General features: G+C 40.3%; 1 protein-coding gene and 1 long non-coding RNA gene across 3 annotated transcripts in view; one reads left to right on the forward strand and one right to left on the reverse strand.

Annotated features, from left to right (window-relative positions):
• Positions 1-10235, forward strand: part of LOC126336814 (probable 26S proteasome non-ATPase regulatory subunit 3) — a 15199-nt gene extending 4964 nt beyond the window's left edge. For both annotated transcript variants that reach the window (XM_050000871.1, XM_050000872.1), the window contains exon 2: positions 8568-10235. In XM_050000871.1, the coding sequence (XP_049856828.1) occupies positions 8596-10095 (1500 nt within the window). In that variant the 5' untranslated portion in view covers positions 8568-8595 and the 3' untranslated portion in view covers positions 10096-10235. The remainder of the gene's footprint in view (positions 1-8567) is intronic.
• A 6629-nt stretch (positions 10236-16864) lies between these two features.
• On the reverse strand, positions 16865-37361 carry LOC126336818 (uncharacterized). The gene is made up of 3 exons (XR_007565000.1): positions 37295-37361; positions 17849-17994; positions 16865-17210 (listed from the first exon to the last, which is right to left on the reverse strand). It is a non-coding gene; the product is annotated as an uncharacterized LOC126336818 (long non-coding RNA).
• Positions 37362-72089: the final 34728 nt, after the last annotated feature.

The raw sequence follows: 72089 nt of genomic DNA on the forward strand, positions 1-72089 counted from the left end.
GCCAGATGCCTACTATGGTCATCTTGTAGAAGCAGCTCAAGTTCAAATAGTGGAGTCATTTTATCCAGAAGATAAGTGGGACTGTTCTTGCCAGAGTCACAACAAAAAAGACACTATAACAGTTGAAGGTCAAAATACTGTGTAAGTGAAGGGGTACATGACTCGCAGTATTAAAGAAACCTTTACCATTTATAAGAGCAAATATACAAGTTCACATATTGGAAGATCAAAATTTTATGCACTGTGACTTAAGTGGGTAGCTCCACACGCACCTAGAGATGTCTGTTTATGCGAGTACTGCGCGAGTTTCAAACTTTGTGTGGTAACTTTGAAGAACTTACTGGAGCACTTGACATGACACCTTGGTTGGGTGTGTGAAGTCATTAGTAGTCTGCAATGTAAAGCGAGACACTTGTTTGTTTCAAGAATGTGGTGACTGCCCAGGAAAGGCAGGACTGTCTTTACAGACACTTGGCCTGGAAGATTTAGAACTCTGCAGAAATTAAATCCTGCAACATGGAAGGAAAATAAACTAATTAAGAAAACTGTTGCCTTTGACAGTTTCATTGAAGAACTTGGTAAATGGTCAGTGAAAGCAGAAACACACCAACATCTGAAGAAATTGCAGCAACAACACAATGCAGAAGTGAAAGAATGTGTACAGGCTGAAGAACTATCTTTAGTGATTCGCCTGATTTTACTGAGAACTGATCTATAATTCTCCCACAAGAAGTAAAATGGTATCATTGGAGTAATTACCAGGTTTCAATTTTTTCAGGAGTGACATATTTTCAAAATAATATCACAAGTATTGAAGTTATAAATGATGGCACAGGACATGACTCAGCACATGCTTTTCTAGCAATACACAAAATTCTTCAACTTGAAACAGGGGCAGAGAAGATCATCATTATTTCTGATAGTGCTCCTAGTGATTTTAAAAATCATTACTGGCCGTTTGAATTAAGTCACTTGTGCCAACTGATTGGGTATATAGTGCTACTGGCCATGGGAAGGGGTCTTGTGATGGTGTAGGAAGCCTGCTGAAGCACCAAGCTACAAAACATAATCTTTCCAGACCAAATATAGCTGCAATTAGAATGCTGAGGATTTTACGAGAGTCATGAAATCTTATACTCAAAAGCCCTCGTTCTTTTGTTCAAAGAGGAAATCAAGGATTCCATGAGCAGAAAAAAGAAAAATGGTCCAAACAAACTACTCCTGTGAAAGGAATTCAGAAACCACATTTTTGTACTCAAAATATGGGCGAACTCATATTACACTCACTTTAAAGAGCTAGAAAGAAGAAATTTCATTGGTTTGACCAACACCTCAGAAACAGCAGGATAATATTCAGATTCACAACATGAGAAGGGGGATGTTTGTGGCATATGTGTATGACTGCAGCTGGTGGATTGCAGAGATTATAGACACCAGTTATGAGTTAAACAAAATTGTAGTCAACTTTATGCTACCACATGGACCAGCTGCGGGATTTAGGTTTCCAGCTGAAGGACTGGAACAACACCACCAGTGCTCACTTCCTGTTCACAATGTTTTGAAGATAAGTGATCCAGTTCCTATTGGTTCAACAGGAAGACACCTCACTATATCAAAGGAAAATACTGAAGCAGTGTAATTTAGCATTTGAGAAATCTTTCACGCAGGAGGATCGTACAAAACATACCGCCGTTTGAGTCTTGTACAGATTCCCATATGGAGGACATAATGATAGACATCCCTGGGGTTGTGAAGCATCAGAATGGGTTGAAAATAAATAAATCGCCAGGTCCTGATGGGATTCCAATTCAGTTTTACAGAGAGTACTCTACTGCATTGGCTCCTTACTTAGCTTGCATTTATCGAGAATCTCTTGTCCAACGTAAAGTCCCGAGCAACTAGAAAAAAGTACAGGTAACGCCTGTATCTAAGAATGGTAGAAGGACGGATCCTCAAAATTACAGACCAGTTTCTTGCAGGAGTCTCAAACATATTCTCAGTTCGAATATAAAAACTTGAGACAGAGAAGTTGCTGTCCATGCATCAACACAGCTTTAGAAAGCATCGCTCCTGTGAAACACAACTTGCCCTTTTTTCACATGATATCTTGCAAACCATGGATGGAAGGGTATCAGACGGATGCCATATGCCTTGATTTCCGGAAAGCGTTTCACTCGGTGCCCCACTGCCGACTCCTAACTAAGGTATGAGCATATGGGATTGGTTCCTAAATATGTGACTGGCTCAATGGCTTCTTAAGTAATAGAACCCTGTATGTTGTCCTTGATAGTGAGTGTTCATGGGAGGTGAGGGTATCACCTGGAATGCCCCAGGGAAGTGTGGTAGGTCCGCTGTTGTTTTCTATCTACATAAATGATCTTTTGGATAGGGTGGATAGCAATGTGCAGCTGTTTGCTGATGATGCTGTGGTGTACGGGAAGGTGTCGTCATTGAGTTACTGTAGGAGGATAGAAGATGACTTGGACAGAATTTGTAATTGGTGTAAAGAATGGCAGCTAAATCTAAATATAGATAAATGTAAATTAATGCAGATGAATAGGAAAAAGAATCCCATAATGTTTGAATACTCCGTTGGTAGTGTACCTCTTGACACAGTCACATCTATTAAATATTTGGGCGTAGCATTGCAGAGCGATATGAAGTGGGACAAGCATGTAATAGTTGTGGGGAAGGCAGATTGTCGTCTTTGGTTCATTGGTAGAATTTTGGGAAGATGTGGTTCATCTGTAAAGGATGCCGCCTATAAAACACTAATGCTACTTATTCTTGAGTACTGCTCGAGCATTCGTGATCCCTATCAGGCCGGATTGAGGGAGGACATAGAAGCAATTCAGAGGTGGGCTACTAGATTTGTTACTGGTACGTTTGATCATCATGCGAGTGTTACGGAAATGCTTCAGGAACTCGGGTGGGAGTCTGAAGGAAAGGAGGCGTTCTTTTTGTGAATCGCTACTGAGGAAATTTAGAGAACCAGCATTTGAGGCTGACAGCAGTACAATTTTACTGCTGCCAACTTAATTTTCTCGGAAAGACCACAAAGATAAGAGAGATTAGGGCTCGTACAGAGGCATATAAGCAGTCATTTTTCCCTTGTTCTGTTTGGGAGTGGAACAGAGAGAGAAGATGCTAGTTGTGGTATGAGGGACCCTCCACCATGCACCGTATGGTGGATTGCGGAGTATGGATGTAGATGTAGAACACATTTTTAATTCATTGACTGGTTAATTTCAGTACAAAACAGAGGGCACAGAAGTTGTATAAATTTAAACCTTTAAGTCTTTGTGCCTTTCACATACATTTTCGAACCATTTAAAATGCTTGAAAAATGAGTCTCTTACTCATTTTTCAAAAATAAAATTGTTAAAAAGGGCTAGGTTTTGATTTTTATGGGCCTGTTATGTGATAATAAAACAGGTTTGGTGGGGGATGTATGGCAAAAAATTCAGTTGTTCATAAAACCTGTACAACCTACAAGTGGAAGCTCTCCTTTACAGAGAATGTTGAACTATATGGTACTAATCAACAGAAAAAATAAAAAAAATATGGATTGGCATTTTTGAAAAAAAATCTGTAAATTATAAAAAATCAGAGCACTATAGTAAAAGAACTTTGACAGATAAGTCCAAATGGAGGATTTCTTTGAAATCATAAAGCAGTTATCTTTCACATAAAAAAAATCTAGAACTGTTCCATAGATACAACATTTTAAAATTTTTTCCAAAATTTGCATCTTCAAAATAGTATGCACATTGTCATCTTTGGAGGGCTGTATCTTGGTCCAGAATTTTTTTTTATAGAAAACAAGAAAATGTGTGTTCTTTACTTAGTCCTTCATTTTAACATATGCCACATTCAATAACATCCAAGACTATGAAAGTAAGATTTTTTTCCTAGCCTGCCTGAATTGATATGGACTATGCCCTCGGTGAAGTAAGGTTGTTTCTAAAGCTTTTGGTTGTATCTTGGTGTGAAACTGGTTTTCAATAGGACAACTCCAGTCATAGATGTATCCTCGCCCCTGATACAGAGCTTAGTCCTAAGGATGTAGTGTGGAACTTCTATTTCTACTATGACTATTACATGTGCTATGTTGTTCAGTAGCTTTTCCTTTCGATGTGGACTCATATTTAATCCCAAAAACTGTACTGCTATCAATTTCAATTAATAACCAGCTTCTAAACCTCATATTATACAAATTTCAATGATTTTTAGAAGAACTGCAGACTGATACTTTGTTATGGACATTTCTGTGGTTGATTGCTGGAATTTTGTTTTCACTGGGGCCTGGGAGCAATTATTTGCGTCTTGCACTAATGTATAGTTTCCTGCAACTGTCATTATGTCAACTAGATTGAGAGTCCTCTCATCTTAACAGGCTTTGTTTACATTACACACCAGCCAATTGTGTGTAGGAAACCCCTGCTTCATTTGTGGGGTCCCTATAGTTCTCAACCTTGGGGCGTATGTCTACAAAGTTTTGATATAGCCTGTTACAGAAACTTCAAAGTATTCGTTACAAAGTGTTATGCTGGTAGAACCATGGGCCTCACAATCGTTTCTGGAGACACGGCTGCAGATAATGAGCTTTGTTAAAATTCTGAGAGCATATCTGGTCTTCAAATTGTTTCCTGTCTGTCACTGGACTGAGTCGTCCAAAGGGCCTCTGCTTGGACACTTTCCCGTTAATTCCAGTTGTCTCTTGCGAAATGCAAGTTGTGCAATTCCCATAGTACCTCAGTTCACCTTGACAGGGGACTCTACTTGGGTCGCCAGCACATCCCAATTTTTAGAACTCCTACCTGATAAAATAGATGACACAGCTGCCACTGAACACCAGCTGCATGGGACAGCATGAAGCTCTCTGCTTCCACCCCAACCCCCCCCCCCCCCCCTTGCTACGTGTATCGCACTACTCTCCTCTACATTTACCAGTCCCTGGTCATGTTTCAGCTAGTCTATGGTGAAGCGGCACCCATGGCTTTGAAATCATTGTATCCAGTGCATCATCGTGGAATATGACTGGCCAGTGCCTTCCAGACTTGTCCTGTAGAGGGTCTCCATATCGAAGCAGGGGCCTTACCTCTTCAGTTCTGTTGATATCAACTCTTGCTGACTTATGCAATCATTGTACAATTTACTAATGATCCAACTTAGTGAATTATTTTTTCATACAGGAGTTGTCTGTCCTCTGACACTTTCTGTTGGGTGGGTATCCCAGTTGGAATTTCCCTTAAAGACCTTATGCTGGAGCCTCTGCCTATCTTCCCCTCTCCCCCCTTTCCATAGATTGTGTTCCCCATGTAGTCTTGTTGTGCATGCCTCCTTGATCTATATGCAGACCATGAATTAGGATCTATTTCCGTGACATGAAGTTTGTCAACCACGTGACCAACCTTTCAGCATATGCCCTCTTGGTTCTTCAGGAGTATCAAGATGCTGCTGTCATTTCCAGTCATGCCATGGATAGCATGGGGTATGCTTTTACAGCTCCCACCAGTTGGAACAACCATCATTGCCAGGAATAGGTACTGTTTTGTTATGGCAAAACCAGTAGTCATTAAGAGCCCTAAGTTTTGTTAGAGAGACATCCCTCAGCTGTGTTTTATTTTGTAGTGGCCCAGTGAGCAGCCTCCAGTCTATTGATTGATGGTAATCTTGTCAGTCTGTAATATTCTTTAATAATGTTGTTCTCTCTACCCTGTGTCAAGAGTACCTGGATTGTCTTTCTCTGGGTCCCAAGTCGTATGGGTATGACAGGGAATGAACTGACAGACTGTTTGGTTGGACGAGTGATTATTCACCCAGCATTTGCTTTGATGATCCCAGATGCAGATTTTTATTTGTAAATAAGACCTCTACTAACTCAGAATGGAACATCTGGTGGACTGCTGCCCACTCCTGGCGAGCTAAGCACGGTCAAGACCACTGTATTGCACTACTCCTTCCATTTCTCTACCGAGTGAGGTAGCGCAGTGGTTAGCACACTGGTCTCACATTCAGGATGACGACTGTTCAATCCCATGTCCGGCCATCCTGATTTAATTTTTCCGTGATTTCCCTAAGTTGCTTCAGGCAAATGCTGGGATGGCTCCTTTGAAAGGGCACGAGCGAATTCCTTCCCTAATCTGATGATACCAATGACTTCACTGTTTAGTATATTCCCCCACACAACCTAACCTAACCCAACCCAACCCTTCCATTTCCCTCAGAACTAACTCACCATCCTATGTCACCTCGATGTTGGCCATAATAGATTAACCTGTAGTTTTGGATCTTACTGAACAACTCCCATGTTATGGTTGTGGAGTCTTAGAGACAGTAGGTCCTGGCCTGGTGGAATACCTCCTCCATCTGGGTCTCCAAGTACGGCTTTAAGGATTCTGTGTCTCTGATGTTGGCAGATAACTTACAGACAGTTGAACTAGTTGTTCATTTCCTCAGATGAAGTTGTTTTTCTTCACAGATCTAATATTTTTAACTGCTTTTGGGGTTCAATAGTTTGTGGTTCAACTGTCTCCTGATGCATTCTGGGCCCGGATACCCTGTGCCATATCTCCTCTGCTAGTCTACCTGGTCATGCCCCGTGTAATTTATCTTTAGTTACTCTTGGATGTGGTTGTCCCCTTTTTTCTGCACTGTGTCCTGTTTTACTGTTTTAGGAGTGTCCCTTCATATAGCACTCCAGTGGAAACAAAGCCTTAAGCACTTATCTGGTAAGAGCGGATGATAAAAAATCAGTTTCTCAAGGTTTTATGCTTCCTCAAAGACAGTAGACTATTCCGGTCTTGACTATAAAAGATAATGAAGTGATGCCTGACATGTACTACATAAACCTGTGACACTAAAGGTCACACAAATAAGATTAATCTTAGTCAAAGATGATCATATAGTACAATGACACTAGCTTAAACTGTTTGTTCACTCCAAGCAGACTTACGGTGAAGTGATTAATGTTGCAAACTGAATCAATAGAAGTCAACAATGTTGACTGGTAGCTACCAACTTTATTTAGCAGACAGCATTGCTTAATTCGTCTAAAATGCCAATAAAGATGAGGATTTCTAACTCAGTCATACAGAAAATTTAATTTCACAATGTTAATTCTGCATATCATTTCAGGTTTCCAATTACTCACTGTAAACACATTGTTGCCTACTTTCATATTGGTAACAGTCAGAAAGCTATCAATACTGGATCTTTTAGGTTTTCTCGTCATGCTTGATTAATAGTGAACTTGTGATTTTTCTGCCAAATTCTTGTTATTTCCATTTTATTCACAATATTTTGATGACCAACCCAGCCATCTATTTCAGATGCTGTGAGTTTTGCTGTTATGTGTACTCATTGTCTGGACTCAAATCAGACTCTGAACTGTTGCTGGTCTTATGTCCCTCTCAACATCTTTGTTAGAGAGGTCATTGTATAGAGAAGTTGACATTTCATCCATCCTGAGAGATCACATCATTTCATTCTTGAGGTGAGATGATGTTCCGTAACATACATAAGTTGGATAAGCGTCACCAAAAGAAAGGTAGACCTCTCAGTACGTTGAACTTCCAACAAGGTGTCGATAGTGATATGAGACGAACAATAGTTCAGTCTGGTTGGAGTCCAGGCAGCGAGTACACATAACAGCAAAACTCTTTAGCATCTGAAGAAGATGGCTGGGCCAGTTGTCGAAATATTGTGCAGAAAATGGAAACAGAAACTTGGCAGAACACCCAGAAATTCACTACTATCAGTAGCTGTGAAGTCATTTGATTTCTATAGATTCAGCAACTCCAGTCAGTCACTGTCCCAAAGGTCTTATTGGAGGACCCAAGTAGTCGTATAGCACACTTAACATGTTTTGCATATAAAAACAGATTTTCAGGGTGTATCACATATTTTAATTATCTGCTTTATCCTTTTCCGAAGATGGTTTATATCCCAATACCATCTGAAAATTTTGTGTAGAATATTGTCAAGTCACATGTTTCGGCAAAGGTTATTCACACACACAAGAAAAAATTTACTTCATTCGTCAAACAAAAATGTCAAACAATGGTAATTTATCATAACAGAATTTTGAGCTATATCCGTGCTTTCAGAAATAATGTCTCAAAGAGGATTTGCCTCATTGCAAGAAAACATTGAACAAAAGGGAAATTGTGTTCTTGCAGGAAGGTGAACCCTTTTAACTCATTATTAACATATAATATCTGTGAATGTCCAAGACGACAAAATTCATAATTTCAAGAATGAAGATTTTCATTCCATTATTTCGGAGTACTTCGATCATTGAGAATCAATTGTGTGCAAGTAAATGTTTTGCATTCAGCAATGTTTGTGTAAAACTTAATGTCTGTGTTGATAATTTGCTCAAAGGGCAGTTAGGCCATATTATTAAATCTTGATTTGTGCTATTTGAATGTAAAATAAAAGTTTCATTTTAAATTTTTAGTCAAGTAGGCCCTATCTTATTATGATCTATCACTTTACAATTAGGATGAACATACTAAGACAGTAGAGATATTGGTTTTGAACAATTCCAACCTTTGTTACAGATTTTTGAACATACTATAAAAGAAAAACATGGTGGCTCTGGCAGAACAGTCAGCTGATGTTGAAATGAAGAATGCAGACAGCCCTTCTGGTGAGGGAGATGCTGGAGATGCGAAGAAAGATGGTGATGTTGTGAGCATTCAGGATATCAGAGAACATGCCAGGCAAATTGAAAAGGCGGTACAAAATAAGGAACCTCGATTTATATTGAGAGTACTGCGATCTCTCCCAAATACACGAAGAAAACTGAATTCTGTTGTCCTTAGAGGAATTATTACTGGTTTCTACACACACTCTGCAACTGAGAAAGATGCATTGTTAAACTTTGTGGAGGAGCCAATGGAAACAGAAGGGTCGACATCCCAGCGAATGCGTAGTGGAAAAAGTTCAACTGCTCCTTTACTGCCTGAGGTTGATGCATACATACATCTACTGGTCCTTCTGAAGTTGATTGATGGACGTAAGTATGAAGATGCAGTTACATGCTCTGACCTCCTTATGCAAAAAGTGACAGCACAGAATAGAAGAACTCTTGACCTTGTAACTGCCAAGTGCTATTTTTATCATTCACGAAGCTATGAACTTACAAATCAGTTAGAAAAAATTAGAGGATTTCTTCATTCTAGACTACGCACTGCAACTTTGCGGAATGACTATGAAGGCCAAGGTGTCCTTATAAACTGTCTGCTTAGAAACTATTTACATTATAACTTGTATGACCAAGCTGACAAACTGGTTTCAAAATCAGTTTTCCCAGAGTCTGCTAGCAACAATGAATGGGCCCGTTTCTTTTATTATCTTGGCAGGATTAAAGCAGCCCGTTTAGAATATTCAGCAGCACATAAAAATCTTGTTCAGGCATTAAGGAAAGCTCCACAGAATGCAGCAGTTGGGTTCCGGCAGACTGTCCAAAAGTTAGCTGTCACAGTTGAATTACTTTTGGGAGATATACCAGAACGACAGATCTTCAGACATGCTGCATTAAGGAGGTCATTAGCACCTTATTTCCAGCTTACTCAGGCAGTTCGCATGGGAAATCTTCAACGTTTTGGAGAAGTACTTGAAAACTTTGGTCCACAATTTAGAGCAGATCATACATTTACATTAATTTTGCGTTTGAGGCACAATGTCATCAAGACAGCAATCAGGTCTGTGGGCTTGTCGTACTCACGAATTGCTCCAGCAGACATAGCAAAGAAGTTGGGGCTTGATTCACCAGAGGATGCGGAGTTCATTGTCGCAAAGGCTATTAGAGATGGAGTTATTGAGGCCACATTAGATCGTGAAAGAGGTTATATGCGTAGTAAAGAAACTACTGATATTTATTGTACAAGAGAACCTCAATTAGCTTTCCATCAGCGTATATCATTTTGTCTGGAACTTCATAATCAAAGTGTAAAAGCCATGCGTTATCCTCCAAAATCATATGGCAAAGACCTGGAGTCTGCAGAAGAACGGAGGGAACGAGAACAACAAGATATGGAGTTGGCGAAGGAAATGGCTGAAGAAGATGATGATGGTTTCCCATAATTTATGTAATTGTCGTTTTTAATGAACATATGTTTGTTTTGTTTCATTTAACAAAATTTCCTGCTCTGTTTAATCTACAGAGTTGCATTATATAGTTATTTTACATTGATTAAAATAAACTTTTCCTTACAAACAATGAATATATTTAAGAAATTATTTTTGTACTTCATTTTTAGTGACTTCACATCATTTACAATCTTCTAATGCTGCTTCTTGCAGTAGGTATTGTTTAGTTTGGAAAATATTGGTTGACAAGTTAATTTGTTTCACAGTTTTCCGTGCTAGATTTTCAGTACACACAAATGAGGCAATTAGAACACGAAATCACATGCTTGCTGTAAAAATATAATAAACGAAGAATCGTTGGTTACTTTTGGACAAAGCACCCATTTATGTTACCTGGTTAGAAATTGTTTTTAGCCTTTCAACACTGACTGAAATTGAGCTGCACCCTAAATAGTTACACAACTTAAGGGATGAAACACTTATAGCAACAATTGTTTTTTCCTTTTCTCTACAGTAAAATGAGCAACAGCTTTAAGACAATGAATACACAACAGCTTTAAGATGATGAATATGTTAATATTTTCATTTGTACAATTTTTGCTATCAGCAGATAGAACAAATGAACAGCCTTAAAAGCATGCACGACTGTGGGGAAGAGAAGCAGCTATATAATTATAAGATCTAAGTACTAAGCCAGTAGCAGCCAACAAGGGGAAAGCAGAAACAAATGTATTGAGGGTCTATACAGGGGAAGCAGATCTGAAGACAATATTATAAAACAAGAAGAGGAAGTAAATGAAGATAAACTGGAGAATACCAGAGTCTAAACAAGGCCACTGGAGTAGATGACACACCCTCAGAATTACCAAAATATTGGGAGAGCCACTCGTGACCAAATTATTCCACCCGATGTACATGATAGACACACTGCTGAAAAGCCCTCAGACTTATAGAAAAATGTTAATAGCCGAAGTACAGATGATGTAGAATTCAGACTGGCTAAAGCAGGAGGAATTTGTTAACTGATCAGCAGTAGTCCTGGCAGACTGCTTCATTTGTTGAGTTTTTGTTTTCTCCTTTCGTTAATTGAATACAGTATTTAGTATATTATCTACAGGTTTCTACCAGGTCTTATCCTTTTGCCTAGTATCCTCTACTGACTCAATTTCATCTCACAAAACTATGCATTTGTCTTCTGTTGTATTTCATTCCCATTTCAGTCCAGTATTGCTTAATGACCACTCTGAAACTCTCAACAATCTGTTTCTTTTGGTTTATCCAGGCCCAGCACCTTAATTTCCTACTTGTTTACAACTTCTTTTTAAGCTGCATTTAATAAGCAATAAATTATGATCAACATTCACATCTGACCTGGGAAATGTGTGGCAGTTGAATGTAAATTTAATTTCTTGGTAGTTACATGTGAAGGAGGAGGAAAATATATGCATGTGTAATTACATCTGGAAACCACAGACTCTGACCTAACAACACACATGTGATATCGTATTAAGAAGGCATGAGAAAAACATTTGCAAACTACCAACTACTCGACAAACTGCAAGCAATTGAAGAGACTACTAAGGAGTGGTGAGCTACTCCCCGAGCCTCTCAAAAAGAAACGATTACCTTATATTGCTTACACATTTGGCACCCTAGACTCACCTATGAATTCATATTGGAACAAATAGTCTCTCCAGGAAGAGATTGAAATGTTTCATTGCAACGAACAACATGTTTTTCTTGTCCTAGGATACCACAGGTTGGAAAACAGTTTCACGGCAACAAGGTACTGTTTTCAGACATGATTTGATGTCCCAAAAAAAGAAAGAGAGAGAGATGGGAAAACTATTTGTAAGCTCTTCACCAAATTCGAACAGACAGGCAGCATTGTTGATCTAGCAGGGAATGGTGCCTCCAGGCAAGCTGTTGTTACTCCTGAAAGTGTTGCCATGGTTTCTGGAAATCGAAGGAAATCCTACTGAAGAACTACAGTGGTGATTGATAGGAAGCATTTCAGCTTGTAGAAAATACTGAGACATACCTAAATGCTTCCGCTCAAAATCCAAAGCCACTAGGCACATATTTGTCCAAACTGTGCAACGACTTATGTGAACAAGATTCTCACAATGATTGATAACAAGGTATTTGATGTTGGCTGCATCTGGTTCACAGATGAAACACACTTCCTTTTCAATGGAGCCCGGAATAAATAAAACGGGCAATTTTGGGGTTCTGAAAATCCCCATTTGTGTGGAACGAAACCGTTGTATTCTCTTTAAAGTTACTGTTTGGACTGTGGTATGAGCAGAGGCATTATGGGCCCATTTTTAAGCGAGGAGTGATCACTAGTAAATGTTATTACATTGCAATTGTGGAACAATTTGTCGCCGCACATCCAGTGTTGGAGGAATGGCCAGGTGACAAGTGATCGATGCAAGATGGAACATCACTGTAGAAGTACCTTGTGCCGGCCTGTCACTACAGTTGGGTGACATTATTCCTATCTTCTGTGCCCACAAATATTCCTCGTGAATCGCTCAATCTATTATTGAAAGACATATTAAAACCCCTACAGTAGTTCCTGAGATTAGCCCAAACATACAGACAGAAACCATGGTAGGGGTGTTAATGGATGTATAGATTTTAATGTCTCTCCTGTAACATAATCAACTGATTAGTAAGTGAATATTAGAGGAAGAATAAATCCTTATTCACACACAAAGATGGAACTATGTGAACTGCCTGGATAAGAATACAGTGTGGAATTGTGACTGTGCAACTTTCTTACAGAGGAAAAAAAATGCAGTAGATCAGATTATGAGATGAATAAATTACTGCAAGCTGTGGTGCATGCAGCGTGGTGTAGTATTTAGCATCACTGGATGATGTACTGTGGGGTGCCAGCTTGAACTCGACCATCAGCAGTTATTTGTTTTTGAGAATTTATCATTTCTGGAAGGTTCTTGAAATACCTTGCTTGTATAAATAGCTGCACTTTCCATCCAGGAGGTCATTTCAGTTCTGGCTTTAAGTTGGTGTCCGTAATAAACTTGATTTCAGTATTAAGTGTTGAACTACAGTGATGCTGCTGCCTTTGGATTTGGTCTTGATTGTGGCATAGACGTGACAGTATGTTGAAGCGAGTAAGTTATATATGGCTCATAAATTATCCATATTCATCTCATTTACATAATTAGCCGCTCTGTGTGTCAGAAAAATGATACCTCTATAGGGACATTAGAAGGTAAACCCCGCATGAACATTTTTAGAGATTGTGCGAAGTATTTGTTCCATCTCCAGAAACACAATCATCCTAAGTGCTGGGAGATACTGTCACTTCGTTCTGAAGAGGTGTCTGCCTCATTTGGCTGTTGACTTGCACACTTCTGGTATTCTTGTTCCTTTCACTTTACGACATACTATTGCATGGCAGTCTTCGCACACTGTGTGCGTAGGGAAAGTGATTAACAACAAGCATTTGTGGTCACATGGAGTGACATTAAATTTAAATTGGAGGTGGCTAATGATGAAGAAAATTCTCATTAAAAAGCATACTTTACAGGATTGTTAGGTATCACAACTAGAGGATAAAGGAAGGAAAAGAAAACACAGTTACAAACTCGTCCCAAGGGTTTACTACTTCAGGAAAGATATGGTGAAGAAGGGAAAAAAATTAATCCTAAGGTAATATTGACAACTGACACAATTTGCTTGGACACATGTTCTTAATTTTCCATTGTCAGTATCACAGTAAGCAATGTTCGCTGTGCTACATTTTTTACTCCTTTGTTGTTTTATGAGATTTCCTTCTGGCACAGTAGCGTCAAACTGGTTTTGCTTCAATTGATCTTTGTTTATGCAACTGTTTCTTTTTTGGTACTGTCATGAGAAACTATTGTTTTTTGAATGTCTATATTTGTAGAATCATTGACCATACTGAAATAACCTCTTAATATGTCATACGGAGAGCAATAGGAGCCCCCTTGTTGAAAATGTTGGAGTTTTGAGTTATTGTAATTTTTATATTCATCATTAAATCCTTGACAGCTTGTGTAAAATAAATAAATAAAATTGTATCTCTATACTTGAGTGGGTTATGAAAGGTTGAATATCTGTGATGAAAAAGAGATTTTGAAACAATGCATCACCATTATTTAACTGGACATATTTAATGAACAAATTCTGTATGCATAGTACCCGTAAAAAGTCCTTGTAAAATGGTACAGAGTATAAATTAGCATTACATATTATATGGTTAATCCCTTCAGACTTACGACATTGTAGTCTACATAAATCTAAAACAAAATTAATTGGCTCCAAATTGGGTGAAATTAGTGAACACTGTGCTGGTGTCTTTTGGCAAAGTATTAGTATTTTTTGTCCTATTTTACAGCTGACTACAGATTCGAAAAATCTGTTGGCATTTATAACTCTTAATATAAAAAGTGACCACTTCTCTCTTTTGACATTATTGTAATCACAAAATATTCTTCTTTTATACAAAACTACTCCAAGCTCCTTCAATGCCTCTAAAAATTAGAATATGCTATTTTGTGAAGCTTTCCATACGCAGCTGCAAGATTTCGAAAAGGAGCCTCTTGTCAGGCCAATGTTGTTTCGCCATAACAACAAAAGGTTCATTGCTGAAGACAGACATAATTGTTTAATTGCCCCCTACAGGATTAAAACAACTTTCAAAGCAGTACAACCATGTACAGAATAAAGTAAATTGTTACAGTATACAAAAATAAATAATTAAATAAACAAGACGTTGTAGTCACTGTCGAACAATTTTGCTTGTGCTGAAAATTTTAGTTTTCCCTTTCATTTTGTCTTACATATAATCACATGCAGACTCACTAGCTGTAGCTTACATGTTATGCAGTGTTATCCCTTCCAGTACTATGACATCTGTGCAGGTATAGGCCAAGTTATTTTGTGTGCACTCCACCTGCAAGTGCACATGCAATGGTGGGAGATGTATCAATATTTTCCTTTATTACTCCAAAAGTTGCATGCAGTTGCAATGTTAAAAAGCAAAACTGCTTGAGCGAAGAGTTCATGAACTGCACTTTAATGATACAAGCACAGATATCAAATTCTGCACGAAGGGACCACTAAGCCACTCCATCTCTTCATCTATCACAGTATTCCAGTCTCAATGCAAATGTAAGGGTGAAAAAAAAAAAGGCTAAGTAGTAAGGGTGGCCTCCATAAGAAGTCCAGTGACCATTTCAAGGTTTTGATAAGCACTGCCTGAAAGAAAATCAGCTAGATTGGGGCACAGCAAGTCAAACTGTACACTGCACAGCCAATTTTCTTTATTTGTACATGGGAAACAGCAACCACAATTGGATGGATCTCATGACGTACAATCCATCACACTAATTAATGTACCCACCACAAATTCATAAAATAAGACGGGGACTCGTGAATGCAATAAATTTTGTGAGCACAGATTTGCAGAGGTTTTAAGGAAAGCCCATCTTCTGAGAACTAAACAATGTCTTGGGTGATGGGGGCTTATCATCATATTATTATTAAAGATAATAAAAACAGATTGTGGTGGCAGCTCTTTAACCCAGAGGGAGGCCATCATTAGCATTTCGGGAATGACAAAAAGTGCACATAAAATCTGTGGTGAGGAATGAGATCCTCAAGATCAGCAAAAAATACATTTTTTTAGTGACTTCATCTTGCTTTCCACTGTTAGAATTTTATTTTACAGTTAGAATTTCGGCATTAAGCCATTTTCAAGCACAATATTGTCAAGCAATCTCCAGCATTTTGAAAATCCCACTTTAATTATGGCCACCCGTACATCAGTGACCTGCCGGATAGGGTGAGCAGCAATCTGTGACTGTGCTTATGATGCAGTAATATATAGGAAAGTGTTGTCATTGACTGACTGTAGGAGGATACAGTGCTACTCGGAGAGAATACTACGTGGAATGATGAATCACAGCTTGCAATGAATGTAGAAAAATGGAAATTAATGCAAATAACTAGGAAGAACAATCTTATAAAATTCAAATGCAGTATTAGTGGTGTGGCACTTGACAGTCACTTTGATTAAATATCCAGGCATAACCCTGCAAAGTGATATGAAATGAGACCAACATGTAAGATCAGTTGGTCAACTTTGGTTTATTGACAGAATTCTAGTAAACTGTAAATCATCTATAAAAACTACGTATAAAACACTAGTGCAGCCAATTCTGTTTGAATGTTTGGGATCCCCACCCGGCGACCGCGGTGGTCTCGCAGTTCTAGGCGGGCAGTCCGGAACCGTGCGATTGCTACGGTCGTAGGTTTGAATCCTGCCTCGGGCATGGATGTGTGTGATGTCCATAGGTTAGTTAGGTTTAAGTAGTTCTAGAGGACTGATGACCACAGCAGTTGAGTCCCATAGTGCTCAGAGCCATTTGAACCATTTTTGATCCCCACCCAACTGTTGATTAGGTAACTTACTTTATTCCAAAAAGTGCTTATAATATAAACATGTTGCAACCATCTGTCTGCAATCTCCAACTGTTGTGATAGTTGAGTAAATATGGATGTGATAATCTTAATAGTCTGCCACTATAGTGAAAATCACCTTGACCAAGGTAAGACTTCTTCCCATAGTCCAACTTTAATATGGCATAACAGAGTAAAGAACAAAAATTTAATGGATAACATTTGGCATTATTTATTCTGGATCAAGTATTAGTGACAATACAGCACGAACTCTGCACACAACTAACAGAGTAAAGAACAAAAATTTAATGGATAACATTTGGCATTATTTATTCTGGATCAAGTATTAGTGACAATACAGCACGAACTCTGCACACAACTAATTTAAAAAAAAAGAGAGACAAACAAAATTTCTGATAAGTAAAAGGTCAACATAAATGATAGGATCAATAGCAAAGTAATTAAAATTAGAGGAATGTGCTTACAGTAATTAATGAAAATAATACACTGCTCAAGAAAATATTTTCCAATATTAAACTGTTCTTTTATCTTAAGTTCTGCACATGATTGTTTGGATTCCCTTCATGAATGTTTAACCACATTCTCATTCAGAGTTGATCAGGAGCATACTTGTTTGAACCATCTCACACCTGGAAAGTACAATAAATGTACAATTTTTGCTAGAACACAACATTTTGTTTATCATCATTCCAAAAAATAATGACATTTACATAGTGGACCACATTGTGAGGTTTCGTTGTGTAATTTTTTTTGTAGTGCTTACGCAAGTGTTCCTACAGAACAATCATCTTGCTAAACTGTTACACATAAAACTCTTTTGCAATGCTAATGTCACTATTAAGGCATGTCATAGCAAAATACAATTTTTATGCACTTTTATCATAGTGAGTGTATCTGAAAGCAAGGTAGACATTTCTACAAAATCTATACAGAACCACTGGACGTTATATAGGTCAATACTCCCCAAATACAAGGTAGAATATACTGTTGCCATTTAAAAATACGATCCTATCAGCAGCAAGATGTTCTTGTATTCAAGTGCTAAACACCACTTCATTCTAACATCACACAGGTCCTTTGCTAGCTACTAATTTCCTCTGCTAAATATTAAACAAGCAGCACTAGTTTAACAATAGCTTCATAATACAAAGGAATAGCAGCAGCTTTTCTTATTAACTTTTGAATGTATTTGCATTCTTTAATGCTTTATAGTATGATGTATCTGTTGTCAGCACTCCATTTCAGTGTTGCATCTATCACTTCATACCTAGCCTGTTCAGTGTTGTATGTTTCACTAGGGTCGCTCCCAGAATTGTGTCATCAAGGTCGTACCAACTGCTGCAAGCTCTGCATTCCAACCAAACTTCATCTTAAAACCTTGTCCTTCTAAACTTATATTCATGGTCACCAATTCTAAAACATTTATAGTAAAAAGAAAAATTTTATTTGCATATCATTCCTCTACATGTGCATTGTAATCTCCCAAGTAAGTGATAAGCCTGATTATACAGTCTGAAATAAGGCCCTTTCATCAGAAAATGTTGGGATGGACAAGAAAGGCAGTTAACCTCTAGGAAAGGATCAAGCCTCTTGTGTACACTCTTCATGTAAATGTGAAATCATTGTTGTGGCACAGACATCTGACTGATAATCTTGGAGGGTAACTAGATTAAACTATCAAGGAACTCTATCTAAAGGAAAGGAATATCACTTTTAATCCATCAACTTTCGAAGGGAGTGTTCGAGAAACTTCAAACACACTGGTAAATATGACAGCAGCTGGCTGCGTGAAAGGTTGGAAGTGGAATGACTGAGTAAACATAATATTATACACTACATCTTCATTTGAACGGAGACATGAAACGTCATAGAAAACGTGCTAAGTGCAAAATAGTCTCATAAGGAAGGCAAAATGAGATGAGTTTTACTGTCTTGAAGCACATCACTGGGTGGCAAAGTAGACTTGAAAGTGCAGGAACTGACAGAGACCATAAACAGATAGGTCATGAGGTGCCCTTGTAGAGGAGTAACTCGTGTGGATTGAGACAATGCTAGCCAGTGTCTCCTACCATAGCAGCATGACCCACGAAGAAGGAAACCAAATGCTTCATAGATAAAGACACATTAAACATTGTTTTAAAAAATAGTTATAGACAACAGAAATGGATCCCATGGGAGTACCTTATAAAATAATCAGTGATGAGATATTATCATTAGCAGTCCTGTCTATATTCAAATGAAATGCTAAAGACAGTAACAGAAAGCTCTTGGAAGAGTCAGCTGTCCTGCTAATGGAAATATTACTTCGTGATGATGTAGAAGAAAGTGAGACAGAAGACAATGTTACGATGATTGTAGAAAGACATAGAAATAATTAATACCTTTAGGAGACAAAATGTGTATTGCTATCAACAGATACATTTAAAAGTAGGTGACACACTATCAAGCTTCCAGAAATAACAGTTCCTTCCTTGGGAAGGAGAGACAGATATATTGGGATAGTTTAGAAAGGAAAGATAGGCCACTCAAATCCCACGATGAGAGGTACCCACATATATAGTTATAGGGTGTGTATGGCAGTCTGATACATTACTTCACTGATCATTGGCCATATTCCACACTTCAGTGCCAGTGACAGTGTGGGGCTATACAGTGTACAAAGATACGTTGGGTGGGTAGGTGCTAAAGATGCTGAGGTCCAAAGTAGCAAAGTGCCCAAGCACATGTTGGAAGATACTACTGCCATAATATCCTGGAAGGCCATGAACAACTTCATGAGACATTCAATCACACAAGAAAATGCTGCCATCCCTGTTGGTCGATATCCTTTACAGATGAAGAGAAGTCTGTTGGGACTTCGAAACTGTCAATCATGGTAGTAGTAGCAGCATTTACAGTAGCATGGGTTCTTAGGTGCCACATGTGGTCATGCATTATCCTGCTGAAATGTAGGGTTTCGCAGGGACCGAATGAAGGGTTCAGCCATGGGTTGTAACACATCTGAAATGTAATGTCCACTGTTCAAAGTGCCATCAATGCAAACAAGAGGTGACCGAGACGTGTAACCAATGGCACCTCATACCATCACGCCAGGTGATACGCTAGTATGGCGATGATGAATACATGCTTCCAATGAGCATTCACCATGATGTTGCCAAACATGGATGTCACCATCATGATTCTGTAAACAGAACCTGGATTTATCTGAAAAAATGACGTTTTGACATTTGTGCACCCAGGTACGTCGTTGAGTACACCATTGCAGGTGCTCCTATCCCTGATGCAGCATCAAGGGTACCTGCAGCCACAGACTCAGAGCTGATAGGTCATGCTGCTGCAAACATCGTCTAACTGTTCATGCAGATGGATATTGTCTTGCAAACATCCCCATCTGTTGACTCAGGGATCGAGACGTGGCTGCACGATCTGTTACAGTCATGCAGATAAGATGCCTGTCATTTTGACTGCTAGTGATGTGAGGCCATTGGGATCCAGCACAGCAATCTGTATTACCCTCCTGAAACCACCGTTCCATACTGTGCTAAAAGTCATTGGATCTCGACCAACGCAAGCAGCAATGTCTCAATACGATAAACCGCAATCATGATAGGCTACAATCCGACCTTTATCAAAGTCGCAAACATGATGGTGCGCATTTCTCCTCCTTACACGAGGCATCACAACGTTTCACCTGGCAACACTGGTCAACTGCTGTTTGTGTATGAGAAATCGGTTGGAAACTTTCTTCATGTCAGCACATTGTAGGTGTCGCCACCAGTGCCAACCTTGTGTGAATGCCCTGAAAAGCTAATCATTTGCATATCACAGCATCTTCTTCCTGTCAGTTAAATTTCGTGTCTGTAGCACATCATCTTCATGGTGCTGCAATTTTAATGGCCTGTAGTGTAGTTGTCAAAATAAAATCAGGAGGAATTTCTTTATTTTTAATGTAAGCATAGTTTCAGGAAGGATCCAGTGACAGAAACAGGCTTCCAATTGTTTGGGAATAAAATTTTCACCATGATGAACAAATAATAAGAAAAGTATTGTGACATTCATCATGAAAACAGTTGTGCAAACAGTAACACCGCTCGGTAGTTGTACAGATTGTTAAGGGGAAGTTTGCTCGCTTTAATTATGAAGAGCAGAACCATATTCAGAAAGCTTTTTGCCATACTTTAAATCTGAGTTACAGGCAAACAATATGAAATATTTCTGTGTATTAATTTAGTGGAAATTCAAGCTGTATGTTACTGTAGTAAAAATATATTACTTGGAGTGTTTTACAAAAATATGATGTAATTTCAGACTAGTTGCAACATTCCCTCCCAGCTGTCCCCTCCAAAAAATCTACATATTTCAGGAGTTGGCTCAAAATAATATTTATGGATGTTTTCAAGACAACAACACACTGTTTGGCAAAATAAGTTAACTGAAGATAAAATAGGTTAACAAAAGGGAAGGGCAAAGATTTTTACCATGACAAAAAATTATGACCTTTGTTTGCTGTGTTGGTGAAACAGTAAATGAAAGCAAATTGAACAATGTTCATATGGAATTGTCATTATTACTATTATTAAAACCACTCAGATTAGTTTGGTTCCCCCCCCCCCCCCTTAAACCAACCAACTACTCAGATTGTGTTTTAGGAAGACATGGTTTGAAAGATATTAAAGTACTAAGTAACCCAATCTGATATAATAATGAGTAAAGATTTATGTGCAGCAGAACAACTTCTGATTTTACATGCCACAGAGTGGTTTAATATATGAAGGTGATGCAACAATGCTAGTAAGTTGTCAATGTTTCTACACTGTCAGCACCTACTCAGAAGTTTATCTGTAAGAGCTGGTAGAAGTCAGCTGACTGTTTCAAAATAAATGCATTGTCAAACATGTAGAATTACAAGGGGGGAGAACAGCTGGTCAGAACTTACTTTCAGGAGTTGAAATTCTAAGCACAGCCAACACAGACACATTTAAAGGTAAAAGAAGGAAAAAAAGGTAGCTTTTTGGAACTGATACCTCATTCTTCATGGAGAAAAAAGGGGTAGGTTGGAAGAGAAGCGGGTGACTCAGGCTGTTACTGGTTGTCCCCAAAGCAGACAATTCTTCCCTGTCCAATCACTTACTGAGTTTTTTTATTTATTATTTATTTACAATATGCTCTGCAATACTACATGTATGTGTTGGGGGGAGGGTAGATCCCTTTCAGAGGATAGGTGACTTTGGCACAAAGTCTGGTGATCAATAACTTTACAGCACCATCTCTTCTGTCCTCGCTGGCCAAACACTGGCAATGAAAATTTTTTCCACACCAGGATTCAAAAATCACTTACTGAGTGCCCTTGCCGAACATGTTCTGCAGCATGACTCTACAGACATGGATGTCTGCTACACCAAATGGAGCATTTGGAGTGATCCACCAAGAGTATTTGTTTCCCTAAACTCTGGAGATGGGAATGTGGTCTCCAAGATATCCTCATTTTCTGCCACATTCCTAGGTCTAATCTCCATTAACCATTATCACTTTTTTCTTTTTTTGATAATATTTCATTATTTACTCTATTACTGTATTACTTTTTATAATCATGTTTCCTTCTGCCCCACCCCTACCTCTTTTCATTCCACTTCTCATTTGTATTGCTCTAATCCATCTTTACTTCTCATTTTGTCCTCCTTTCATCACTGAACTTAAGCTGGCATAAAGGTTACCAATGTAACATCTTCGGCCTCCTCCTATGTCCAATAGCTCCCACTTCATCTTTCTCTCCCCCATAATAACTACAGTTGGATTACTCCCAACTCCATCTTTCTCTCCCCCATAGTCATTACAGATGGCTTACTCCCAAACTACAATCTCCAATTTTCAGCTTCCCCACCCTATCTGTCTTTTGCCTCTGTGGAAGAAACAGTTTCAATAGTCAGGTTTTGTTTCCCTACCTTTTTTGTGTGTATTGGAAAGACATGGAAGTTCGCTTCCTGAAGGTAAGCACTAATCAGATATTTTGCCTCCTCGAAATTTTACTGTTTTCTCAAATAAATTTTCATTTGTGTGCAAGTAAACACATTATTCACTGTCTATAAATTTTAATCAAATAGCTGTTTCATTTGGCATCCCAGATATTTTTTCCCATGCGCAGCCACTGTTCACATGGCAATCGGAGAGCTGCACTTCAGATTTGGTGCCAACAACAACACTTGGTACTTCAGAAACCAATGAGTCAGGTGAGACTCCTGATTTGAGCTACATGCTGACCAACAAATGACTCCTCAGTGACTAATGTGTTCATTTCAGCTGAACTGACCAGTAAAAATATTACGTAAAGTAGATAACTACACATCTTGCAGAAGCCTTTTAAAATATCTTAGGATATTTACACTCAATTACCATGTGATTTACCCCTTAGCAGTCTTAATGACATTAAATAATCTGTTTTAGCTGAAATATGATGCACACAATCACAATAAAAGATTTTTTAAATAAATACCAGTGTAATCAATTTTGTGTGTGTGTGTGTGTGTGTGTGTGTGTGTGTGTGTGTGTGTGTGTGTGTGTGTGTGTGTGTGTGTGTGTCTGTCTGTCTGTCTGTCTCTACATTGATATTTGTACTGAAGGTGCTAAGTGCTGTACTTTATAGACAATCCTGCATTTGGATTTGGACATGATTTTACGTAAGACGTGACTGTTTTTGGTGGAGACACCAAGTACTCCAAAATATTAACATCACCAGTCAGGCAATGCAAAAATTGTTGCTCACATGGACAGGAACTGGAATACAAGCAGTGCATTGCTCCCATGGTCTGTATATTCAGAAGACCAATGGATTCCAAAACAGCAACAAGTTAGCTGCACGTCAGGAGTCAGTCAGTGTTTTCTGGAGATGCTGGTCCTGACAAAATTTCTTAAAGGATTTGACTGAGTTGGCAAATCCAATACGAAGGATGACTAGAAGGGTTTAGCAAACTGCAGTTTTACTTTGCTACCATAGCCCAGTAGTGGTTCTAGAACAATGATGAGAAGCCTGCTAGATGCAACGAATTCCAATCCGAACTGGAGAAAACATTTGATGACAATTGGCGGCAAGTCTAAACATTAGAACAGTTGAAGAATAGGGCACAACATCATGAAGAAGCAACAAAGTCTTATATAAAGGTTGCTTTGGCACTATGGTCACATTGTAAATTTAAATGACAGAAACACACAAACTCTCACATTTGATTAATGTAGTCATAGTTGAGATGTTAAAAGGATCTCACAACAACAGAAGAATTGATCAAGTGGGCCAACATACTGAGGAAATGCAACAGAAAAGAGTTGGAAAAAAGTGGTATGACCAGTTCCTGAATGTGGTCCCAGTGGCAGTTGCGGAAGATTGCCAAGAGCTCACCTCTCTTGTAAGTCAGCTAGTAAGGGAAGACAGACAGCAGTTTATGGCAGCCAGAAATGTCGGACCCAGAACCTAAGAGAGACCAGCCATTAAAGTCAACCCCATAAATCAGTAGGTAATAGAGAATGTTGTCAAAGAAGAAGTGTATCAATCTGTAGCACCAATCTCTGCCACCAGTCGAATGCGCCAGGGAAAACGGACTCAGCCAAATTGGACTTACACTGCTGAACAACCACCCAGCACCCAACCAATCCTCCAGCAAATATAATGCCTGCAGAAGAACAGAATTTGAATGAAAGAGGAGACCTGACCAATATATTTCCACTGTGACCTCTGTGGACACATGTTATGGTACTGCAGAGAAAGAAGACAAGTTTTCAGTGATTACTGTGGTGCCAGATATCAACCACACCACAGTTCTAATCATGCCACTCAACGTAAAACTAGTATAGATGACCTGAGGGATGAAGCCTTTGGTGTACCTTGGATGGAGTCGCACCCCCGTATGCCACAGACATTCCCCATTGTCACATAGAGGTACTAGCTGTTCCCCTAGCCAACAAATTCAGGAAAACTATATGAGGTAACCATCTTTGGGGATGTGGCCATGACAGATGAAAATCCTCCATTGATGACAGCCACCAAGATGCCAAGAAATCTCAAGGCCATCATTGATGGCCAATCTGTTTGATCACTAGTCAACTCATGGGCTTCCTTTTCTGTAATGCTCAGTGCTTATTGTTGCCAACTAAAGAAGACTATGTTTCATGGTATTAAAGTAATTGTGCTGAAACTCACAAATAGGAAATATATCCAACAGACTTAAACATGTATTGCAAGAATAACTACTAATGACAGAATACAATCCTTTGAAGTTGTCATTTTAACAGAATACAGTTGTAATGTTATTCTGTGATGTGCCTTCTTGCAGGCACCACAAGCAGTCAGACTGTGGAAGATCAAAAGTCCAGATCGATGAAGCTATTAAAAAAGCACACATAACAAAAATTGCTCAGAGTGATTATTTGCTGTTGAAGATGCCCATTTGGACTATGTAACACACTGCCCACTCTTGAGCCTATGGTGGACAACCTGTTTTATCACCTTAAATGGACAATGTGTCTTTGCTATCTGGAAGACACTGTCATTTTTTGAAGGATATTTTTAACCACCTAACAACCATGTTGAAGAATGTTCAGAATGCAGACCTCCACCTGAATCCAAAAAAGTGTCTCTTTGTCACCCAAGAAATAAAAATTTGGGGAGCATCTAGTCAATGGCAATGGTGTCCATCCCAATCCAGTGAAAATAAAAGCAGAGCTTCCCACTCCTTAGTACATCCACAATGTGAGAAGTTTCCTAGGAATATCTTTTTGAGGCACTTTCCTTGTAGGAAGTACTACACACCAAACTTTCCTGAAATGAGATCGAAGAAAGATCTTTCCTTATCTTCAAGGAGATGTTAACATCTTCTCCAGCCCTAACCCTGTATGACAAGAAATTGGGACAGATCTTCACACTGATGCTAGCAGTTATGGCATGGGGGGTGTTCTAGTGCAAATTCAGAAAAGTACTGTAAAGGTGACAGCTTATGCTTCCACAGTACTCTCCTAGTCAGAGATGAACTACTCTGCAACTGAAAAAGTGTGGCTAGCAGTTGTTTGGGGCATCAACTACTTCTTGCAAAATCATTCTCCACAGTGATGGATCACCATTCTCTATGGTGGCTGCCTAGCCTAAAGGATCTCTCAGGTCAACTGGAGAGACTGAAGCTTCAGGAGTACAACGTCACAGTGGTATACAAAAGGACACTAACTGCCGCTCAAGAAATCCTTTCTTGGAATACAGCATCAGGAGTGAAAACTCAGTAATTGTTGCTGAACTGAGGGAAGATACAGGAGTGCTAAAATTGTACACTCCTGGAAGGTTGAGGAACTGATCAAAGTAGAATTCCAGTTAATAAACGGAACATTGTATACGAAGAACTATGTTCTGATGGGGGCCAAATGAATGCTCATCATCACAGCTATCCTGAAGTATTTTTGTGACACTCCAACATCTGTTCATCAATTATTCATAAATACCAAGAACAGAATCAGATGCAGGTATCACTGGCCAGGCCTCTACTGATCCAGTAGAACACTGTGTGAGCCACTGTAAGGAACGTCATTAATGGAAGCACAACCTTCAGGACATCTGAGACCAATTCCACCCAACGTAACACCATCTCGCTGGACTGGAATTGATCTCATGGGGAAGTTCCCAAAGTCAGCAAATGGAAATTCGTGGATAATAGTCTACACTATCACCAAATCTGTCCTGACGGCTGAAGCATTGGAAATTCCAAGGTTCCTTGTAGAATACAGTTGACACCAGTATCAGAGGTAATTTCACATTGCACTGCCACTTATGGCATAACAGCCTACCACTCACAGACAAATGGCCTCACAAAAGGCTTTAATAAGACATTAGCAGATATGCTTTTGATGTATGTTGATATCAAAAAGAGAGACTGCAATACAGTGATGCTCATTGTGATACTTGCATAGACCTTTGGATAATACAGATAGATTCAGGAGGGTAGAGTGCTTTAGATCAGAGTTTGAGAACACTGTGCTGTTGTGACTGGTTCTTGTGATTATGAGTTGTTATTGGTCTGGGAGGCAGTGACGAAGGCTGTGATATTTTAAGGTGATTGACCAAGATCAGTTTGGAGGAGAGGAGTAGAAGTTGGTGTGGTTGCTTAGGGAGCTGCAGATGACAGGAAGGGACTGTTGGGGCAGTTTAGAAGGTTGGATAGCTTTTTGAGGTGAAGTCTGGCATGATGTTTCAGTCTGAATTTATGAAACAATACTTGTCATATACCATCTGTTATGTAAACACTGTTCGGCCTTTTACATTGGCATGATTACTACAAAGTTATCAGTGGGGATGATTGGGCATAGGCAGAGGGTATATAACAGCAACACACAATATCCTGTTGCATAGCATGCTCTAGAACATGACAGTTGAGACATTGGTGCCTGTTTCACCATGTCAACCATCTGGATTCTTCCTCCAGACAGCAGATTCTCAGAACTCCGCAGGTGGGAACTAGCACTACAACACATCCTTGGTTCTCACCACCCACCTGGTCTTAATGGACGTTAATTTTTGTATCTCATCATTTCTTCACAGTAACTATGTCTTTCTTTGCTCCATTTTAGTTTCCCACATTTTTCATTTTCTGACCTGTCTATTTTTCACCATCCTCCTCCCAACTCTGTTACATAGAATGCACTTAGCTTTTCACCTTTATTAACTCTTACAAGATGTTTCAGCAGTAATCTCTGTCTTGAATATTACCATGTCTTCCAGCTTTAAGCTCTCATGTTTTCAAATCTTGTTCAGTGCAGTTCCCAACAACCAGTTTTTGATTCTCATCCCATCTGATAAGTCTCCCCTGACACAGGGTTCTGGGAAACTTTTCCAAAGTCTACCATCTTTCCTAAATTTCTCCAGTCCTTTTTCTTCCTCCAAAAGTTTGCATGCTTAAAACATTTTTTCTGTGTGTGTTCTGCTGCCACCATTTGGTGAGTAGATTTTTATCTGTCCTATTACATTATTTAGTATGTACGTAGATGTAGAATATATTGCATATAGAGTTTCAATATCAAGTATGTCCCTACAAGAGTAATTTAAAACAAGAAACTGAACTCCGTAGAACTTTCTGGAGTTCGTAAAAATGATATCCTATAACAACTGTTCAATTTATTCTTTACTGTGCAAATTGTTTCTGTCAAAGACAATTATCTTGTTCCTGTTTTATGCACATCATATCATTGAAAACAGGAAAATTTCGGGTAAAAAGGATGTTTCAAAATTGTAGTAAAAATACAAGCAATACTCACAGATTTCTGCTAACAGCAAGAATTACATACATAATAAACATATTGTCAAAAATGTGACGTTTATAAATAATGTTTAGTCATACAGAGGTCGATGATGGAGTGTCAGTTACAGACAACTATCCAAGGGATACACAAAATTTATAGCTCATTTGCAAAACCTGCTACATGACAGAAAATTTAATTTCAGGATTTTCCCACAGCCTTCTTCACTTTATCACTAACAGATTTCACTATAATCGGAGTTTCAAAGCGTGCTACAAGCCTTCTAAAATGAAAAAAAAGGAAAATGCACTTAGTTGCAAAGTGCACTACAGGCATCAGCCATTCACTTGCAAAGCCAACGATATTCCTTTGCAGCTGCGAAAACTGTTATATTCACTGCAGCTTTTATGACTACTGTCTTGTCACTGAGTTTACAGATGAAAAATCAGCTAAATTTTCCTATCACTGTAGAGATCTCTCTGGAAATAAAAATCAATGTTTATGCTGCAGTCAGCAAGGGAACTAGTCAGTGAGTCAAGACAATATTTTTCTTTACGCGATGAAGGGAACAATTTCTCAGGTTCTCATTTGTTTTCTGTGGAGCCCACCAATTCGCTTACTTGACACTAGGCGTTCTGCTCTTCCATTAATAGCACTTTTTATCTGATTTTACTTGCATGACATGTGTTGTGTGATAGATTGGAAAGTGACTTGATGGAGGGAGAAGAACAAGGAAAAAAAAGAATATCCCAAGGAAGCAATCAAACTACTTCAGGACTACATCACGGGATATACAACTCTGCTTCAGAGGCTCTTTCAACAGTATGTTATTTTTTGACGACTGTTATAGTCAGAATGAGGATAAAGGAGTATTGTGAGTGTTGCCTCACTAGCTGTTTTTCGAAGCTCATCAAAATGTTAAAAATGTTGAGCTGCAATTCCCCATTGTCAGACACTCTTACATTCCAACAGATAGAATTTTTGGTACACTGGAAAGAAAGTTTAGGCAGAGAGTCCGGAAGTGTATACAAATCTAATAGAAAGGCATGCTTGGGACTAAGCTGTGCAGTCAAGAACTGGAAACCTACTCTGCTGGTATCCTCAAACAGCCAGGCCAATCGGATTTCAAATTCCATAAACCAGAAAAAGTTACAATCAGGCATAACAAGAAGAAGAAGGTGACTTCAGTTCAAGGTGATCCATTTTACAATACTGACATAAGTGAACCATCCAAAATCCTGTGCAAAAAGGGAAAAAGCTTCAAACAGAACAGTTGCATTGAAGGCACTGAAAAAAAGGATCACGTGAAGGCACAAAAAACTGAGACATCAGGCAACTTTTATGTCTCCTCTTTGGTGAAAACTGGGATGCAAACAAAGAGTTGGAGTTCTACGAAGTACCCCTTGCTGCTGTTGTTGCTATGGTGCTATGAAAGAATCCTATGGAGTCAGCAATTCTTATATAATGGAAGAGGATGAACCAGCTTTCACGTAAGCCAAGATGCTCAATTGACTTTAGATGGATGTTAATCTAGCAGGAACATTTCATTAAAACAACAACAACAACAACAACAATAATAATAATAATAATAATAATAATAGTAACTAAACTCCGTCCAAACATATCTCAGAAGACCCTAACATTACTGACCAACTGTTGTATCATCCTCAACCTATAGGTGTCACTGGATGAGGATATGGAGGGATGTGTGGATGGCACACTGCTCTCCTGACCATTGTCAGTTTTCATGACAATAATAATAATAATAATAATAATAATTTGTAGGTAGTTTGGAATCTTTAGTAGCAAACCTCTGTCCTTTCCAAAGCCTTGTCATAAAAACCGACAGAAAAACAGAAAGCTTACCCATTGTCTTGCAAAACCTGCTAAATGCATTATGTAGTTGCAAAACCCATGATGTGTTCAAGAAATATTTAAATTATCAATTACTAATGCTCACATGTTTATGGGCTACTACACAGATTAGATCTATCAGGTTTCTGGCAGTTGTGCAGGCTTTTCGTCAATACCCAAAATTTTATTGTAGTGCATATAGACGGTTTTGCTTATGGGGTACTCAAATAAGATGTTACAAAAATTTTCAGTATTTACTTGTTTTTCAGTTAAAGCTGTTGATTCAAACTGGAATGTGGTTCTTTAGCACAATGTGAAAAAAATTTCTCTCTTATCCATGAAATCCGTATACAGTAGATCAGATAAACTGAAAACTCTGCTTACCCATACTAGCTGTTCAGTTCCTGCCAATTTAAATAAAAAAATCTACTACTCAAAATGATTTCCAATAACTCTTACTATGAACTAAAATGTGCTACCCACTATATATATATTTCATATCTTATTTGGTTAAACTGAATAAGTATGTACATGTGTGGTACCACGCATTATGGTATTCGCTGGCCTCATGAGCCTGTTGTTTCTGCTGAATGAATAGCCAACCAGACTTTCTTCTGTTTTCTACACTCCTGGAAATTGAAATGGCCGCCCCATTGTAGCTGGTTACCAAGCCCCCACAGAACGTATCTCTGCCTACGTAGATCAACATCTTCAACCCATTACATGCAGTCTCCCATCCTTCATCAAAGACACCAACCACTTTCTCGAACGCCTGGAATCCGTACCCAGTCTGTTATCCCCGGAAACCATCCTTGTAACCATTGATGCCACTTCCCTATACACGAATATCCCGCACGTCCAGGGCCTCGCTGCAATGGAGCACTTCCTTTCACGCCGATCACCTGCCACCCTACCTAAAACCTCTTTCCTCGTCACCTTAGCCAGCTTCATCCTGACCCACAACTTCTTCACTTTTGAAGGCCAGACATACCAACAATTAAAGGGAACAGCCATGGGTACCAGGATGGCCCCCTCGTATGCCAACCTATTTATGGGTCACTTAGAGGAAGCCTTCTTGGTTACCCAAGCCTGCCAACCCAAAGTTTGGTACAGATTTATTGATGACATCTTCATGATCTGGACTCACAGTGAAGAACAGCTCCAGAATTTCCTCTCCAACCTCAACTCCTTTGGTTCCATCAGATTCACCTGGTCCTACTCCAAATCCCATGCCACTTTCCTAGACGTTGACCTCCATCTGTCCAATGGCCAGCTGCACACATCCGTCCACATCAAACCCACCAACAAGCAACAGTACCTCCAATATGACAGCTGCCACCCATTCCATATCAAACGGTCCCTTCCCTACACCCTAGGCCTTCGTGGCAAACGAATCTGCTCCAGTCCTGAATCCCTCGACCATTACACCAACAACCTGAAAACAGCTTTCGCATCCCGCAACTACCCTCCCAACCTGGTACAGAAGCAGATAACCAGAGCCACTTCCTCATCCCCTCAAACCCAGAACCTCTCACAGAAGAACCCCAAAAGTGCCCCACTTGTGACAGAATACTTCCCGGGACTGGATCAGACCTTGAATGTGGCTCTCCAGCAGGGATACGACTTCCTAAAATCCTGCCCCGAAATGAGATCCATCCTTCATGAAATCCTCCCCACTCCACCAAGAGTGTCTTTCCGCCGTCCACCTAACCTTCGTAACCTCTTGGTTCATCCCTATGAAATCCCCAAACCACCTTCCCTACCCTCTGGCTCCTACCCTTGCAACCGCCCCCGGTGTAAAACCTGTCCTATGCACCCTCCCACCACCACCTACTCCAGTCCTGTAACCCGGAAGGTGTACACGATCAAAGGGAGAGCCACGTGTGAAAGCACCCACGTGATTACCAGTCTTATGATCACTGTTACTTTGCTCCACATTAACTGATTCGATAAGTTCAGGTCTGTTTGTTGCCAGGTCTAAGACGTTACCCGCACGACTTGGTTCTCTAACTGTCTGCTCAAGGTAATTTTCGGACAAGACATGCAGAACAATGACACACAATTCCCTGTCTCTGGCACCAGTTTTGATGGCACAACACTCCAATCTATACCTGGCAAGTTGAAGTCACGCCCTATTACAACGGCATGATCAGGAAAATTACTAATGATATTCTTCAAATTCTGTCTGGAACCCTCCATAACTACAAATCCTGACCCATGTGGCCTATAAAAGCATCCAATCACCATTTTTTACCGTTCTTTGATATTCAATTTCATCCAGATTAATTCACATTCGGAATCCGCGATAACCTCGCTAGATTTTATCGAATTTTTTACTGCAATATAACGCCGCCACCATTGGCGACTAAACTGTTCTTACGATAAAAATCCCGTCTGAACTTAGGATTTCATTGTCATTTCCGTCTGGCTAAAACCAGCTTTCTGTTCCCCATACTACCTGTGCATTATAAACTTCAGCAAGCGATACTAATTCTGGGACCTTTCCTTGGATGCTCCTGAAGTTTACTGAAATCATATTAATCTTTTTCTATCTCTGAACTGTGAGGTCCAAGATTCTCTGAGGTCGCTGTGGCTGATTTAACAGGCAAATCGTCTTTGCTTCCAAGGGAGGGGTCTTCTAATCTAAAAAAAAAGCCCCATTGCATTCCACACTTACTCCGCTACCCTAGTAGGCACTTCCTGCTTGTAGTGCATGTCTGACCTATGAAAAGGAACCCTACAATTCTGCAGCCAATAGCGGAGGTCGAGAAATTCGCATCTGATACAGCTCCAAACCAGAAGGCCGCGACCAACCCTGGTTATGATGGTACAAATAGACAGCTTAGCCTGCGAGTGACGTGCGTTGGTAATCACCTTCAACAAATCAGCCAGGAAAGGAGCCGAGGATGGCTTTAGAACCCAAGCAGCAGGCATCATTTGTGCCTACCTGTGCCACTACATACAGCTGGTTGCATCCAGTGCGCTCGATAGCCGCCGGCAGGGCCTCCTCCACATTATGGATGAGTACTCCCAGTAAACATACAGAATACATATTGTAATTCTTTCCCACCTTGCCTGCTATCTCCCTGAGGGGCTCCACCACCCATGTAACATTGGAGATCCCAATGAATAGCATACCCACCTTGTGTTCTTGTCAAGGCTGGGCAGAGAAATCGGCAACTGGCCCAACAAAAGAGGCATCTCATGCTGGCTCAGAGTTATCATTAACACTGGGAAGCATCTCGTACCTGTTGCTAAGACGTAGGGAGCCAGCTGCATGGCCTGCTCTCTCTTTCACCTTCCGCCCAGTGACACGCGAACCCACCACTGTCTGCCACCCACTCTGGAGTGAGGACGGACTGGTCAGATGTTGTGTACTGGAAGCTGCAGCTACGTTTGGGTCACCAAGGGATTTCAGTGGCACCAATGATGTTGCAGATCTCGTCACTGTCGCCCTGACATCACTACAAGTTCGAGAATTAGATAGAAGCTTGTCGACGGCAGCCAACACAGCTTCCAGCTGTTTACCGACAGCAGCCAACTCTCCTTATGTCGGCCCACAACATGCACAGTCCCTAGTCATATTGTACTGGGTATAAAATAAGTATCTTTCTATCTACAGCCCTACTCTTTGTTTTACACTTAATATGCAGTAAGGCCAGTATTACACTATCATATTTATTTGTCAAAGTTGATATATCAAATATTTATGTCAAAGAAATTTGATAATGTAATAAGGGACTTGGTCAAGTTTTGCCTGTCGTCAAAGAAATATGATCAAATGTAGGACCTCACTGTAGATTTGATCATAAAAGTCACTTGTCTTCTGTTCACTGTAATGTGAAATGTTACCACTTGTAGCGCTAGCATCGCTGCAGTGTTCCATCACCAGTAGTGTGCCAGCCAGGGTGGCCGAGCAGTTCTAGGCGCTACAGTCTGGAACCACGCGACCGCTACAGTCGCAGGTTAGAATCCTGCCCGGGCAAGGGTGTGTGTGATGTCCTTAGGTTAGTTAGGTTAAGTAGTTCTGAGTTCTAGGGGACTGATGACCACAGCAGTTAAGTCCCATAGATTAAGAAGACTGGAGAGCTACAAAAAAATTGCTCATATCATTAGCCGTGAGATACGACCAGCCCGGGTGCATGGCTGACGACACAAAAAAGAAAATTAGTTGCCTCCATTCAAGCTACTCTCATGAGAAAGCAAAAGTACGTATAGACATACTTTCTGGCTCTCCAGTCTTCTTAATCTATTTTTGTACTCAGTATGCCTCACATTGTAAAGCGCTTCATCAGCTTCATACATTTCTAACAATTTTGTTGAATGCTTTAATCGTCTTTTCGTAAAACCTATGGCTATACCAAGATACGTTTCTTTTTTTTCCCCCCACTCCTCTTCCTAATGTGCACACAGAGCAATTATAGTATTACATGCAACCGCTGCACAAATTAACAAGTTGTTGTTGTTGTTGTTGTTGTCGTCAGCCATCTTGAACTTTGACGAAAAATATGACAGTGTAATACCCATTTTTAGTGCCACTACAAATATCTTTGTCAAACAAATTTGACGAATATTTGATCATATCTTTGATCAAATCTCTGTAAAAGAAATATGATAGTGTAATACCAGCCTAATCTCTGTTCGTTTAGAAGTTTCTGTACAATGACTGCATACCATGCAGGTTCCCTGTCTTTATGATCTGTTGTACTGGGATCATATCTATCCAGTGTGCAGTCAACTACTCTTTTAAACTTGAGTCAGAGTTCCTGTACACGCTCCTGACCTGCACTGAAAGTTTCAAGTTCCTCATTGAGATTTTTTATCTAGTTTACTGAACGTCCACTTCTTTTAGTTGTCCTTTGTACTTTGGTAATCACCGTTGCCACAACCATGTCACGGTCACTGATACCAGTTTTGATGTGGACATCCTCATTAGATGAGTGGAGTTCCTAACTGTCTGTTCTAGGTATTTCATTTCATTTAATTTATTATCATCCTTTGCATCATTTACATGTTACAGGAATCGTCATAATACTGTCCAGAATATGCACAGCAGAATATTACAAATTTCTATCAAAGACATAACATTAACATTATGTTGTAAATTAAAACATTGAATTAAAACACATAAAATTAACATTATATAATATGTTGAAAATTAAAACATTGAATTAATGGGTTTTTATTTTACATGCCCACTTCACATGTACCATACGTGATAGGTTTATATATATTTAATACATTTTGAAAAACAATATTACACATAATTTAGAGTTAAAAGAGTATAAATGAGACATAGAACTGACAATGAGAACGACATGATATTGAAAATACAACTATCAGTTAATGATTTAAGGATTCAAAATATTCCTCTATTTATTTATCAGAAAATTTTTAATTCTGACTTAAATTTTCCTTCATCTTCTGTTCCCTGATGCAGAGTGGCAGACCATTAAAAAGCTTTATTCCATAGCGGCTCACAAGTTTTTGAGTTTTTGTTTTTCTTGTTCTTTCTACATGCAGATTCTTGCAGTTACGTGTATTGTAGTCAGGAAGATCTGAATTTGCACATAAACTACTCAGGTGTGTTCTTGTATTCAGTATGCTTTTTAATATGTACAAAGATGGTACTGTAAGTATGTTTAGCTGCATGAACAAGGGCTTGCAGTGTGTTTGTGGAGAGCCGTGTGTAATAATAATTCTAAGTGCCCTTTTCTGTAATTTAAAAATCTCTCTCAAGCGACATTTAGCTGCACCCCAGAATGCTATTCCATAGGATATAATAGAATCGAAACAAGCCATATACACTAATCTTGTACACTCTGCACTGCAAACTCTAGAAATTATTCTCAGTGCAAAACATGCTGAATTGAGTTTTTTGGATATGTATGTGACATGGTCTTTCCAGCTCAAGTGCTGATCAATATACATGCCCAAAAATGTTGTAGACCAGACTTTCTCTATTTCATGGTCACTCAATGATAAATGGTGATCATCTTTCTCATTTACTTTACTGTACTGTATGTAATTTTTTTTTTTTTTTTTTTTTAAATTGAGTGTTAACTTATTAGTGTATAACCACTGTTGCATTCTCTTCTGAACCTTTCCAGCTGTAGTGAACAAAGATTTGCTGTCATCACTTATAATTATGCTTGAATCATCTGCAAATAACATAATTTGTGATGATTTGTTGGGCCTTTCCTTGTCATGTATATAGATTAGAAATAATAGGGGGCCAAGAACACTGCCCTGAGAGACACCTACTGCCACTTTCTTAGCATCAGATACCAACTTTATTTTTTGCTTTTTCTGAGATGAGGTGAGGTGAGTTCCATAACTTGAGATCTATCTTGGAGATATGATTCAAACCATTTCCTCCCAATTCCTCTGATGGCTATTGTCTCCAGTTTGTCAAAGAGAATTTGATTATCTACTGTATCGAAGGCCTTGGAAAGACCTAGGTTGATTCCCACCACACATTTGTTATTGTCTAAATTTCTAATAATTTCTTCCTTATAATCCTGTATAACTGTTTCTGTGCTGTGACCTTTACGGAAACCATGTTGATTACAATTTAGAAGATTGAAGGTGTCAAGGTAGCTTATGAGTCTAATTTTTATGTTTTTCAAAACTTTTTGAGAGAAAGACTTAGTAAAGTTTCACAGGATGTCTTATCACATGCACCCCTAAAAAAATCTGTAATTTTTCCAATTGTTGGGCGATTGAAGTCTCCACCGACGATTACAGTATGATTGGCGAACTTACGTACAAATGAACTCAGGTTATTTAAGGAAACAAGAAGGCGTCAGTTAGCAGATGTTCTGAATTTAGAAGCTTTTCAAGAATAATGTTATGAAGTGTCAATCTTGCAAAAAGTACGCAAAAACTGTTAAAAGTGCCTTAGTTTGCGTACAGTGTAATCAAAAATTTCATTTTCAGTGCAAAAAGATCGATTCTTGAATGAGAAGGGACGATAACTATGCGACCCTGTGGAACTGTGTAGATTGTAAGCAAAAAGCAACGTCCTTTAATGGTCAAGAAATGTTTTTTGTGATGTAGCTTGGACAACCGATAGTATCAAAGAGGAGGACGAATAGTTTATTTTAGTTATTAGAGTCTTACAGGAAGAAATTAAAATACTGCACTGTACGAGAAAGGCGAAATAAATCCGAAAGAAGAAGCAGCAATTCACTGACACAGATCGACCGCACAGAAGACCAGACCACTTACAGTTGGCAATAAGGACAACTCATGTGCAAGATACGTTTTCACCAATAGTACCCACGACAGTGAAGCTAACAGCGTTCGTTCATTGCAGCAGAAATGCGATTCACTGAAGAAACTGCACAAGCAAACAGAACCCGCAAATCTCACGTCTTCACCTGTGCTATCTAAGAACCCAGCCCAAGATTCAGACTTTCAGCATAGGCAAAACAACACACAACAAGGTCTCCAACAGAGCTCTTAAACAGAAATGTTCATGCGTCATGAAAACAAAGAAAGAACCCTAATTTACGCTGAAGGTACGGATATTGCCTCTCTGGTTCCCTTCGTGAAAATATGAACTTAGATTATTCGGTGTATGCTAGGCTCAAACCTGGAGTTACATTCAGTTCTGTGGTAAAAACTAAACCGTAGAAACAAACGAATGACGACTACATGGTGATTATAGGTGGCGCCATTGATGTACACAGAAATGAGACCAAGTCAGTACCGAGAAGTTACAGATAACAATTGCCAAAATTACACCACACTAATGTTACTGTATTAATCGTTACAGAAAGTTATTGCCTGAATTACACCACACCAGTATTATTGTAGCAAACATACAAGTATAATATGGCCATCCAGAATGGTCTTCTGTTAATTGGGAAATAGAAACTCACAATTGAGTGCCACAAAAAATATGTGAAAAATTCAGCTGTGTAAAATTAACAGATGTTCGCAAAATGAATCGAGATGAACGCACCCAGCATGTCCTACCCATGAACAGGACGAGAATATTATGGTTAGTGAAAAAGCTCCCTGTGCCTCATTCGCCAACAAAAAGGAACCAATAGCACTAAGTTATAATGCTACCAGATAGGAAACAGCATAAGGGGGAGGGGTCTGTGGCAATCTTTTTGAGAGAACGTATTCAGTCTAAGAAACTTACATTTATTGAGCAAGCTTGTCTCAATGACCGTACTATATTTGGTGACCTTAATGTTGATGCAAATTCCAATAACACAGTTAACATGCAACTTATGTGTTAACTTAACACAATCTTAGAAATATAGCTATCATGGATACCAGTGTCTCAGATTCTAGTTTTACCAGGATAGTTTGTGCAATAATTAACAAAACTGTTGAAGACATTGTTAAGTATAGTAACATAGACTTTCATTAGTCAGAGCTCCTTGCACAACAAATGTAATATAGAAAAATAGCTCCTAAAATAATACTAAAACGTTTTGAAAAGAGACGAGTTGCGAGCAGTGTCGGCTGCTGTGTAAGAGTCCATTAACACGCTAACTTCTGACACTTTTCTGACTACTTGGTTACTTCTCTTTGAATGTTCTTAAATGTAACATAGATGCTGCAGCCTGAAAGATACGACAATTAATCTACCACGTACTGTTCGTCTAGACTCCATGAAACTTGGCATCAGGGTCGTATGACCAGATTCAGTTGTGCACGTTTTAAGGTACTTTTGTGCATGTGCAACTTGCATGACTTAATTACCTTACAGGACAAATGCATAAGGATTTGGTAAACAGCGTGTACAGTTCATGATGTACACTTGCCACTCAACTAGAAGTCTACATCAGTGCCACCAGGTGGTAGCACGCACAGCAAGAGACTTTTATACCTGTTTACTCGGCATAAATCTTCTTGCTAGGTGCTAGCACAGTCCTCAGGTATGCTAATTCACTCATTATATACTGTAGTATAATTAGATCATATGTCAGTATATGTTAAAGTTGATTTCTCTGAAAAAATGGAAAAGCACGAAAACTCGCACTTACACAAAAATATGAAGCGAAGAGTTGTGAAAGCTTACACATTATTTCGTTATTGCCTAAACTGTACTTAATTATGTACATAATAACAAAATTCCACAAAAGATTTCTTCGTTTGTCAGATAAGTTATTCATCTTATTATTATTATTATTATTATTATTTTATTTTATTGACAGTGGCCATAGTTTATACCCTTTTTTTATAAGCTTAACTGTTATACAGCAGATGCTATTAATTTCACAATCTCAAATTTTTCTGAATCTAAAAATTTGTGAACCCCCAGAATGTCTACTTGCGAACCATTTTTCATGCCATGCCAGACTAAACACTTTTAAACCAGACAAGTTGATGATGTGAAGCCAGGATAGCATAGCCTGTGAAGGTGTCAAAAGCAGGTATGTGAAACGTATGTGGCGGAAAAGGACAAGGACAAGTTCTTCCACCTGAAGTAACACAATGTAACTTCCCATTTGAGCTAGGAATGCCGACCAGTTGCAAGAGAAGAGTCGGCGATGCATCATTCAATAGTTTCTGGCATTCATGATCAAGTTCTTCTGCCTTTGCAAGTTGGGCAAAATCGATAACATTTGTTACATTGCTAACTTGAGACAGACTGTCGGCGACCATGTTGTCAGTAACTGAAAAATGGCAGATGTCGGTACTGAATTGGGCAATGGACTCCACATGGTTACACTGTTGTGGTGAACACTTGTTGTTGTTCTGTCTGAAGGTGACCTGTAAACATTGTAAACTCTCTGGCTTTTAACTGGAGGCAAAAGTACTTGACTGATTCGTGGATTGCAAGAATCTCGGGCACTAGTGTGAGAAGTGGCAAGTGGTTGCCAAGCACCATCAACTTGTTGTTGCAATGTTCCACCAATTGCACTCTGTCTAGCATCAACCAACATCGTAAGAGGTGCATCTAATGTGGGGTATACCAGGAGTGCAGCATTTACTAAACTTTGCTTCATTGCCTCAAAAGTAGAGCTCATGATATCTCTCCATTGGACTGGTGAATTCCTCTTAGTTTTAGGTCCACTACGTGCTGCAGTCAGCAATTCTTGCAACTCTGTTGAGCAGGGCCGATGACGGCGGAAAACGTTCTGCCAAGGAATAGAGTAATTCTTCGATGATTTCTGGCCTTGGGATCTTCACAATGGCTTCTACTTTCTCATGTAGTAGTGAAGACCCTGTTGACTAAATTAGATGACCCAGGAAGATACTTAATCGTTTACCAAACACATGCTTAGCAGGATTTAACACTATGCCATAATGTTCTAAGCATATGAAAGCTTCCACCAAGTGTTGCTGGTTCTGTTCTGCAGTGGCTGAAAAGAAAAGGATGCCATCTCACTTTGCAAAACAGAATGGCAATCATTGCAACATGGAGTCAATGAACCTTTACCAAGATTGTGCATTGTTTTGTAAACCAAATGTTATGAAGAGACTCTCGAACAAGCGAATGGTGTGATTAGGGCTTTTTTCGAAATATCTTCCCCAGCCACAGTGATCTATGTAAAGGCTTTTGCCCAGTCCAGCACATTAAACACAGCTGCACCAGATAGCGAATAGTTGTAACAGGGTTAATTTGACTTCAGTTGCGTAATAATGGTCGAGCTGACTGACCACCAGAGCAAATTTCGTTGAATCGTTAGTTGTACCTGCATAATGGCAGCTTGCTTCCATGTGTACAAACCAGAATGCAGGTCTGAGAGACCAGAATGGAAGCAGTCTCACAGCGAGTTGCGATACTTACGGTCTTTCAGTGGGCACTGAATCTTGAATTTACGTAAAAAATTCTTTGTTAATTCTCGAGAGTTTGTACTGCTTCTTCTGAACTTCATAGGCTGATCACGTCATGTGAAATCACTTCAGGGTCACCAGTGTCAGAGCAGCTAAGTGTTGACCGACCAAACTAATTACTTTTTCGTGATTGACGAACTCAACCAAAATAGCATAAGAAAACTGAAAAACTGCGTATCAGAAATAATAAACTTTTATTAACATAAACAGAATACAGAAGAAGATGTTCTGTCTGAATTTGAGACTAGTTTTCTGCGAGAGGTTAACACTAGTCGATATCTGTCTCTATTTTCCAGGAAGTCATTTAAACAGCCCTGCAGTAGTTGATGATCTTGACTGCTACACTACTGCTAAGATGTCATTTAGGGACATTTTTTCGTTGAATAAGTCGGAACAAATTAGAATGCAAACACTTTCACATGTAATTTCGATACTACGCATAGTTTTTACAGCAGGCACATAATTTCAATAACTGGGCATTAGTTTTACTAAAAGTGTCATCTCCTATTGTGCCATGCAATAGTAAAGTGGTAGGCCATTAATTGGTGGAGTTCAGTTAGGTGGGAATCATGGCCATTCGAATTTCATTGAAGTACTGTTAGATTTAGGTCTGGAAAAGTAGCAATTGGGAGACGAGGCATGAGGTGTTTCACTAGTAATTAATGCTTCACCTTGAGCATGGTACTACATCAATGTTCATAGGCTCAAATTCAGACTGATAAGGGTTCAGAAAGGCTGGTGTCATTTCTCTTGGTTGGTAATTAGCTTAGACATGTCATTAGGGCCAGGTTTTTCGGCTGTTACAGACTTCATTGTTGTTGCTATAGCTTTAAGTTTCCTTACCATGCTAGCAAAGTTTGATAGTATATTTATTGGGTGTTGTCACTCATACTTCTTTCTACTATTGTAATATGATAGGCACAAGCTAACAAAAGGGAATAGCAGACAAGGAAATCGGCCTTATTCCTCTCAAATGAATCATCCCAGCATTTGTCTTATGAAATTGAGGGAAATCATAGAAAATATACATATGAATTATCAGATGGAGATTTCAACGGTTACCCTCCTGAATGACACTCCAGTGTCTTAACACTGTGTCCCCTAACACAGTGCATTCCTTTTGAAGGCTAGAATGACAGTGATAAGTCCATCTTTTTGTCTTTTGGCCATCTTGGGCAGTGCCAAACAAAATGGATTCCATACGCTTAAGATTAGCACTCATTTCTCCTTTGGTTAGTAATGAAGTGTCTTGAAGGAGGATCATTTAAGTTTATTATTAGCAGTGATGGAGACTAGTAATTCCAACATGTTTTTGCAGTGACTTTGAGTGTTTAGCAATCAAACTTTTGATCAACAAATATCTCTGTCTAGCCATTACTATCATGTGACCATCAGACGTATTAACAAAATGTTCTATGAAGAACAGTGCCTCTCTTGTTGTAAAAATTCTCTGTCTGTTTTGGAGCTACCCTATGATGGACGAATTGTCTGATACTACACTGTACAATAGAATTAAAAGATCACATTTTCGAAACCCAGTAATTCCCACCTCTTGTGACGTTTATGTTTGAAATTTGGCTCAAAGGTGCAAAAGTCCTACCTCTGCAACTGTGCAAAACCGCGGCACCCTGCGACGTCACCCTCAGACTTGACGACACTTCAAGCAGCAAGGTGTTGACATGTGCAAAAAAATAGTACCAGCTCAGAAGTTCATGTGACGTGTGAGATGCGTTAGTAATGTCACACTGGCACCAAATTTCACCACAATTCAGCCCAGTTCTACTGTGGATATGTGACACGATCCGAAGGTCGTCACACTTCCCCTCACCCACATTTCACCCCTTCTTTTGATGTTTCTGTGATGGAGGCGATAACCACAACACAGTGTTGAAATCATGCGATTTTATTATGACTGACAGAGGAAAGCATTTCAGACAGAGGAGCAGCAAGAAAAGGTCGCAAGGTATGACATGAAGGGCGTTAGTGAAACCTTCCCTGTCCCTGTTGTTTGGATTCCCTAACACTGGTGAATGGGCAGGCATTTCATCTCTTCTCTAATGACATTGTGGGGCTGCATCCCCATCAAACATCCACTATGTGATCAAAAGTACCTGGAATCCTGGTTGACTTATAAATTCGTGGCACCCTCCATCGGTAATGCTGTAACTCAATATGGTGTTGGCACACCCTTAGCCTTGATGACAGCTTCCACCCTCGCAGGCATACGTTCAATCAGGTGCTGGAAGGTGTCTTGGGGTGTGGCAGCCCGTTCTTCACAGAGTGCTGCACTCAGGAGATGTATCACAAAAGTGTTCTATAGGATTCTGGTCAGGACTCTGTGCCGGCCGTTCCATTATAAGGATGTAATTGTTGTGTAACCACTCTGCCACAGGCCGTGCATTATGAACAGGTGCTCGATCATGTTGAAAGATGCAATCGGCATCCCCAAATTGCTCTTCAACAGTGGGAAGCAAGAAGGTTCTTCAAAGATCAATGTAGGCCTGTGCTGTGATAGTGCCACGCAAAACAACAAGGGGTGCAAGCCCCTCCATGAAAAACATGACCACCCCATAATACCACTGCTTCTGAATTTTACTGTTGCCGCTACACACGCTGGCAGATGTTCACCTGGTATTCGCCATACCCACACCCCATCATCGGATCGCCACATTGTGTACCGTAATTCGTCACTTCACACAACGTTTTTTCCACTGTTCAGTCATCCAATGTTTACGGTATATACACCAAGCAAGGCGTGATGTGTGGCTTATGAGCAGCCGCTCGATCATGAAATTCAAGTTTTCTCACCTGCACCCTAACTGTCACAGTACTTGCAGTGGATCCTGATGCAGTTTGGAATTCCTGTGTGATGATCCAGATAGATGTCTGCCTATTACACGTTACGACCCACTTCAACTGTTGGCGGCCTCTGTCAGTCAACAGACGAGATCGACTTTTACGCTTTTGTGCTGTATATATTCCTTCACGTTTCCATTTCACTATCAGATCGGAAACAGTGGACCTACGGATGTTCAGGAATGTGGAAATCTCGCATGCAGACGTACAACACAAGTAATACACAATCACTGGACCATTTTCGAAGTCCGTGGGTCCCGCAGAGCGCAGTAGGTGGCAGCACAATGCACCTAATATGGAAATCATATGTTTTTGGGGGTGTCCAGAAGCTTTTGATCACATAGTGTACGTAATCGTTCCTGTATGGAGAGCAGTGTGACTGTAGTTTTTGTTCTTGGGTTCAGGTTGGCACCATTAGAGTCCATTCAAATAGTTCAGCGGAATTTGAACTTAATACAAAGAATCTGTCTGTGTTTGTAGTTTTTCAGTGTTCTGATTTTGTTTCCTCCTGTGGTATGATCATGGAAGGGATGTGACATTGACACGTGGGTGAATAAAACAGGGAAGGAAAACTCTATGAATCCCCAGCTCGGCAAAACACTCGGTGTATGTTGAGTCATATAATTATTGGTTTCTCGTTCTTTTGTTTTTGTTTTTATACATGTAAGCTATATGTAAACTGAATGAGTCATAGACCGTGACAAAAATAAATTAACGAGTTATTTTGTGGCAATGGTAATGTATTGATACATCTGCATGAAAGAAAAGAAGGATAAATACGCTCTTCAAGTTATTAATTCCTGTATCTTCACCTGTTTCTATAAGGGAGTAGCAGGTGGACATATGATTAGATCCATCGTACCAGTTTTGTTTAAAAAATGTGTATTTCAACCGTATATTAAAAAGTGTTAAAAAAGGTTATTAGGAAAGCAATGTTTATTCGTATATTTACGACAACCACACCTGTCTGTCCATCATTTGACCACCACCGAATTCCTGCATCAGGAGGTTCGAAGCAGACAAGACGAATTTGCGTGAGCAGCGGTGGAGTGATTCTACATCGGCATTGTTATAATCAGGACTACGTGCAATGGAATTAATATGAATCAGCACATAACTCAAATTATGAATATTGATCTTAAATGTATTGTTATTGAAGGTCTGTTGATACCAGTTACAGTTCACCCAGGATATTTGTACGGATTTATAAATTACCTTCAATTTCTTTCAACTACTCTTTCCAATCATTTTTTTTCAGTTATTCAAGCAGCAATTACTAATCAGTTTCCATTATCTGCCCACACACATATGCTACTATTCAATGGGAACAGTTTAAAGGTCAGTGCCGCGTAAAATATGAACAGATCTTTCAATTGTTGAAATAAAAAACTTTGAAGTAAAATGATTCATTTTATTGTTACAAGAACCTAATGAAACTTTCAATGTATTTGTTACATGTCCACAAAACTGGGACTCGTAAAAACTTGAAAGAGCAAATTAAAATTAAATTCTACCTACAAACGAGATGTGCCGGGATTTCTGATTTCAAAAGTGTTCGTAGCCACACAGGGGTGAAAACTATATGGGCGAAGAGGCAACAAACCATGTAGTTCCATTCCAGACCACTATAGGCGCTAGGGGTCAAACGAAGCTGGAATTGAACAATGAGAGCTGTCTAAACTCCAGTGGTGGTTGTTTTGAAATATTCTATCGTCTTGCTCTACACTGAAGTCTGTGGTCCTCGGTTACAGGCGTCTTTGTATTTGTTTCATATTTACGTACTGCTCATCTTCATTATAAACAGATTTTTTACTTTAAATTCATAAAACTCATCGTGAAATTGAAGAAAATTCCCGCTGAAAAATGTCCACAATTTATTGTAAGGTAAGACATTTAATTTTTCATTACATAATCTCGTAGCTTATAAATGAAAAATATTCTCTTCTATCATGAATTAAGCAGTGTGGTTTCCATTTGTTTATTTAAATAACTTTGATATGTCTGTAGTAGTTTTATTTAATGAAGACGTTTATGTTTTTTTTTTCAGAATATTCAACAAAACAGATTGACATTGAAATACTCCTGCAAGTTCCCCGGCTGTTCATCTGGCTATTACGTGGTTTCAATGGCGGAAATTTGTAACAAGCGTTTGTACAGGTTTCCAAAACAACCTCAAGAGGTGCTTCTAAAGTGGAAGAGTGTTTGTAAACTGTCACCAGATGTGAACTGTGCTCCTTATTTTGTTTGTGAAGATCATTTTTTGGAAGAAGATTTTATTAATAAAAGTAGGCATAGGCTAAACAGGGGTGTGTTTCCAAAACATGTGACAATTGTTCCTTGTGAAATTTCCAAAATCGGTAGTGAAACAGATGACACTGTTGTTAACAGTGAATTGGGCCCACCAAGCACTAGTGGTGCTATGGCAACTGTTCATTTTACAGTTGCTAATACCAGAAGTGAAACTGGTGTTAATGAAGTGCAAACCCTTAGTGTGCTGTAGCAAGTAGTTCTCATGTAGGTGTTTGTACCAGAAGCGGATCAGGTGAAACTGGTGTTAATAGTGAATTAGACTTACCAAGCTCTAGTGGTACCATGGAAAATCTTTATTATACAAGTGCCAATACCAGAGGTGAAACTGGTGTTAGAGAATTACCTAGCATTAGTTGTGCTGAGCAGAATAATTCAGTGATTGATGCACCTCTTAAATTCTTTATCTCCCCTCAAAATGAATCTGCAGATAGTGAGTACACATTCTTATTTGAAACATTTTGTAATGAGGAAAGTGGGGTTTTAGGTACAGGGGTTTCAAAAGCAGACTTAACTCCAACAAAATCAAAAATGTACAAGATTCAGAGGAATACTCTAACAAGGCTATCAAAACTGAAAGCAAAGCTACATCATGAAATATCAGAACTGAAAGCACTTAAAGATTTATATGACAGCAATATTTTTTCTGTCATCGAATCTAATTTAAACTCTGTTGCCAAAGATTTCATAAACAGCCAATTACGAAATGCTCATCAATCAGCAAATGCAAGGTGATGGACACCCAAGGACAAAGTATTTGTTTTATCCTTATACAAACGAAGTCCCCGCCTATACAAATATTTGTCAGTTCATTTTTATTTTCCTTTTTTGAGGTATCTGAAATGTCTGTTGTCTTCTATACCTTTTGAACCAGGATTGAATACTTTGGTCATGAATGTAATTAAAGCAGAAGTTGAAGTAATGAACAACAGTGACAAATATTGTGCTATGTTGTTTGATGAAATGTCTTTAGAACGAAGGTTGTAATATAATGCAAGTAAACAAGAAATTTCAGGGTTTCAAGATTTAGGACATTTAGGGAGGTCAAATGTTCATGCAAATCATGCATTAGTTTTCATGGTTAAAGGCATACATTAAAGCTGGAGGCAGGTTGTTGCTTATTATTTCACTCACAGCTCAGTTTCAAGTATCACTTTAAAAAGTCTTATTACCTATGTCATAAGGCAATTGCAAGAAATAGGGCTAAAGGTAGTTTGTACAGTTTGTGACCAGGGTGCACCCAACCAGAGAGCACTGAAGGAACTCTGCTATGAGAAATCTGCTGAGTCCAGTCCATTTCATTTTGCAGTCAGAGATGAACCTAATGCAGTCATTTATGATGTCCCACATCTATTACAAAATACTAGAAATGCTTTGCTAGGAAATAAAATACAGATTGGGTTTAAAAAAGAGACCAGTTTTGAATATATTCACAGGGCTTTTCTTCTTCATCAGCAGGAGATGTTTAAGATATTGCCAAAACTACATAGGAATCATTTTGAATTAACGGATTCTTTTACTAAAATGAAAGTCAAGGTAGCTGCAGCCCAGCTTAGTCGTACAGTTGCCACAGTTATTGAAACTTATGTGGCATTTAATATCTTACCTCCTGCGGCAATATACACTGCAGAATTTGTTGAAAAGATTGATTGTTTATTTGATTCACTGAACAGTTCCTATTGTTATCCACAAGATGGAAAGTCTTATAAGTGTGCCCTCTTTGCAGAGTCCCCACATATTGAAATGTGGTACAGTCTGTTAAAGGAAATGGAAAATTGGAAAGTGTTGGAGTTAGGCACAGGGAGAGATAAGACAAATATGTTAAGTTTCATAAGTGGATGGCAAACTACAATAAGATCACTGATGTTCATTTGGAACAGATTTAAAAAATGGCTTTAATTTTTTAAGTATGATGGCTTTCAATTAAGACCCAGTGGAGAATGTATTTTGTTGTGTGAGGCAGTATGGTATTGCAAACACCAACCCAACTTGCTTTCATTTCAAAGCAGCATTGAAAACAGTTATAGTCAATAACATGTCCTTACCTACAAAGTCACTAGGTAATTGTGAGGATGATAGATGCATGCCATTAAGCAATTTAAGGCAATTTTTGGGAGCTAGTGGTGACAACTTTCTTGACTCTGCAACAGACCATTCCATTATGGATCAAAGTGCTTCATATAGTGCCCTTGGTGATAATGAAGCTGCTGCTGGTAGTGGTGGGGCTGATGTAAGAAATGACAGACAAGCACTAGCATATTTAGCTGGTTACATTCTATGAGAGATGTGTGTAACACCTGAAACCAACTGTACTGACTGTAAAACACCTCTGTTCTAACCAACACCCACAGAGCATCATTTATTTACAAGTTTCAAAGAATATGATGCTTTAAACCCAAAATTATTGTATGCTAGTGACAGCTTAATGTCCTTTGTAGCAAATGTTCATAGTCAGTTGTATGCATTCTAAGATAAATGTGAACACCAGGAACAATTGGAGAATACATTCTTTTCACTGTTTAAGTTTCCAGAGGAAATAACATTTTGCAAGGCCCATTTTTCTGAACAGTATATTTTAAGAGAATGTGTACCTCTATTGATTTACAAGTATGTGAAAGATTGGAAACACACCATCAGTAATAAAAGACTTGATGCTGTTAAAGACAAATTCAGTAAACAGTTTAAAGATTTATAACAGTTAAAAGAAAATATTTATGGTGTGCTTGAGAAATAAAAAGTAAGTTTTGTTTTCATTTCACTGTTTTTACCCACCTTTCCTGCTTTTGGTACTTGATAGTGATGTTTTCTTTTTTGTGATGAAGCATGTACAGTAGTAAGATGTAGAAACTTTTTTAAGAAATTAATGGTCAGTAGTGTAAGTTTGCTGGGCAGTTACTCAGAACTTATAGTCCTGAAACATAGTTGTAACAATTTTAGAATTCTTCATTAATTAATATTGTGATAAATATTTCTTAATTGAACCTCTTTAACTGCTGCTTATTCTCTTAATAATAGGCTTTTTTCTCCATTGATGCAGCAGCTTGTATGACATAAAAATTATGACATTATTCAGGAATATTTGTAGTCCAGTTTAGCTGCTACGTTTTCTTTTGGTTCAATTATTTACACCACAAGCAAGTTTCGACTTACTCTCAGTTTCAAGTGTTGCATCTAGTTCTTATGAGCCATAAAACATGCTGGAGCTTTTACATGTTGATAGATAACGATGTAAGCATGTCAATTTAAAAGTCTATTTTTGACATTTGCGCCTGACAGTGGCTGCTCATAGCTGTGTTTCAATTATTTTATTATGATGCCAGCCAAAATAATTACATTGCACACCCAGAAAAATAAGGTAATAGAATTAAAATAAAAATAAAAACCTACAACGTAAGTAAATGGGGGGGGGGGGATGCAACCCGCAATGTTTTTATATTTTAGTTCATCTCCATACCACTTGAGGCGCTGCTTTCGGTCTGTGTTTCCCACATTTAACAGGAGAGTTGTGTTTCTCTTTTTTCTTGTTCTGTGGGTAGCTCTGCACAATGTCGCACGTACGGAGACAAAGCTCTCGTGAAAGATAAGTAATTTAGGTTGTAATATTTGTATTAAACAATTTCCACTCATTAAATACGTTGTATACTGTACTCTTCAAGCTCACCACTAAACGTTTTTCTTTTATTTGGGTAGTGTTCTAGTAATCGCAAAAAGTTTGTTTACTTACTTCTGCTTAGGCCTAATTTTGCGAGTGTGCATATTTAACGTTATACTGCAATTGTAATTGCATTTGCTGTAGTTTAACTGATTAAATGCGTTCATTAGGGTGCTTTTCTAGCTCACCATTAAACGTTTTTATTTTATTTGCGTATTGTTCCAGTAATCGCGAAAAGTTCGTTTTGTTTATAGCCTATTTCGCGGCTTTGCATTACTTTCCGAGTGTGCATACTTAGCATTATACTGCAATCTTAAGTGCATTTGGTAAAGATTAACTAACTAAATACGTTCATTAGTGTGCTCTTCAAGCTTGCCATTAAAGGTTTATCTTTTATTTGAGATTTTTCCAATAATCGCAAAAAAATCGATTTGGTTACATTCAGTTGTTTAGGCCTAATTTTTGATCTTGCATATTTGGCTTTATACCACAAGTTTAAGTGCATTTGGTAATAGTTTACTTACATATTAGTTTCCAAAACATCTTTATTGTCCTTTTGCATCTGTATTTAATATATTATCGTTATCACTTAGTAAATCTCTTAACTAATTTCTAAACTACCATGGATACTAAGTGTGCAAGCTGCAGTAGGAAAGTTAGTTCAGGGGTTTTGTGCAGCTGTTGTGACAGGTGGTTTCACTAGGGAAATTGTAGCGACGTGGGAATGGGGGAAGCAAACGAGGCTCTTCCATTCTTTTGCAGGGTTTGCTCAAGAGACAGGATTATAGCTGAAGAGGAGGAGAAAATTAGAGCCCTTCAGGCTGATTTGGTCAGAGCGAGGAAGGAAGTGAAGTGGTTAAAGGGGGAGGAGGGTAAACAGCGGGAAGTGGTAGCTGGGAACAGGGACCACAGAAAGGAGACAGTGTCTGACAGCTTCCAAATTGGCTCAACCAATAGATTTGCCTTGCTACCACGGTCAAATAAGGAGGAGGCTCCAGTAGAAGCAGATGTAGTTAATATGCAACAGAATCTTACTAGGAGACCAGCTGTTTCAAGAAAAGTAGAAAGTAAGAGGAAAGTTGTGTTGCTAGGTAGCAGACATGGAAGAGGCGTGAGCCAGATTTTGCAGGAAAAAATTAGGTGACAGGTACCAGGTCACAAACTTTTTCAAGCCAAGTGCATGTCTTAGAGGTGTAGAGGACATAGGTTTCTTGTGCAAGAGTCTCTCAAAGCAGGGTCATGTGATGACAGTGGGTGGAGTGGGAAACAGTATTGATAGGGATCAGGGCTACAGTATTGAGTGTGACCTGGTGAAAATAGCCTCTGCAACGATCCATACCACTGTTGGGCTGGTTCCTGCTTTAATGCGGCATGATCAGCCCCAATTGAACTACTCTGTCAGGAGGGTAAATATGGAGTTGGATCAGTTGCATAGGGCGGCCACTCTGTCAGACATTGGATTGGTTTCTGTCGAGGCTATTGATGGGGCACTGCCTACACCTCAATAGGAAAGGGAAGGGTAAACTGGCTGGGTTGTTAGCGAAATCCCTAAGGGGGATACTAGTACACATGGTGGTACCTCTTTTTTAGACCAATATCAGTGCACCTGGCAGGTAAAAGAGGTCCAAAACTCAAAAGATTCTCACAACAGGAAAGTAAATAATAATGTTACAATATGTAACCAAAATATTGATGGATTAAAGAAAAAAGTAGATTCTCACAAAAGTAAAGTAAAAAATAATGTTACCATTTTTCACCAAAATATTCCGTCATTGAAGAATAAAGTAGATGAGCTCTTGGTTTGTTTATATGACATTGAATCTGATAATGTAATAGATATACTATGCCTGTCTGAACATCACATTGTGTCTCATATGGAAAAGGTAAATATGAGTGGTTATAAACTAGCTGCACATACGAGTAGAGAGAATAAGGTGAGAAGAGAAGTTGCCATATATGTCAAAAGTTATCACTGTGTAAAAAACTCAGATACAAGAAAGTTTTGTCTAGAGCAGCATATAGAAGCATGTGCCTGTCAATTAAAACTGAAGGAGGGCTCTTTTATAATTGTAACAGTATATAGGTCCCCTTCAGGAAACTTTCATTTATTCCTGGAAAACTTGGATGCCTTGTTGTGCTATCTGTCAGATAGGGGATAGCAAATTATTATTTGTAGGGACTTCAATGTTGATTCACTGAAAGAGGGTAATATGAGGAATGACCTGGAAGTCTTGCTCGGTTCTTTCAATTTGACATGTGTCATTAATTTTCCTACTCGGGTAGTAAAGGACAGCAGCACATTGATAGATAAAATTTTTATAGACCAGGATAAGTTTAAAAATATAAAATCTTGTCCTGTTGAGAATGGCCTTTTTGATCAGGGTGCTCAACTAGTTATAGTATATGACATAGATCCATTCAGTAATTCAAAACTATTCAGTAATTCAAAACTACCCTCTGAAGTTGTGTGTTCAATTAGTGACTCAACAATTAGAAATTTCAGAGAAAATCTTCAGCAGTTAGACTGGGATGAGGTGCACAAGGAACCCAATGCTAATTTAAAATATAACTGATTTCATGATACACGTGTAAGAGAATTTTAAAACTGTTTCCCCAATAAAGTAGTTAAATCTAATTATAAGAAACCATGCAAAAAACCTTGACTACTAAAGGAATAAAAATATTTGTAACCACAAAAGGGAAGTGTATCTAACAACAAGAAAGAGTAATGACCCAGAAACAGCCAAATATTATAAAAACTAATGTGCTACATTAAGAAAGGTTATTAAAAAGTCCAGAAACATGTGCATCATGTATGAGATTAATACCTCTGATAACAAAATCAAAACAATTTGGAGACAGGGCAACCAAAAGTACAGGATGATGGCATTACCATCAAAGCGAATGGAAACTTGACAAACAACAAGCCGGAAGTCGATAACATTTTGAGTAATAATTTTTTAAATGTTGTAGAGAAAATAGGATCTAAATGTTCTTTAGAAGAAGCAAGGCAGTTAATGGAAGAGGCCTTACCCGCATTATTTGATACAATTGAAATACCACCCACCTCTCCTTCTGAAATTAGGAAGATAATTCACTCCCTCACGAATAAAAGCTCACATGGAATTGATGGCATTTCCAGCAGGATAATAAAGTCTTTTCAACAGAAAATGCTATATATACTTTCGCTAATGAAATATTAAATGTTCTGAGTAAACTGAAGTCACCTGTGGGATTTTTTGTGATCTCTCTAAGGCTTTTGATTGTGAAAATCATGGAATACTTCTAAATAAGCTCAAGTAATGTGGTAGGAATGTGACAGCGCTCAAATGGTTTAAAACATACCTAACTGGAAGAGTGCAGAAACTGGTGATTTCTCAAACTGGGGAACAATTAAGAAACGGGTGCCGCAAGGTTAGGTCTTGGGTCCTCTGCTGTTCTTAATATATATTATTGACTTGCCAGTCTATATTCATGAAGATGCAAAGCTGGTACTTTTTGCCGACAATACAGGTATAGCTATCACACCCAATAGACAAGAATTAACTGGTGAAATTGTAAATGATATTTTTCAGAAAATCATTAAGTGGTTATATGTAAATGGGCTCTCATTAAACTTTGACAAAACACAGTGTATACAGTTCCACACAGTAAATTGAATGACACCATTAATAAATATAGACCTCAATCAGAAATTGATGGCTAAGGTAGAATATTCAAAATTTCTAGGTGTATGCATTGATGAGGGGTTGAACTGGAAAAAACACACTGAAGATCTGCTGAAACGTTTGAGTTCAGCTACTTGTGCAATTAGGGTAATTGCAAATTTTGGCGATATACATCTCAGTAAATTAGCTTACCACACATATTTTCATTCTCTGCTTTTGTATGGCATCATATTCTGTGGTAACTCATCATTGAGTAAAAGAGTGTTCATTGCACAAAAGCGTGAAATCAGAATAATTGCTGGAGCTCATCCAAGATCATCCTGCAGACACTTATTTAAAGAGCTAGAGATCTTCACTGTAGCCTCACAACGTTTATATTCATTGATGAAATTTGTAGTTAACAATCTCAAGGAATTCAAAAGTAATAGCAGTATACATGGCTACAACTTTGACTCAGAAGGGGGTAAATTATGCTGCCACAAAAGTCTTTGGTCACTTACCTAATAGCATCAAAGGTCAGACAGATAGCCATGTAGCATTTAAAAGAAAATTAAAAGAATTTCTAAATAGCAGCTCCTTCTACTCATTAGATGAATTTTTGGATATAGTAAGTGGGTAATTTCCCCAACCCCCACCAAAAAAAATTAAAGGTATTAAGTGTCATGTAATATTTTCTGTAATGTAATATCTTGTAGAGACACCTTTTATTAACTTGACACATTCCACATCATTACAATGTGTCATATTCATGATCTATGGAACAAGTACTAATCTAATCTAGTGGTAAAGGTAGGAAGCTGCTACCCTGTATTTTTATATGGCCACATTTGGGTCATCTCTCTGGCAGCAGATAATCTCTTTTTTCCTTCCTGTTAGCTTCCGCAGACGAAAACGAAAATGTACTGGAGGACCATGAATTAAAGAGGAGTGTATAAAGGTCCGAATCCATTCAGATTGTAATGAAACACAAGAGTTAAGATAATCACTTATTATTTACAGGTAAGTTAACAACCAAAACATACATCTTTGCCGTTTACATGGTGCCCTCACCCACGAGCTAAGGACAGCCGCCCAACCGAGAGCCTATTAACCACTGCCAAGTGTCTCCCTCGTCGTGGCGAGTGTACCGTTGGGTGCTCTTGGAGGGGTGGCCTACTGACCACTGTCCCTCATGTACAGATACCTCAAGAGAGGACAGCACTGTCCAGAGAGTCAGTCAAATGTAAACACCAAACATACTGGCCACCAAGAAATCTTAATTTCTTTCCAGCATAATACAAGTAACACAAATCATGCTAAATCACAGAAAATGACACAAGTAAATACACACAACATTGCATCCTTCAATCAGGTATTCTGTCCACAGAATTTGTAACTGATATCTGGAAATCTGGAAATCACACACACACACACACACACACACACACACACACACACATTATATATATATATATATATATATATATATATATATATATATATATATATATATATATATATACTCAGTAAAGGACATAGCTTGCAGATTGGTCTATTGAAAACTCCTTGCAGTGTTCGAATACTGGCCACTCGCACCATTCCATCGCTCCCAGTGTGTATTCCTTCAATGACAGCCAGCTTCCAACATAAGGGTAACAGGTTATCTTCTCTTACTATGACCACTGCACCAGGTTGCACATTCTGACTAGGGACCATCCACTTGGCCCACTGCTGGAGATGATCCACAGTCAGATGACAAGTGCTGCCAGAATATCTGGCGGCCTTGTTGTAGTAGTTGCCACCTCGTGAGCAAGCTCAGGTTGGCTGTACCTAGATCTGGCTGAGGGATGGTTGTGATAGCGGTTCCAATCAGGAAATGACTTGGGGTGAGGGCTTGGGTATCAGTATGTTTGCAAGACAGTGGTGTGTGAGGACGAGAGTTGAGGCAAGCCTCAGTCTGGAAAGTCAGGGTTGTCAACTCTTCGAAAGTTGGACATATGTCCATATCAGTTGCTGCAAATGGTACTTGAAGAATTTCACTCCAGCTTCCCATATTCCGCCAAACTGTGGTGACACAGGAGGAATGAAGTGCCAGTTGATGCCTTCTTTATGCATAAAGCTTTTCATCAGTGTATGCTGATGATGACTGCTCACAGCAGTTTGTTACTCACGAAGTTCTTGACTAGCTCCAATGCAGTTTTTCCAATTGTTGCTGTACAGGTTTTGGCCCCTACCCTGCCATGAAACAAATCTTTTGAGGGCCGACAGGAATGCTTCAGTTGTCGTCTTGCCAACTGCCTCCAAATGCACTGCTTGTGTAGCCAACCAAACACACAAACTGGGCAACATAGCACTCTTCCTTTAATTTGGGTCTCTGTGAGCCTGTTTTCACACAGAATGGTCCTATGTAATCAATGCCACAATTGAAGAAAGGCCTCACAGCTTCTACAAGTGGGTGTGGCAGGTCTCCCATGAGCTATTATAGAGGATTCGCCTTTAATCGATGACAAGTCAAGCACTGATGCAAAACACACAGGACTGCATTTCGTCCATTAGGTATGCAGTATTGCTTTCTGAGAGATGTAAGCAACACTTCACAAGCAGCGTGGGAAAGATGACGATGTTTACCTTCCACTGTTAGTCGTGTGAGATGACGGTTAGGTGGCAGTACGAGTTGACACTTCTCCTCGTATGACAGATCAGCATTTTGTAGCCTGCCTCCAACACATCGCAGTCTCATGTCTTCGAGGACAGAATACAGTGTTTTGAGATTGCTATTTTTTCCACCAGCTTCATGGACTCCAACTGGTAGATTTCCGTTGCATATGTATCTTCCGGTGCTATCCTGGCACACTGTATCAAAGCGTCCTGCAGTTCATTGCAAGACAATTCAGCAGTTACTCTCATTTCTTTTGCATTCTTGCAGTTATTAATGAATCTAAGACAGTATGCCATTATCAGCTGTAATCGTGACAACTTCGAGAATCGACGGATGATACAGTAGGGAAGCAGCATACTCACGCCTTATAAAATTCACATCAGTCTTTCCATTGTGTGCCAGCCTAGTCCGCTGTAACTAGCTCTGATGTCATAAATATTGCACAATACTTTAAAATGAAGTAAATAGCCTGAAACGTTTCTAGCATGTCAGGAGTAATACAAAATCAATATGTGTTGAATATCAGTTCAATAACTTTAACCATTTTCAAAATTTGGACATTTTTTCTATGAAAATCATTGGCGCAACAGAAAAGAGCTAGAAACTTAAAAATTTATATTTAGATTCCTTTTGCATAATAATTTAGTAGAAACAGTATTCTGGATCTCACAAATTAAAATTTTAGTTGAAATTCATGATTTTCTGGGTTTTGTCTTAGAAATCAAGGAAGAAAGACAGATTAAGTAGGCGAATAAATAAAGCTAGGATGTTTAAATTTAAGTAGAAGGGAGATCCGCTATAATCATAAAAATGTGAGAAGTTTCAACAGAATATAAAACTATAGCTGTAGCGTATCTCCAAAGAGCAAGTTCAGAGCTCGTCTATTGCGTGTAGTGTAATTAAATTAATTCTCTCGCCCAAAATATTTGACTTAGCCACGTCAGACTTTTATTATGATTACTTACCTATTTAAATTGAGAGCTTTATCGGCCATCAGCAAAGAAAGCAATGATTTATTCGATAACTTAAAGTGGTGCATTACTAGCCCAGCGGCTAGTCGGAAGAGCAGATTTGATCAGGTGTTCCCTTAGCCGTCCACACCGTGGCTTTATATGTAAGAACGCTGCGTGAAAAAGGAAGGCCCCAGTCTCTCCAGACGCTGATTAGCGAACCACCTGTGCCGGGAGTCGCGTCGCGTTGGTATCGTTGATATAAACAGCCTCGGATGCAGTAATAAGTTACTCGGGATATGCATAACCATGAAATCGTTTTCGAGTGAAGTGTTAATTTTGGGATGACGTTAATGATCTACCTTTAGTTTGCGAATGTCGTATTTTCAGGTACCGCCACAGGACAGACATTCTACCATTATTTAGCGTGGCGTTTGATGAACATTATCATCAAATTATGCGAGCATTACTTAAACATTTAATTTGAACAGTTATAGTGGCATCAGCGCATTAGACTCTGAACTGCTCTGGTAGTTGGATCGTGTGGATTCTTTTTGGTGTGTGACTTTCAGAATGTAGTGACCATTTTAGAGAGAATGGTTTTTGGTTATGAATCCCAGACAATCTCCTAATTCCTCAGAGCTATAAGCTGCAGCTATAAATGTACACTCCTGGAAATGGAAAAAAGAACACATTGACACCGGTGTGTCAGACCCACCATACTTGCTCCGGACACTGCGAGAGGGTTGTACAAGCAATGATCACACGCACGGCACAGCGGACACACCAGGAACCGCGATGTTGGCCGTCGAATGGCGCTAGCTGCGCAGCATTTGTGCACCGCCGCCGTCAGTGTCAGCCAGTTTGCCGTGGCATACGGAGCTCCATCACAGTCTTTAACACTGGTAGCATGCCGCGACAGCGTGGACGTGAACCGTATGTGCAGTTGACGGACTTTGAGCGAGGGTGTACAGTGGGCATGCGGGAGGCCGGGTGGACGTACCGCCGAATTGCTCAACACGTGGGGCGTGAGGTCTCCACAGTACATCGATGTTGTCGCCAGTGGTCGGCGGAAGGTGCACGTCCCCGTCGACCTGGGACCGGACCGCAGCGACGCACGGATACACACCAAGACCGTAGGATCCTACGCAGTGCCGTAGGGGACCGCACCGCCACTTCCCAGCAAATTAGGGACACTGTTGCTCCTGGGGTATCGGCGAGGACCATTCGCAACCGTCTCCATGAAGCTGGGCTACGGTCCCGCACACCGTTAGGCCGTCTTCCGCTCACGCCCCAACATCGTGCAGCCCGCCTCCAGTGGTGTCGCGACAGGCGTGAATGGAGGGACGAATGGAGACGTGTCGTCTTCAGCGATAGAGTCGCTTCTGCCTTGGTGCCAATGATGGTCGTATGCGTGTTTGGCGCCGTGCAGGTGAGCGCCACAATCAGGACTGCACACAGGGCCAACACCCGGCATCATGGTGTGGGGAGTGATCTCCTACACTGGTCGTACACCTCTGGTGATCGTCGAGGGGACACTTAATAGTGCACGGTACATCCAAACCGTCATCGAACCCATCGTTCTACCATTCCTAGACCGGCAAGGGAACTTGCTGTTCCAATAGGACAATGCACGTCCGCATGTATCCCGTGCCACCCAACGTGCTCTAGAACGTGTAAGTCAACTACCCTGGCCAGCAAGATCTCCGGATCTGTCCCCCATTGAGCATGTTTGGGACTGGATGAAGCGTCGTCTCACGCGGCCTGCACGTCCAGCACGAACGCTGGTCCAACTGAGGCGCAATGTGGAAATGGCATGGCAAGCCGTTCCACAGGGCTACATCCAGCATCTCTACGATCGTCTAAATGGGAGAATAGCAGCCTGCATTTCTGCGAAAGTTGGATATACACTGTACTAGTGCCGACATTGTGCATGCTCTGTTGCCTGTGTCTATGTGCCTGTGGTGCTGTCAGTGTGATCATGTGATGTATCTGACCCCAGGAATGTGTCAATAAAGTTTCCCCTTCCTGGGACAATGGATTCACGGTGTTCTTATTTCAATTTCCAGGAGTGTATTTCTCAGATGAAGTGGGCACTAGGAATTCTAATTACAGGTTTCACGTTTTGCTAATCACTTTCTGGTTGCCAATATTGTAGTTAGAGAGCCAATGTTGAGAACGGCAAACAACAGCATTAAATAAATAATAGGAACATTAACAATTATTCCACCTGCCGCCTCACAATACCATCTTGAATTGCGCTGCTGATGTGGCAGAGGACTTTAACCTTTTCTTCTGGCAGCTCCTAGGCTGTAGAATCACTAGAGATGTCTATCAAAAGGCCATGAAGCGTTGTCTTCCTTAAGCCAAGCTGGTCCTTCCCACCACAGGCTGTTTTGTTGCAGCTCTGCAGGGGAAACTCCTCGCCAAGTCAAACCAGCTGGCTTTTCCATTGTATATACATGGTCCCATACTGCAGCTGCTGTATTTTCCTGTATCCCAGTTACACGGTTTCCCAGAAATGTCTTCCACCGCATAAGTGGAAGTGGGAGACATGCCAACATGATGGATGAGTCAGACCACAAGTAAATTAGGTTCTACAATTATACCCAGCGAGTTAACAACATTCTGTAGTAGCCTTGACAGCTGAAGAGCACCACAGTTTCCTAGGTGAGGTAAGGACAATTTTTTCAATGGAGATACTTGTGTTTTGGAGCTTAATAATTTGGTACATGTGATTCCATGATGATTAGTTGATTATACACACATACAACAGCTGTAGACCTTCTCTAAAACATCGCAGAATCCGCGCAGTTCAACACTGACAAGTTTTCCTTCTGTAATGACTCTACAGTCAACACTAATATTATCTATCATACGAACCTCTCTGTATAGTGTATACCACATGCAATTCAACTCTTGACACAATGGCTCAATGGCTCAATGGCTCATGATATGTTAACTGAAGCTGCCACAGACATTGCAAAAAGAGTTTTAATGTGACAACATTGGGACTGATTAATCCCAAAGGATCGAAAATGGATGACGTGACAGTCAGTACAATGCGTTTTGTGAAGCTGAAGACCTTAAGTGCTGCTTTACATTTTTCACAATTTGGAACTGCTCAGCAGCTGGGTGCCAGAGTGAACCTAAGGTTTTAATATCATCGTCGTTATCAAGCCGTAAGGGTACTTGTGTCTCTCTTAACTCTGGGGGGGAGGGGGATTATTTTTGAGGAATTCCATAGTGTTACTGGACCAGTTCCATAATGAGAAACGACCTTTCTTCAAAAGCTTCGTCAGATCTTGCTGGATTTTGTTTGCAACCTCTACTGTATCGCAACCTGAGATACAATCGTCCACTTAGAAGTCATTAGCAAGAATGTTCCTGCCTTATTACACGAGACATCGTACCGCAAGAAAAGGTGCACAGGCCATTCCGTGTGTGACTGTCTTCAACTGATATTCCTACAGTGATGCAGACCTGTCACTCCTCCATAGTATTCGTTGGTAGGCGCGATCTTCATCCGCAACCAGAATTTATCGAAACATCTCTATGTCAGCTGTGAAGGCAATGTGATGCATGCAGAAGTGTTATATGAGGGCGTTTGAAAAGTCTGTGCGAAGTCCGAGAAATGGCACCACCGGCGCATGTCGAGTTCATGTTTAGTTATTGGCATCTTTGGAAAGAAAGCACACCAAGTTTCAGCCATTTGGGTCTATTTCTTTGTGTTTGGCATTCGTGTGAATCAAGGAAGTCGAGTGATTGTCAAAAAATGGACGAAAGAGAGTTTCGTGTGGTGATTAAACATTACTTTATGAAAGGCAAAACGCCTCAGGAGACTAAAAAAAGCTTGATAAATATTCGATTAGAACAGTTTATTAGTGGTTTCAAAATTTTCGCAGTGGCCATATGGGCACAAGTGACGCTGAACGTTCTGGGCGGCCTGTAGAGCTTACGACTCCAGAAAACGTTGACAAAATTCATCATATGGTGATGGATGACAGGAGAGTTAAGGTGCGTGAGATTGCTAGTGCTGTGGGCAACTCGAATGAATGGGTACATAATATTTTGCATAAACATTTGGACATGAGAAAGCTATCTGCAAGATGGGTTCCGCGATTGCTCATGTTTGACCAAAAACGGAACCGTGTGAAGTGTTTCAGGGATTGTTTGCAGCTGTTCAGGAAGAATCTGTAGGACTTTAAGCGTCGTTTCGTCACTGTGGATGAAACATGGACACATTACTATACTCCTGAGACCAAACAACAATCTAAACAATGGGTTACCAAGGGAGAATCTGCACCAAAAAAAGGCGAAGACCATTCCTTCAGACGAAAAGGTTATGGCGACTGTCTTTTGGGATTCGTGAGAGATAATCCTCATCGACTATCTGGAAAAGGGTAAAACTAGTGCATATTATTCATCATTATTGGACGGTTTGAAAACCGAGCTGCAAGAAAAACGCCGGCGATTGGACCACAAAGAAGTCCTTTTCCATCACGACAATGTACCAGTTGTGGTCGCAGAATTAATGGAAATAGGATTCCAACTCGTTTCACATCCCCTCCCTATTCTCCAGACATGGCTCCAACAGACTACTATTTGTTTCCCAATTTGAAAAAATGTCTGGCAGGACAAAGATGTTATTCAAACGAGAAGGTGGTTGCAGCAACCAATAGCTGTTTTCGGTCCTGGACAATTCCTATTATTCGGAAGGGATTAACAAATTAGAACAGCGCTGGACAAAGTGTATAAGTCTAAAAGGAGACTATGTCGAAAAATAATAAAGGTTTACCCCAAACACATAAGTAGTTTTTATTTTTGCACGGACTTTTCAAACGCCCCTCGTATCATGGAGCACAAATCTTGTTGAATCGTTGCTCCGACCATTAACCAACTGTTTAACGTCAAATCAGAGCTCGTTTTGGCCGAACAATCAAAAGCTTCCCGTGTTTTGATAGCCGAGCTGGCTTCCTTAAGAACAGCATGATGTGGCATGTAATATGAAATGGCAGCAGGTGAAGTTACTGATTCCATACGTCATAAGTCTTCATATTCCCTCATAAACTCTGTGTAGCTTCAGGTGTCTTGTTAGTTTCTGTTCAATCTGAGATAAGCGTTTTCCTGCAGTGTTGAAAGATTCGCCTAATTTACTTAACTCTTAGCGAAATGTAAGATGGACAACGAATCTGCCTGTGGAATCTTTCGTTGTGTGTTGCACGAAGTGTGCTTTGCATTGTTCCTCTTCTTTCGTCATTACGTCACGACTTAAATCTTCTATCTCCCAGAATTTCTTCAAGAGTGTTAGGACATCAGTGTTCGATTTTACAAAGCACTACTCGACCGTGACGAAATATTGTACTCTACCCTTTCATACTAACCAGATATGACCCAATCTAGTTCTGTGTCTTGAAGCGCAGGATGATCAATTCCTACGGAGATAGTCCCCGATTTGTGAATGTAAGGACAAAATTCTGCTACTAGCAACATGTCGATATTTCCAGGTGACAAAAACTTTGGATCAGCGAGTTGTAAATTTGGCATGTGCCACTTACTGGGATCAATTATCTGTTCAGCCAAGGGGTCAGTTATCTTTGGCAAAACTAAGCATTCGACTGATGACATAAAGTTGCTTACACAGGAGCTCGTTAGTATAGAGACACGGTATTTTGTTTCTGAGCAAGATGCACCTATTCCTTGAATCGGTACTCTGCTGTGCCACCTTTGTAGTCTGAGGCGTTGTGCACATGTTTCCGATATGAAGCATGACTGCGACCCAGAATCTAATAGAGCACTAGAAGTCTGCCATTTTCCATTGATACCTTGCAATCTTATTCTCGCTGTCGCAAGGAGTACTCGTTTGCCTGGACGAACCTTCAGTGAACAATAGGTCGATGCAGTTGACTGATGTTTGCCATTGTGGTTGTGTTCCACGTCACCTGTGCACTCCTTTCTTGGTGCATTTTGTGTCCATTGTGATTCTGCATGTAATAACGTGTGTTGTCGTTTACCACAGGTATGACAGGTAATGGAGCTGCGTTGAGAAGCCCTGAGATGACTCTTCAGACGGTTGTAGCACAAGTTGTTGCGCATCAAGTAGCCTTGCGTTCACTACGCTTGGCTTGTTTGAATTTGCTACACTTGTGCAGTGCGTGGGGCTGATAGCACATGACACGTGCAGTACCTTTAGCAACGTATGTCTGTTTCGAATGCCCAAACTGCTTGATGTTGGGTGCATTCTGATGTTTATTAACATTTGTGCCGTGACGTTGTGGTGCTTTAGTCTTGGCTATTTCTAAAGATTTACATTTATTCTCGAGAAAGGCACAAATTTCTTTAAATGATGGAAAGCTACTCGAACTCAGACTGGTTTCAAAGGCAGTTCTCATAGAATGTTCAACCCTTTCTATAAGGAGCTGTGATGTAATTATGTCTTGCAAAGAGACATCTAGCTGTAAGGCCATCAACGAATGCACATTGCTTAAAGCTTCGTTTAGTAGTGCACGAAGTTGACTTGAACATGGCTTTGCCATTGCCAGTAGCGTTAGCTGGTTCTTTATGTGTGCTGATGCAATCAGTCGAGGGTTATTGTATCTGTTACAGACCAAAACAAAGGCAACCTTAAAGTTAGTATTAGAGACAGGGAGATGGGCAATTACATTGTGTGGTTCCCCTGTTAATAAATGATGGTACTTAGCAATGTCTAGTTTTTCATTGTTTATGATGAGACCCACAAATGTGTCGTGAAAATGCCGGAATTCGTTACATCACCGCTAAATGATGGCAGTTTTATGGTGGGCAGCTTGATGCTAAGTTTTGATACCCTCAAGGCAGAACCAGCATCACGATACCTTGTCAACTGCGTTTGTGTGATTCATCTCAATCTGTCTCATTTTTCTACAAAGCCTTGAAGACCATATTTTCTCTACACCTTCAAACAACTGGAGCTGTGACTGTGCGTCTTCATAATCCATGATCTTTGGCAACTGTTCTAGATCGACAGTAATGTCCAAAGTGTCCTGTTTCCTTTTTAACAACCGTGTGAGGCTTTCTTTCGCCACCGAGCGTGTGGTTACAAGTTTCTTTCTTAATACTTTGTCCATCATGGAAAGCTAGCGGTGGCAGGCAACAGCAGAAGCCGCAGCTACAATGAGCAGGAATTACAGGAAGCGGGATAGCCAGACCAGGTACTTAACTTTCAGACGCGTCGTCTCGGTATTGCAGACTGCGACACATGTCGCTGCCTTTCCGCCGGTGGATGGCTGTTGGTGCACTTTACTGCGTCGAATCCATCACAATCCGGCCCAGAGGACCAAAATTTTAGCGTCCGCAGATGAAAACGTAAATTTACCAGAGGGCCCTGAATTAAACAGGACTGTATAATGGTTCGAATCCATCCAGTTTGTGATTAAACACGAGAGTTGAGATAATCACTTATTATTCATAGGTAAGTTAACAGCCAAAATACAGTCGCTTAACCGGACTGTGTACTCGCTCGCACCTGTTACTCTCCCACCCTACCGTCCATCATCCCCCTCACTCCCAAACCAAGTTTCCCATTGTAGTCGCCGCACTGGGCCACCGCTGGCGGAACATTGCGTCTAAAGGGGCCTTCAGAAGGCGCTGCTGACCGGCCAAGCCGCCAGTCGCTGTGTTTCAACAATAAGCACACTTCTGTCGGCTTTGCAGTAGAAGCAGCGGCAGTATCAAAGCTGTTCACAGCAACAGCTGCGCCAGCTTAGAGTTGAGGCGTGCCGCTCCGCGCAGTTTGAAGGATTGCGCGCCCCCAAGAAGAGCTTCTGTTACGACGACTTGTGTGCTGCTGCGTGAAGAAAATGACGATACAAAATGCTTAAACGTAAACGTGTTGTCCTTTCTATGAAGGACAAGTACGAGATGAAGATGAAACTGAAGTGATATCAGGTGTTCCCCAGGTAAGCGTCCTGGGACCTCTACTGTTCCTGATCTATATAAATGACCTGGGTGACAATCTGAGCAGTTCTCTTAGACTGTTCGCAGATGATGCTGTAATTTACCATCTAGTAAGGTCATCCGAAGACCAGTATCAGCTGCAAAGCGATTTAGAAAATATTGCTGTATGGTGTGTCAGGTGACAGTTGACGCTAAATAACGAAAAGTGTGAGATGATCCACATGAGTTCCAAAAGAAATCCGTTGGAATTCGATTACTCGATAAATAGTACAATTCTCAAGGCTGTCAATTCAACTAAGTACCTGGGTGTTAAAATTACGAACAACTTCAGTTGGAAGGACCACATAGATAATATTGTCGGGAAGGCGAGCCAAAGGTTGCGTTTCATTGTCAGGACACTTAGAAGATGCAACAAGTCCACTAAAGAGACAGCTTACACTACACTCTTTCGTCCTCTGTTAGAATATTGCAGCGCGGTGTGGGATCCTTACCAGGTGGGATTGACGGAGGACATCGAAAGGGTGCAAAAAAGGGCAGCTCGTTTTGTATTATCGCGTTATAAGGGAGAGAGTGTGGCAGATATGATACACGAGGTGGGATGGAAGTCATTACAGCATAGACGTTTTTCGTCGCGGCGAGACCTTTTTACGAAATTTCAGTCACCAACTTTCTCTTCCGAATGCGAACATATTTTGTTGAGCCCAACCTACATAGGTAGGAATGATCATCAAAATAAAATAAGAGAAATCAGAGCTCGAACAGAAAGGTTTAGGTGTTCGTTTTTCCCGCTCGCTGTTCGGGAGTGGAATAGTAGAGAGATAGTATGATTGTGGTTCGATGAACCCTCTGCCAAGCACTTAAATGTGAATTGCAGAGTAGTCATGTAGATGTAGATGTAGATGTATACCAACAGCTTCTGTGGCGTTCACTTGTTTAGATACTGCCTTGCGATGGCTTGAAGCCCAAGATTAAAGTGACCAGTTTCAGACACCTGTAGTGAAAAAAGTAAGTGACTTAGCTGCTTGTAAGCGTGTAGGCTTGCTTAGACAGACCAAAATTAAGGATTTTTTTAAATGTTAATTTTGTATACTGTGTGTATTGTTCATGCAAAATGCGTATGTAATATGTATATATTTTTGATTAATAAACTGTACCACTTACTATATACTCCTACTGAAGTTGCCTTTGTATGTTACTTTGTAATACGAAAAGAGATGCCTATTTTTATGAATAAATTTACTGTGCAGTACTTCTTTTTGGCAAATAAACATGTACAGTTCAATTATCCGAACAAACCAGTTTTCCGAACACCCATGTCCCCCAAATACTTTTGATAATCGACGCTCTACTGTATACATCTTTTGCTGTTTACATGGCATGTACAGCCACGAGCTAAGGACAGCCGCCCAACCGACAGCCCATCCACCACTGCCAAGTGTCTCCCTCGCCTCAGCGATTGTACCATTAGGTGCCCTTGGAGGGGTGGCCCACTGACCATTGTCCCTCATGTAAAAATATCTGCAGACAGGGCAGCACTGCCCAGAGACTCAGTCAAATGTAACAACTGAACACACTGGCCACCAAAGAAATATTAATTTATTTCCAGCGTAATACAAGTAAAAAAAAAGTCATGGTAAATCATAGAAAATAACACAAGTAAATACACACTTTCAATTAATATCCTTTACAGTAAGTGCATTTCTAAAGAAAAGACAAAAATTTTGTACGAAGTCATCGTTACAGTGCAAGATAAGTCATTCAAATTCTATAAGACTCCGTCAGGTTCATTAGCGAATGCGCAGGTAAATCTACACACATAAAAAAAGTTTTGGATCACCCCAGTTCGTAGAACTCCTGAAGATAAACGTTGACTGTGGATATTGTATCACAGACACAATCCGTTTGACTGTTCAGAGATGTCACTAAATCTGCCGAAAGATGTAAACAACCGTGCGTGAGCAGTGCCTATTAGATGGAGGGGGTCTGACAGACGATCAGTTCCAGTCATTTCACAAGGAAGGAGGTACATGGCTCCATGCCTAGACGCTCAATACCGCGGTTCGATCGCGCCCACATTGTTACTTTGTGCCAGGAGGGGCTCTCAACAAAGGATATGTCCAGGCGTCTCGGAGTGAACCAAAGCGATGTTGTTTGGACATGGGGGAGATACAGAGAGGCAGGAACTGTCGATGACATGCCACGATCAGGCCACCCAAGGGCTACTACTTCAGTAGATGGCCGCTACCTACGGATTATGGTTCGGAGGAACCCTGACACCAACGTCACCATGTTGAATAATGCTTTTTGTGCAGCCACAGAATGTCGTGTTACGACTCAGACTGTGCACAATAGGCTGCATGATGCGCAACTTCACTCCCAATTTTTATGGTGAGGTCCATCTTTGCAACCACTACATCATGCAGCGCAGTACAGATGGGTCCAACAACATGCCGAATGGACCGCTCAGGATTGGCATTACGTTTTCTTCATCGATGAGTGTCGCATATGCCCTCAACTAGACAATCGTCGGAGACGTGTGTAGAGGCAACCTGGTCAGGCTGAACGCCTTAAACAAACTGTCCAGCGAGTGCAGCAAGGCGCAGGTTCCCTGTTGTTTTGGGGTGGCACTATGTGGGGGCGACGTACGCCGTTGGTGGTCATGCAAGGCGCTGTAACGGCTGTATGACACGTGAATGCCATGCTCCGATTGAGAGTGCAACCATATCGCCAGCACATTGGCGAGGCATTCGTCTTCATGGACGGCAGTTCGCGCCCCCAGCTTGAGTATGACTTCCTTCAGAATTATGACATCGCTCGACTAGAGTGGCAAGCATGTTCTCCAGACATGAACCCTATCGAACGTGCCTGGGTAGACTGAAAAGGGCTGTTTATGGACGATGTCACCCACCAACCACTCTGACAGATCTACACCCTATCGCCGTTGAGGAGTGGGACAATATGGACCAACAGTGACTTGATGAAAGAATACAGGCATGCATCAATGCAAAAAGACGTGTTACTGGGTGAGATACCAGTATGTACAGCAATTGAAACCACCACCTCTGAAGGTCTCGTTGTGTGGTGGTAGACCAAGCAATGTGCGGTTTTCATGAGCAATAAAAAGGGCGAAAATGATGTTTATGTTGATTTTTATTCCAGTTTTATGTACAGGTTCCGGAACTCACGGAACTGAGGTAAAAATTTGGAAATTTGCGGTAAGTTCCTGGAGGACCAAACTGCGAAGGTCATGGATCCCTAGGCTTACGCACTACTTAATCTAACTGAAACTAATCTACGCTAAGGACAACACACACACCCATGCCTCAGGTAGGACTCAAACCTTCGACGGGGAGAGCCGCGCGATCCGCGGCAAGGAGCCTGAGACCTCACGGCTACCCCGCACGGCAGAACTGAGGTGACGCAAAACTTTTTTGGTGTGTGTTCTTTAATTGACAAGTACTGATACATACAAAATTTAATTTTTTTAAAATTATTCATAATTTTGTAAAAACTATACACAATGGCGTCAAAGGAAATGGCCATTGTTGGCAACAGTTGAAGGTAATCCGCCAACTTGAGAACTGGCCGATGGCAACCAAAACAACAAGGTTGGCGTCCCACTGTCAAAACTTATGACACTGGTAATATAACTAATCATGATGTCACTTTTATGACGCTCGATGAGACTATTTCTCAGTTCTCACCGGGAAACATTTCTTCAAATAGTGAAACTGAAGGGCGTGACAGCGTAAAGTTCTGTACTTGTTCACGACAATGCAAACGCTAGAACAAGAAATAGTTCGTAAAAACAATGTAAATACTAGTGAGACACACAATTTGATACAACTCGTGCAAGAAATAACACAACAATTTACAAAATAACAGGAATTTCAGAAAAGTGTAGCACAACAACTTCACATCAGGAAAATACAGGCCAACAGTTTACACGGCAAAATCAGGCGTTTAACTATTTCAAGAATAGTATTAGTCAACAGTTCAGTGCAGTGAGCAAAACTATAAGCACCGAATTATCTGACGAACTATCGGGGAGGTTGACAGAGCTAGGTAAGCAACTAAAACAAGAAATAATTACCGACACATCCCGCAACATAAATACGTTCACGGAGAAGGTATCATCAGTAGATGATAAACAGGAACAACTTGCAGGCGAGTCACAAAACTTTAGTAAAGCATAGATACTCGAATTCATCCCAAGTGGATGCATCTGCAAAAATTGTGATGGACGCAGTCAGTGAGCTGCACGACATGTGCAAAAACTTACCTACAGAAGTGCAAAAGTTAAGCCTAAGAGTATACCAGTCAAGTTTAGAGTCAAAATTTGCCAGAAAACAGAGAGATACGGTATGTGCAGATGTAAAGGATGCTGGATAAGTGCAGCACCCTTTCTGAAAAGGTAGTGTGAGAATGCAAAATTTATGTAGATACAGTAGAAGAAGCTGTAGAAGAGCAAGAAAGTCCATTTCTAGCTAAAATAGTGTCAGGCTTAGATGAAGCAGATGAAAGGTTACGAGGCAGTATTGCTAAAACTACAGACATTTCAAAACAACATTTGACAGAAAACAAACCCATGCTTTTAGAGAAGTTAGATAATTTCTGTGGTTACCCACAATACGTGGGTTGCCTGTCGTAGGAAAATAGCGAAGGCTGCACAGTGCAACAACACTTGCCGGCAACTGTACTTGTCGAGCAAGCGCAACTGCCATGCGCTACTCCACAAGTGATCACAAACACGCCCGTCGCTGACAGCGCGTCGTGTTTGTCAACGTTACTTCCAAATGAAGTATAACTTAGGCATCAACAGTTTCCGGCATGTACCTCCGAAGGGAAAAGAACAAGCCCTGTAGTATTTTTATCAGAGCATTTCGAAACGTTTTACTTCTTACCTAGACCGAAGCCCAGAAAATTATTTTTTGTTGTTAGATACACACAGCACTGACGTTGTGCTATGGGCTACGGACATAGCGGAACATTGCTACTGCTATGAACAGTTTGAGAACGCCTTTCTGGATAAATATTGGTCTGAGGCCGTGCAAGAGAGGCTCAAACGTGAAGTATTCAACCCAGCTCCATTCAATAGCAAACATGGAAGATTAAAGGGCTATTTTGAAAAATATGTGAATAAAACCAGATACTGGACGAACTCAGTATCTCAAGCAGACGTGCGGAAAAAATTTTAATGAGCAGTCTTCCTGCCCACATTAGGGAATAACTCATTACCATTCTGGAACACGACACTGGATACTTTCTATCTGTACTGGACTCAATATATTTGATGTACAAAGAGAGACCAGCACAACCCAAGCCTGTTAATACGCAAATAGTGACACAGAGATTTACGGATCGACAAGGGAACAATGGATTCGTAGTAAAACACGGATGGTAACGTTACACCACGCAGACCTATGGTAACGGAAACGGTAATCACAACGACAATGGAGAAATACGTAAATTCAAGGACGGATCTAAAAGAAATGGGCAAAAATTTAACAAAACAACTACAACAGGCAAGTACCATATCGCCATTCTGTACAATATGAACAGACACAAGCTACCAGCAGTAATCATCCGATCGATTGGAAAACACAAAACAATACCAGACAGCCGAATAATCAACAGACAGCAGAATTCGGCCAGCAAAGTAACGCACATATGGCGAATAATACACAAAAAGAAAGGGAATTTCAGTCGAGAGCCTCACAGGATACTAACTGGCGTAATCAAAAACCAACAGTCCATATAGTAAAAGTTACGCCAACCCAGAGACCGATGCCACCGTGACGCTGGAAAACTTGAATGGTCACAGTAGGCCCCGTTCTGTGACCTGTGACGAGAGTAGGAGCATGAGCTTGGTCGACATTTGCGTTATCAGATACGATCATGGTAGTGACATGAGAGATGCCTTGTATCAAGGTAATGATGGTACACAGGAAAACTTGACAAAGGGTGAGGTAAAAGCTACTATTAAAGTCAAAATACACTCCTGGAAATTGAAATAAGAACACCGTGAATCCATTGTCCCAGGAAAGGGGAACTTTATTGACACATTCCTGGGGTCAGATACATCACATGATCACACTGACAGAACCACAGGCACATAGACACAGGCAACAGAGCATGCACAATGTCGGCACTAGTACAGTGTATATCCACCTTTCGCAGCAATGCAGGCTGCTATTCTCCCATGGAGACGATCGTAGAGATGCTGGATGTAGTCCTGTGGAACGGCTTGCCATGCCATTTCCACCTGGCGCCTCAGTTGGACCAGCGTTCGTGCTGGACGTGCAGACCGCGTGAGACGACGCTTCATCCAGTCCCAAACATGCTCAATGGAGGACAGATCGGGAGATCTTGCTGGCCAGGGTAGCTGACTTACACCTTCTAGAGCACGTTGGGTGGCACTGGATACATGCGGACGTGCATTGTCCTGTTGGAACAGCAAGTTCCCTTGCCGGTCTAGGAATGGTAGAACGATGGGTTCGATGACGGTTTGGATGTACCGTGCACTATTCAGTGTCCCCTCGACGATCACCAGAGTTGTACGGCCAGTGTAGGAGATTGCTCCCCACACCATGATGCCGGGTGTTGGCCCTGTGTGCCTCGGTCGTATGCAGTCCTGATTGTGGCGCTCACCTGCACGGCACCAAACACGCATACGACCATCATTGGCACCAAGGCAGAAGCGACTCTCATCGCTGAAGACGACACGTCTCCATTCGTCCTTCTATTCACGCCTGTCGCGACACCACTGGAGGCGGGCTGCACGATGTTGGGGCGTGAGCGGAAGACGGCCTAACGGTGTGCGGGACCATAGCCCAGCTTCATGGAGACGGTTGCGAATGGTCCTCGCCGATACCCCAGGAGCAACAGTGTCCCTAATTTGCTGGGAAGTGGCGGTGGGGTCCCCTACGGCACTGCGTAGGACCCTACGGTCTTGGCTTGCATCCGTGCGTCGCTGTGGTCCGGTCCCAGGTCGACGGGCACGTGCACCTTCCGCCGACCACTGGCGACAACATCGATGTACTGTGGAGACGTCACGCCCCACGTGTTGAGCAACTCGGCGGTACATCCACCCGGCCTCCCGCATGCCCACTATACGCCGTCGCTCAAAGTCCGTCAACTGCACATACGGTTCACGTCCACGCTGTCGCGGCATGCTACCAGTGTTAAAGACTGCGATGGAGCTCCGTATGCCACGGCAAACTGGCTGACACTGACGGCGGCGGTGCACAAATGCTGCGCAGCTAGCGCCATTCGACGGCCAACACCGCGGTTCCTGGTGTGTCCGCTGTGCCGTGCGTGTGATCATTGCTTGTACAGCCCTCTCGCAGTGTCCGGAGTAAGTATGGTGGGTCTGACACACCGGTGTCAATGTGTTCTTTTTTCCATTTCCAGGAGTGTATTTTACCTTTGTGTATCCAATGTGTTTGACACAGATGTTACGGCTAATTTGAAGTCACAGATATCCTTTCAAGAACTGAAGAAACGTGGATGTATACCCACACTTCCAGTGCAAAATTACAAGGTACGAACCGCAACTTGTCAGAAATCGGAAGGAGTCA

The sequence above is a fragment of the Schistocerca gregaria genome, chromosome 2, assembly GCF_023897955.1.
Source record: "Schistocerca gregaria isolate iqSchGreg1 chromosome 2, iqSchGreg1.2, whole genome shotgun sequence".
In the NCBI taxonomy this organism is placed as follows: domain Eukaryota; kingdom Metazoa; phylum Arthropoda; class Insecta; order Orthoptera; family Acrididae; genus Schistocerca; species Schistocerca gregaria.